The sequence below is a fragment of the Durio zibethinus genome, chromosome 1 (assembly GCF_047325235.1).
Source record: "Durio zibethinus cultivar Kanyao isolate XHJ-2024 chromosome 1, ASM4732523v1, whole genome shotgun sequence".
Taxonomy (NCBI): Eukaryota; Viridiplantae; Streptophyta; class Magnoliopsida; order Malvales; family Malvaceae; genus Durio; species Durio zibethinus.
In genome coordinates this window covers 19,455,875-19,527,963 of record NC_143162.1, presented here as the reverse complement: position 1 = coordinate 19,527,963, position 72,089 = coordinate 19,455,875, and positions in this window count along the sequence as shown.

Sequence of the window (72,089 nt, the reverse complement as noted above, 5' to 3'; positions counted from 1 at the left end):
AAACTCAAAGTGTACAAGATTTTGTGACCATTTGAAAAAAGTGTCCCCATTTCAGACACTTTAATGGCTACTGGCAGCAAACTGTAAAATCTCAAATGCTCTTTAAGGGGGTGTGAGTTCTCAAGGTTTGATGAGGGATAGGGTGCCAATATAAGGGCCAAGTACCAGCACCCATCACAAATCATGTGCGCACACACCCCTTTGGCTCCCCCGATCGCCGAAACCCTAATGTCGCCGGTCAGGTTCTCCGACGATGCTCCGGCGATGGTGCCCCGACTAAGAAAAATGTGGCACCAGCACATGCCCGAGCCCAGCATCTGCTACCACAACCCTCGCTCCGGTCTGATCTTAGAGGGGAATGAACTCTATATGCGTAGATTGGGAATGAACTCCGTATGCCTAAGTCAAACCACGAAACGAGCGTACGGGCGATCAACCAGCCAGAGGGGCGGGATGCGCAAGCCGGGGATCGGCTGGGTCCCCCTTTACGTGCTGCTGATCTTGCTGCCGCAACCCTCGGTTTGGTCCGATCTTAGACTGGGAATGAACTCCGTATGCCTAAGCCAATCGATGAAATGAGCGGGCGGGCGGGTGAGCGGGCACTACGTCGGCCAAAGAGACGGGATACGCAAGCCGTGGATCGATAGGGTGGTAGGTGGGTCTAGGAAAATCTTCATATTTCTACATGCCAATGCCATTCTTATCTCTTGTAAATTCATACAATGGTCCCTTAAGCGTTCACGTAAAGTTTCATTGCAAGACGACTCGTTTTCTATTTTTCACGATTTTCAAAACTTTTTGCAGTTTCGAATTTTTTAAAATTTTTTCGGAAGAAATTTTCGCCCTAAACTTGGTAGACGTGATCAATGTATTTTTGTTGGCATAAACAATAAAATTCAGCTAAAAACTCGAAGTGTACAAGATTTTGTGACCATTTGAAAAAAGTGTCCTGATTTCAGACACTTTAATGGCTACTGGCAGCAAACCTGTAAAATCTCAAATGCTCTTTAAGGGGGTGTGAGTTCTCAAGGTTTGATGAGGGATAGGGGGCCAATATAAGGGCCAAGTACCAGCACCCATCGCACATGATGTGCGCACACCACCCTCCGGCCCCCCAGATTGCTGGAACCCCAATACCGCCGGTCAGGTTCTCCAGCGATGCTCCGGCGATGGTGCCCCGACGAAGAAAAATACGGCACCAGCACATGCCTGAGCCTAGAATGTGCTGCCACAACCCTCGGTCCGATCTGATCCTAGACTAGGAATGAACTCCGTATGCCTAAGTCAACCCACGAAACGAGCATGCGGGCACTCAGCCGGCCAGAGGGGCGAAATGCACAACCCGAGGATCGGCCGGGTGCCCCTCTGCGTGCTACCGATCTTGCTGCCACAACCCTCAGTCTGGTCTGATCTTAGATTGGGAATGAACTCCATATGCCTAAGCTAATCGACGAAACGAGTGGGCGGTTGGGCGGGCGGGCACTACGCCGGCAAGAGAGTCGGGTTGCGCAAGCCATGGATCGATAAGGTGGTAGGTGGGTTTAGGCATATCTTCATATTTCTACGTGCCAATGCCATTTTTATTTCTTGTAAATACATACAATGGTCCCTTAAGCCTTCACGTGAAGTTTCATGAAAATACGACTCATTTTCTATTTTTCACGATTTTGGAAACTTTTTGCGGTTTGGGATTTTCTAAAATTTTTTCTGAAGGAGTTTTGGCGTCAAACTTGGTATATGTGATCCTTGTATTTTTGTTGGCATGCGTAAAAAAATTCAGCTAAAAACTCGAAGTGTACAAGATTTTGTGACCATTTGAAAAAAATGTCCCCATTTCAGACACTTTAATGACTACTGGCAGCAAACCTGTAAAATCTCAAATGCTCTTTAAGGGGGTGTGAGTTCCCAAGGTTTGATGAGGGATAGGGGGCCAATATAATTTCCAAGTACCAGCACCCATCGCACATCATGTGCGCACACCCCCTGGCCCCCTGATCGTCGGAACCCCAATACCGCCAGTCAGGTTCTCCGACGATGGTGCCCCGACAAAGAAAAATACGGCACCAGCACATGCCTGAGCCCAGCATGTGCTGCCGTAACCCTCCGTCCGAACCAATCTTAGACTGGGAATGAACTTCGTATGACTAAGTCAACCCACGAAACAAGCGTGCGGGCGCTCAACCGGCCAGAGGGGGGGGATGCACAAGTCGGGGATTGACTGAGTCCTCCTCTGTGTGCTGCCGATCCTGCTACCGCAACCCTCAATCTGATCCGATCTTAGACTGGGAATGAACTCCATATGCCTAAGCCAATCGATGAAATGAGCGGACGGGCGGGCGGGCACTACGTCGGCCAGAGAAACGGGATACGCAAGCCGTGGATCGATAGGGTGGTAGGTGGGTTTAGGCACATCTTTATATTTCTATGTGCCAATGCCATTTTTATGGCTTGTAAATACATACAATGGTCCCTTAAGCCTTCACGTGAAGTTTCATGGCAACACGACTCGTTTTCTATTTTTCACAATTTTTGAAACTTTTTGCGGTTTGAGATTTTTTAAAATTTTTTCGGAAGGATTTTTGGCCCCAAACTTGGTAGACGTGATCCTTTTATTTTTTTGGCATGCACAAAATAATTCAGCTAAAAACTCAAAGTGGACAAGATTTTGTTACCATTTGAAAAAAGTGTCCCAATTTCAGACACTTTAATGGCTACTGGCAGCAAACCTGTAAAATCTCAAATGCTCTTTAAGGGGGTGTAAGTTCTCGAGGTTTGATGAGGGATAGGGGGCCAATATAAGGGCCAAGTACCAGCACCCATCGCACATCATGTGCGCAAACCCCCCGGCCCCCCCGATCACCGGAACCCTAATGCCGTCGGTCAGGTTCTCCGACGATGCTACGGCGATGGTGCCCCGATGAAGAAAAATGCAGCGGCAGCACATGCCCGAGCTCAGCATGGCCTGCCACAACCCTCGGTCTGGTCCGATCTTTGATTGGGAATGAACTCCGTATGCTTAGACTGGGAATGAACTCCATATGCCTAAGTTAACCCATGAAACGAGCGTGCGGTCGCTCAGCTTGCCAGAGGGGCGGGATGCGCAAGCTGGGGATCGATCGGGTCCCCCTCTGCGTGCTGCCAATCTTGCTGCCATAACCCTCAGTCCGGTCCGATCTTAGACTAGGAATGAACTCCGTATGCCTAAGCCAACTGACGAAATGAGCAGGCAGGCGGGCACTACGTTGGCCAGAGAGACGGGATGCGCAAGCCGTGGATCGATAAGGTGGCAGGTGGGTTTAGGCACATCTTCATATTTCTACGTGCCAATGCCATTTTACACGAAACGAGCGTACGGACGCTCAGTCGACCAGAGGGGCAGGATGCGCAAGCCCGGGTCCCCCTCTGCGTGCTGCCGATCCGTTGGCGCAACCCTCGGTCCGTTCTGATCTTAGACTGGGAATGAACTCCGTATGCCTAATCCAACCGATGAAATGAGTGGGCGTACGGGCGAGCGGGCACTATGCCGGCCAAAGAGACAGGATGCGCAAGGCGTGGATCGATAGGGTGGCCGATGGGTTTAGGCAAATCTTCATATTTCTGCCTGCCAATGCCATTTTTGTGTCTTGTAAATTCATACAATGGTTCGTTAAGCCTTCACGTGAAGTTTCATGGCGAGATGACTTGTTTTATATTTTTCACGATTTTCAAAACTTTTTACAGTTCAGGATTTTGTAAAATTTTTTCAGAAGGAGTTTTTGCCCCAAATTTGGTAGACGTGACCCTTGTATTTTTATTGGCATGCATAAAAAAATTCAGCTAAAAACTCGAAGTGTACAAGATTTTGTGACCATTTGAAAAAAGTGTCCCCATTTTAGACACTTTAATGGCTACTGGCAGGAAGCCTGTAAAATCTCAAATGCTTTTTAAGGGGGTTTGAGTTCTTGAGGTTTGATGAGGGATAGGGGGCCAATACCAGCACCCATCGCACATCATGTGCATGCACCCCCTGGCCCCCCCGATCGCCGGAATCCCAATGCCGTCGGTCAGGTTCTCCGGCGATGCTCTGGCGAAGAAAAATGCTACACCAGCACATGCCCGAGCCCAGCATGTGCTGCCGCAACCCTCGGTCCGGTCTGGTCTTAGACTGGGAATGAACTCCGTATGCCTAAGTCAACCCATGAAACAAGCGTACGGGTGCTCAGCCGGCCAGAAGGGCGGAATGCGCAAGCCAAGGATCGGTCAGGTCCCCCTCTGCGTACGGGCGGGCACTACGCCGGCCAGAGAGACAGGATGCGCAAGCCGTGGATCGATAGGGTGGTAGGTTGGTTTAGGTACATCTTCATATTTCTGCGTGCCAATGCCATTTTTATGGCTTGTAAATTCATACAATGGTCCCTTAAGTCTTCCAGTGAAGTTTCATGGCAAGACGACTCATTTTCTATTTTTCACGATTTTCAAAACTTTTTGCGGTTCCAGATTTTGTAAAATTTTTTCGTAAGGAGTTATGGCCCCAAACTTGGTTGACGTGATCCTTGTATTTTTGTTGGCATGCACAAAAAAATTCAGCTAAAAACTCAAAGTGTACAAGATTTTGTGACCATTTGAAAAAAGTGTCCCCATTTTAGACACTTTAATGGCTACTGATAGCAAACCTGTAAAATCTCAAATGCTCTTTAAGGGGGTGTGAGTTCTCGAGGTTTGATGAGGGATAGGGGGCGAATATAAGGGCCAAGTACCAGCACCCATCGCACATCATGTGCGCACACCCCCTCGGCCCCCCTGATCGCCGGAACCCCAATGCCGTCGGTCAGGTTTTCTGACGATGCTCCGGCGATGGTGCCCCGACGAAGAAAAATGCGACACCAGCACATGCTCGAGCCCATCATGTGCTGCCGCAACCCTCGATCCGGTCCGATCTTAGACTGGGAATGAACTCCGTATGCTTAGACTGGGAATGAACTTCGTATGACTAAGTCAACCCATGAAATGAGCGTGCGGGCGCTCAGCTGACCAGAGGGGCGGGATGCACAAGCCGGGGATCGGCCGGGTCCTCCTCTGCGTGCTGCCAATCCTACTATCGTAACCCTCAGTTCGGTCCGATCTTAGACTGGAAATGAACTCCGTATGCCTAAGCCAACCGACAAAATGGGCGGGCTGATGGGCAGGCGGGCACTAAGCCGGCCAGAGAGACGACATGCGCAAGCGTGGATCGATAGGGTGGTAAGTGGGTTAAGGCACATCTTCATATTTCCATGTGCGAATCCCATTTTCATGGCTTGTAAATTCATACAATGGTCCCTTGAGCCTTCACGTGAAGTTTCATGGCAAGACAACTCATTTTCTATTTTTCACGATATTGGAAACTTTATATGGTTTGGGATTTTTTAAAATTCTTTCGGAAGGAGTTTTGGCCCCAAACTTGGTAGACGTGATCCTTGTATTTTTGTTGGCATGCACAAAAACATTCAGCTAAAAACTCGAAGTGTACAAGATTTTGTGACCATTTGAAAAAAGTGTCTGCATTTCAGACACTTTAATGGCTACTGGCAGCAAACCTGTAAAATCTCAAACGCTCTTTAAGGGGGTGTGAGTTCTTGAGGTTTGATGAGGGATAAGGGGCCAATATAAGGGCCAAGTACCAGCACCCATTGCACATCATGTGCGCACACCCCCCAGCCCCCCCGATCGCCGGAACCCCAATGCCATCGGTCAGGTTCTCCGACGACGCTCTGGCGATGGTGCCCCGGCGAAGAAAAATACGGCACCAGCACATGCCTGAGCCCAGCATGTGCTGCCACAACCCTCGAGCCGGTCTGATCTTAGACTGGGAATGAACTCCGTATGCCTAAGTCAACCCACGAAACGAGCATGCGGGCGCTCAGCTGGCCAGAGGGGCGGGATGCGCAAGCCGGGGATCGGCCGGGTCCCTCTCTGTGTGCTGTCGATCCTGCTGCCACAACCCTCAGTCCGGTCCAATCTTAGACTGGAAATGAACTCCGTATGCCTAGGCCAATGGATGAAACGAGCGGGCAGGCGGGCAGGCGGGCGGGCGGGGGGGGCGGGCGAGCACTACACCGGCCAGAGAGACGGGATGCGCAAGCCGTGGATCGATACGGTGGTAGCTGGGCTTAGGCACATCTTCATATTTCTGCATGCCAATGCCATTTTTATGGCTTGTAAATTCCTACAATGGTCCCTTAAGCCTTTACGTGAAGTTTCATGGCCAGACGACTCATTTTTAATTTTTCACAATTTTCAAATCTTTTTACGGTTCAGGATTTTTTAAAATTCTTTTGGAAGGTGTTTTCCCCAGACTTGGTAGATGTGATCCTTGTATTTTTGTTGGCATGCACAAAAAAATTTAGCTAAAAACTCAAAGTGTACAAGATTTTGTGACCATTTGAAAAAATTGTCCCCATTTCAAACACTTTAATGGCTACTGGCAGCAAACCTGTAAAATCTTAAATGCTCTTTAAGGGGGTGTTAGTTCTCGAGGTTGGTTGAGGGATAGGGGGCAATATAAGGGCCAAGTACCAGCACCCATTGCACATTATGTGTGCACACCCCCCGGCCCCCCCGATCGCCGGAACCCTAATGCCGCTGGTCAGGTTCTCCGACGATGCTCCAACAATGGTGCCCCGACGAAGACAAATACGGCACTAGCACATGCTTGAGCCCATCATGTGCCGTCACAACCCTCGGTCCGGTCTGATGAACTCTGTATGCCTAGACTGGGAATGAACTCCGTAAGCTTAGACTTGGAATGAACTCCGTATGCCTAAGTCAACCCATGAAACGAGCGTGCGGGCTCTCAGCAGGCCAGAGGGGCGGGATGTGCAACCTGGGAATCAGTCGGGTCCCTTTTGCATGCTACCGATCCTGCTACCGTAAACCTCTGTTCGGTTTGATCTTAGACTGGGAATGAACTCCGTATGCCTAAGCCAACTGAAGAAACGAACGGACGGAAGGACGGGCGGGTGGGCACTATGCCAGCCAAAGAGATAGGATGCGCAAGCTGTGGATCGATAGGGTGGTACGTGGGTTTAGGTACATCTTCATATTTCTACGTGCCAATGCCATTTTTATGGCTTGTAAATTCATACAATGGTCCCTTAAGCCTTTACGTGAAGTTTCATGGCACGACGACTCGTTTTTTATTTTTCATGATTTTTGAAACTTTTTGCGGTTCGAGATTTTTTAAAATTTTTCGGAAGGAGTTTTGGCCCCAAACTTGGTAGACGTGATCCTTGTATTTTTGTTGGCATGCACAAAAAAATTCAACTAAAAACTCGAAGTGTACAAGATTTTGTGACCATTTGAAAAAAGTGTCCCCATTTCAGACACTTTAATGGCTACTGGCAGCAAACCTGTAAAATCTCAAATGCTCTTTAAGGGGGTGAGAGTTGTCGAGGTTTGTGAGGGATAGGGGGCCAATATAGGGGCCAAGTACCAGCACCCATCGTACATCATGTGCACACACCCCCTCTGGCCCCCTTGATTGTCAGAACCCCAATGTCGCCGGTCAGTTCTCCTGTCATGCTTCGACGATGGTGCCCCGACGAAGAAAAATGTGACACCAGCACATGCCCGAGCCCAGCATGTGCTGCCACAACCCTTGGTCCCGTCCGATCTTAGACTAGGAAAGAACTCCATATGCTTAGACTGGGAATGAACTCCATATGCCTAAGTCAACCCATGAAACGATAGTTCGGGTGCTCAGCCGACCAGAGGGGCGGGATGCACAAGCAAGGGATCAGTCGGGTCCCCCTCTGCGTGCTGCCGATCCTGCTGTTGCAACCCTTGGTTTGGTCCAATCTTAGATTGGGAATGAACTCCGTATGCCTAAGCCAACAGACGAAACAAGCGGGCAGGCAGGCGGCGGGTGAGCACTATACCGGCCAGAGAGACGGGATGCGCAAGCCGTGGATCGATAGGGTGGTAGGTGGGTTTAGGCACATCTTCATATTTCTATGTGCCAATGCCATTTTTATGGCTTGTAAATTCATACAATGGTCCCTTAAGCCTTTACGTGAAGTTTCGTGGCTAGATGACTCGTTTTCTATTTTTCATGATTTTCAAAACCTTTTACGGTTTGGGATTTTTTAAAATTTTTTCGGAAGTCTTTTTCACCCCAAACTTGGTAGACGTGATCCTTGTATTTTTTTGGGCATGCACAAAAAAATTCAGCTAAAAACTCAAAGTGTACAAGATTTTGTGACCATTTGAAAAAAGTGTCCCCATTTTAGACACTTTAATGGCTACTGGCAGCAAACTTCTAAAATCTCAAATGCTCTTTAAGGGGGTGTTAGTTCTCGAGGTTTGATGAGGGATAGGGGGCCAATATAAGGGCCAAGTACCAGCACCCTTCGCACATCATGTGCGCACACCCCCCGGCCCCCCCGATCGCCGGAACCCCAATGCCGCCGGTTAGGTTCTCCGACGATGCTCCGGTGATGGTGCCCCGACGAAGAAAAATGCGGCACCAGCACATGCTCGAGCCCAGCATGTGCTGTCACAACCCTCGGTCCGATTCGATCCTAGACTGGGAATGAACTCCGTACGCCTAAGTCAACCCACGAAACGATCGTGCAGGTGCTTAACAGGCCAGAGGGGCAGGATGCGTAACCTGGGGATCGATCGGGTCCCCCTCTGCGTGCCACAACCCCTGGTCTGGTCTGATCTTAGACTGAGAATGAACTCCGTATGCCTAAGCCAACAGAAAAAACGAGTGGGTGGGCGGGCGTGAAGGCGAGCAACTGGCCAGAGAGACGGGATACGCAAGCCGTGGATCGATAGGGTGGTAGGTCGGTTTAGGTGCATCTTCATATTTCTGTGTGCCAATGCCATTTTGTATGGCTTGTAAATTCATACAATGGTCCCTTAAGCCTTCTCGTGAAGTTTCATGCCACGACGACTCATTTTCTATTTTTCATGATTTTTTAAACTTTTTGCATTTTGGGATTTTTTAAAATTTTTCGGAAGGAGTTTTGGCCCTAAACTTGGTAGACGTGATCCTTGTATTTTTGTTGGCATGCATAAAAAAATTCAGCTAAAAACTCGAAGTGTACAAGATTTTGTGACCATTTGAAAAAAGTGTCCCCATTTTAGACACTTTAATGGCTACTGGCAGCAAACCTGTAAAATCTCAAATGCTCTTTAACGGGGTGTGAGTTCTCAAGGTTTGATGAGGGATAGGGGGCCAATATAAGGGCCAAGTACCAGCACCCATCGCACATCATGTGTGCACACCCCCTCGACCCCCCGATTACCGGAACCGCAATGCCGCCGATCAGGTTCTCGGCGATGGTGCCCCAGTGAAGAAAAATACGAACCAGCACATGCTCGAGCCCAGAATGTCACCGATCAGGTTCTCCGGTGATGCTCCGATGATGGTGCCCCGACGAAGAGAAATACGACACCAGCACATGCCCGAGCCCAGCATGTGCTATCGCAACCCTCGGTTTGGTCCAACCTTAGACTGGGAATGAACTCCGTATGCCTAAGTCAACCCACGAAACGAGCGTACAGGTGCTCAACCAGCCAGAGGGGCAGGATGTGCAAGCTGGGGATCGGTTGGGTCTCCCTCTGCATGCTGCCGATCCTGCTGCCGCAACCCTTGATCCGGTCTGATCTTAGACTAGGAATGAACTCCATATGCCTAAGCCAACCGACGAAACGAGCGGGTGGGCGGACGGGTGGGCGGGCACTATGCCGGCCAGAGAGACGGGATGCACAAGTCGTGGATCGACAGGGTGGTAGGTGGGTTTAGGCGCATCTTCATATTTCTGTGTGCCAAATCCATTTTTATGGCTTGTAAATTCATACAATGGTCCCTGAAGCAATCACGTGAAGTTCATGGCAAGACGACTCGTTCTCTATTTTTCACGCTTTTCGAAACTTTTTACGATTCAAGATTTTTTAAAATTTTTTTGGAAGGAGTTTTGGCCCCAAACTTGGTAAACGTGATCTTTTTATTTTTGTTGGCATGCATAAAACAATTCAGCTAAAAACTCAAAGTGTACAAGATTTTGTGACCATTTGAAAAAAGTGTCCCCATTTTAGACACTTTAATGGCTACTGGTAGCAAACTTGTAAAATCTCAAATGCTCTTTAAGGGGTGTGAGTTCTTGAGGTTTGATGAGGGATAGGGGCCCAATATAAGGGCCAAGTACCAGCACCCATCGCACATCATGTGCACACACCCCCCTCGGCCCCCTCGATCGATGGAACCCCAATGCCGTCGGTCAGGTTCTTCGGCGATGCTCCAGCGATGGTGCCCTGGCGAAGAAAAATACGACACTAGCACATGCTCGAGCCCAACATGTGCTACCGCAACCCTCGGTCTGGTTTGATCTTAGACTGGGAATGAACTCCGTTGCTTAGACTGGGAATGAACTCCGTATGCCTAAGTCAACCCACGAAACGAGCGTGCTGGCACTCAGCCGGCCAGAGGGGCGGGATGCGCAAGCCGGGAATCGACCCAATCCCCTCTGCATGCTACCAATCTTGCTGCTGCAACCCTAGGTCTGGTTCGATCTTAGACTGGGAAAGAACTTCGTATGCCTAAGCCAACAGACGAAACGAGTGGGCGGGTGGGTAGACAGGCACTACGCCGGCCAGAGTGACGGGATGCGCAAGCCGTGGATCGATAGGGTGGTAGGTGGGTTTAGGCACATCTTCATATTTCTACATGCCAATGCCATTTTTATGGCTTGTAAATTCATACAATGTTCCCTTAAGCCTTCACGTGAAGTTTAATGGCAAGACGACTCGTTTTCTATTTTTCACAATTTTTGAAACTTTTTGTTGTTCGTGATTTTTTAAAATTTTTTCGGAAGGCGTTTTGGCCCCAAGCTTGGAAGACGTGATCCTTGTATTTTTGTTGGCATGGAGAAAAACATTCAGCTAAAAACTCGAACTGCACAAGGTTTTGAGACCATTTGAAAAAAGTGTCCCCATTTCACACACCTTAATGGCTACTGGCAACAAACCTGTAAAATCTCAAATGCTCTTTAAGGGGGTGTGAGTTCTCGAGGTTTGATGAGGGATAGGGGGTTAACATAAGGGCCAAGTACCAGCACCCATCGCACATCATGTGCGCACACCCCCCGGCCCCCCCGATCACCGGAACCCCAATGCCGTTGGTCAGGTTCTCCTGCTATGCTCCGATGATGGTGCCTCGACGAAGAAAAATGCGACACCAGCACATGCCTGAGCCCAGCATGTGCTGCCGCAACCCTCGGTTCAGTCCGATCTTAGACTGGGAATGAACTCCGTATGCTTACACCGGGAATGAACTCTGTATGCCTAAGTCAACCCATGAAACGAGCATGTGGGCGCTCAGTCGGCCAGAGGGGCGAGATGTGTAAGCCGGGGACCGGTCGGGTCCTCCTCTACGTGCTGTTGATCCTACTACTGCAACCCCCGGTTTGGTCCAATCTTAGACTGCGAAGGAACTCTATATGCCTAAGCCAATCGACAAAACGAGCAAGCGGATGGACGGGCAGGCATTACGTCAGCCAGAGAGACGAGAAGCACAAGCCGTGGATCGATAGGGTGGTAGGTGGGTTTAGGCTCATCTTCATATTTCTGTGTGCCAATGCCATTTTTATGGCTTGTAAATTCATACAAGGGTCCCTTAAGCCTTCACGTGAAGTTTCATGGTAGGACGACTAGTTATCTATTTTTCACGATTTTCAAAACTTTTTGCAGTTCGAGATTTTTTAAAATTTTTTTGGAAGGATCTTTAGCCCCAAACTTGCTAGACATGATCCTTATATTTTTGTTGGCATGCACAAAAAAATTCAGCTAAAAACTCGAAGTGTACAAGATTTTGTGACCATTTGAAAAAAGTATCCCCATTTCAGACACTTTAATTGCTACTGGCAGCAAACCTGTAAAATCTGAAATGCTCTTTAAGGGGGTGTGAGTTCTCGAGGTTTGATGAGGGATAAGGGCCCAATATAAGAGCCAAGTACCAGCACCCATCGCACATCATGTGCGCACACCCCCTGCCCCGTTGATCGTCGGAACCCCAAATGCCATCGGTCAGGTTCTCCGGTGATGCTTCGACGATGGTGCCCTAGCGAAAAAAAATGCAGCACCAGCAAATGCCCGAGCCCAGCATGTGCTGCCGCAACCCTCGGTCCGGTTTGATCTTAGACTAGGAATGAACTCCGTATGCCTAAGTCAACCCACGAAACGAGCGTGCGGGTGCATAGCCGGCCAGAGGGGTGGCATGCGTAAGCCGGGAATCGACCGGGTCCCCTTCTGCGTGCTGCCGCAACCCTTGGTCCAGTCCAATCTTAGATTGGGAATGAACTCTGTATGCCTAAGCCAACCGATGAAACGAGCAGGTGGGCGGGCCGGAGGGCACGACGTCGGCCAGAGAGACGGGATGCGCAAGCCGTGGATCGATAGGGTGGTAGGTGGGTTTAGGTACATCTTCATATTTCTACGTGCCAATGCCATTTTTATGGCTTGTAAAGTCATACAATGGTCCCTTAAGCCTTCACGTGAAGTTTCATGGCAAGATGACTCGTTTTCTATTTTTCACGATTTTTAAAACTTTTTACGGTTCAGGATTTTTTAAAATTTTTTCGGAAGGCTTTTTGGCCCCAAACTTGGTAGATGTGATCCTTGTATTTTTGTTGGCATGCACAAAAAAATTCAGCTAAAAAATCGAAGTGTAAAAGATTTTGTGACCATTTGAAAAAAGTGTCCCCATTTCAGACACTTTAATTGCTACTGGCAGCAAACCTGTAAAATCTCATATGCTATTTAAGGGGCTGTGAGTTCTTGAGGTTTGATGAGGGATAGGGGGCCAATATAAGAGCCAAGTACCAGTACCCATTGCACATCATGTGCGGACACCCCCCTTGGCCCCCTCGATCTTGGAACCCCAATGCTGTCGGTCAGGTTCTCCGACGATGCTCCGGCGATGGTGCCTTGACGAAAAAAAAATACGGCACCAGCACATGCCCGACTGCAGCTTGTGCTGCCGCAACCCTCGGTCTGGTCCAATCTTACACTGTGAATGAACTTCGTATGCCTAAGTCAACCCACGAAATGAGCTTTCGAGCGCTCAACCGGCCAGAGGGGCGGGTTGCGCAAGCCGGGGATCGGTCGGGTCCCCCTCTGCGTGCTGTCGATCCTACTGCCGCAACCCTTAGTCCGATCCAATCTTAGGCTAGGAATGCACTACGTATGCCTAAGCCAACCGACAAAATGAGCGGGCAGGCGGGCGGGCACTACGCCGGCCAGAGAGACGGGATGCGCAAGCCGTGGATCGATAGGGTGGTAGGTGGGTTTAGGCACATCTTCATATTTCTGTGTGCCAATGCCATTTTTATGGCTTGTAAATTCATACACCGGTCCCTTAAGCCTTCACGTGAAGTTTCATGGCCAGACGGCTCGTTTTCTATGTTTTACGATTTTCAAAACTTTTTGCGGTTTGGGATTTTTGAAAATTTTTTCGAAAGGAGTTTTGCCCCCAAACTTGGTAGACATGATCCTTGTATTTTTTTGGCATGCACAAAAATATTCAGCTAAAAACTCGAAGTGCACAAGATTTTGTGACCATTTAAAAAAAAGTGTCCGCATTTCAAACACTTTAATTGCTACTGGTAGCAAACCTGAAAATCTCAAATGCTCTTTAAGGGGGTGTGAGTTCTTGAGGTTTGACGAGGGATAGGGGGCCAATATAAGGGCCAAGTACCAACAACCATTGCACATCATGTGCGCACACCCCCCCAGCCCCTCCCGATCATCAGAACCCCAATGTCGCCGATCAGGTTCTCCGATGATGCTCCGACGATGGTGCCCCGACAAAGAAAAATTCGACACCAGCACATGCCCGAGCCCAGCATGTGCTGTCGTAACCCTTGGTCTGGTCCGATCTTACACTGGAATGAACTCGGTATGCTTAGACTAGGAATGAGCTCTGTATGCGTAAGTCAACCCATGAAACAAGCGTGCGGGCGCTTAACCGGCCAAAGGGGCAGGATGCGCAAGCCGGGGATCGGCCGGGTCCTCCTCTACGTGCTGCCAATCTTGCTGCCGCAACCCTTAGTCCGATCTGATCTTAGACTGGGAATGAACTCCGTATGCCTAAGCCAACCGACAAAACTAGTGGGCGGGCAGACGGGCACTATATCGGCCATAGAGACGGGATGCGTAAGCCGTGGATCGATAGGGTGGTAGGTGGGTTTAGGCACATATTCATATTTCTGCATGCCAATGCCTTTTTTATGGCTTGTAAATTCAAACAATGGTCCCTTAAGCCTTCACGTAAATTTTCATGGCAAGACGACTCATGTTCTATTTTTCAAGAATTTTGAAACTTTTTGTGGTTCGGGATTTTTTAAAATTATGTCGAAAGGAGTTTTGGCCCGAAACTTGGTAGCCGTAATCCTTGTATTTTTTTTGGCATGCACAAAAAAATTCAGCTAAAAACTCGAAGTGTACAAGATTTTGTGACCATTTGAAAAAAGTGTCCCCATTTCGAACAATTTAATGGCTACTCGCAGTAAACCTGTAAAATCTCAAGTGCTCTTTGAGGGGGTGTGAGTTCTTGAGGTTTGATGAGGGATAGGGGGCCAATATAAGGGCCAAGTACCAGCACCCATCGCACATCATGTGTGCACACCCCCCTCGGCCCCCCCGATGCCGGAACCCCAATGTCGCCAGTCAGGTTCTCCGACGATGCTCCGGCGATGGTGCCATGGCGAAGAAAAATGTGGCACCAGCACATGCCCGAGCCCGGCATGTGCTGCCGTAACCCTCGGTCCGGTCTAATCTTAAATTGGGAATGAACTTTGTATGCCTAAGTCAACCCACGAAACGAGCGTGCAGGCGCTCAGTCGGCCAGAGGGGCGGGATGCGCAAGACGAGGATCGGTCGGGACCCCCTCTGCGTGCTATCGATCCTGCTGCTGCAACCCTCAGTCCGGTCTGATCTTTTACTGGGAAAGAACTTCGTATGCCTAAGCCAACCGATGAAACGAGCGGGCGGGCTGGCGAGCATTACGTCGGCCAGAGAGACGAGATGCGCAAGCCGTGGATCGATAGGGTAGTAGGTGCGTTTAGGCACATCTTTATATTTTTACATGCCAATGCCATTTCTATGGCTTGTAAATTCATACAATGGTCCCTTAAGCCTTCACGTGAAGTTTCATGGCAAGACGACTCGTTTTCTATTTTTAATGATTTTCAAAACGTTTTGCAGTTCAGGATTTTTTAAAATTTTTTCGGAAGGATTTTTGGCCCCAAGCTTGGTAGACTTGATCCCTCTATTTTTTTTTTTGGCATGCACAAAAAAATTCAGCTAAAAACTCGAAGTGTACAAGATTTTGTGACCATTTGAAAAAAGTGTCCCCATTTCAGACACGTTAATGGCTACTGGCAGCAAACCTGTAAAATCTCAAATGCTCTTTAAGGGGGTGTGAGTTCTCGAGGTTTGACGAGGGATAGGGGGCCAATATAATGGCCAAGTACCAGCACCCATCGCACATCATGTGCGCACAGCCCCCCGCCGGCCCCCCCGATGCCAGAACCCCAATGCCGCCGGTCAGGTTCTCTGACGATGCTCCGACGATGGTGCCCCGACGAAGAAAAATACGGCACCAGCACATGCCCGAGCCTAGCATGTGCTGCCATAACCCTCGGTCCAGTCCGATCTTAAACTGGGAATGAACTCCGTATGCTTAGATAGGGAATGAACTCCCTAAGCCTAAGTCAACCCACGAAACGAGCGTGCGGGCGCTCAGCCGGCCAGAGGGGTGGGATGCGTAAGCCGAGGATCGGCCGGGTCCTCCTCTGTGTGCTGCCGATCCTGCTTCTTCAACCCTCAGTCTAGTCCAATCTTAGACTGGTAATGAACTCTGTAAGCCTAAGCCAACCGACGAAACGAGCAAGCGGCCGGGCCGACGGGCACTACGCCGGCCAGATAGACAGGATGCGCAAGCCGTGGATCGAAGGGTGGTCGGTGGGTTGAGGCACATCTTCATCTTTCTGCGTGCCAATGCCATTTTTATGGCTTGTAAATTCATACAATGGTCCCTTAAGCCTTCACATGAAGTTTCAAGCCAAGACGACTCGTTTTCCATTTTTCACTATTTTTGAAACTTTTTACGGTTCAAGATTTTTTAAAATTTTTTTGGAAGGAGTTTTAGCCCCAAACTTTGTAGACATGATCCTTGTATTGTTGTTGGCATGCACAAATTAATTCAGCTAAAAACTGGAAGTGTACAAGATTTTGTGACCATTTGAAAAAAGTGTCCCCATTTCAGACACCTTAATTGCTACTGGCAGCAAACCTGTAAAATCTCGAATGCTCTTTAAGAGGGTGTGAGTTCTCGAGGTTTGATGAGGGATAGGGGGCCAACATAAGGGCCAAGTACCAACACCCATCGCACATCATGTGCACACACCCCCCGACCCCCCCGATCATCGGAACCCCAATGCCGCCGGTCAGGTTCTTCGACGATGCTCTGGCAATGGTGCCTCGGTGAAGAAAAATGCAGCACCAGCACACGCCTGAGCCCAGCAGGTGCTATTGTAACCCTCGGTCTGATCCGATCTTAGAATGGAATGAACTCCGTATGCTTAGACTGGGAATGAACTCCGTATGCCTAAGTCAACCCACAAAACGAGCGTACGGGCGCTCAGCATGCCAGAGGGGCGGGATGCGCAAGGTGATGATCGATCGGGTCCCCCTCTGCGTCCTGTCGATCCTGCTATCGCAACCCTCAATCCATCCAATCTTACACTGGGAATGAACTCCGTATGCCTAAGCCAATCGACGAAACGAGCAGGCAGGCGTGCCCGCAGGCACTATGCTGGCCAGAGAGACGGGATGCGCAAGCGTGGATCGATAGGTGGCAGGTGGGTTTAGGCACATCTTCATATTTCTACATGCCAATGCCATTTTTATGGCTTGTAAATTCATACAATGGTCCCTTAAGCCTTCACGTGAAGTTTCATGGCAAGACAACTCGTTTTCTATTTTTCACGATTTTCAAAACTTTTTGCGGTTCGGGATTTTTTAAAATTTTTTTGGAGGGAGTTTTGTCCCCAAACTTGGTAGACGTGATCCTTGTATTCTTTTTGGCATGCACAAAAAAACTCAGCTAAAAACTCGAAGTGTACAAGATTTTGTGACCATTTGAAAAAAGTGTCCCCATTTCAGACACTTTAATGGCTACTGGTAGCAAACCTGTAAAATCTCGAATGCTCTTTAGTGAGGTGTGAGTTCTCGAGGTTTGATGAGGGATAGAGGGCCAATATAAGGGCCAAGTACCAGCACCCATCGCACATCATGTGCGGACACCCCCCTCGGCCCCCTCGATCTTGGAACCCCAATGCTGTCGATCCTCCTGCCTCAACCCTTTGTCCGGTCTGATCTTAGACTGGGAATGAACTCCGTATACCTAAGCCAATCGATGAAATAAGCGAACGGGCGGACGGGCACAACGTCGGCTAGAGAGACGGGATGCGCAAGCTATGGATCGATAGGGTGGTAGGTGGGTTTAGGCACATCTTCATATTTCTGCGTGCCAATGCCATTTTTATGGCCAGTAAATTCATACAATGGTCCCTTAAGCATTCATGTGAAGTTTCATGGCAAGACGACTCATTTTTTATTTTTCACGATTTTTGAAACTTTTTGCGGTTTGAGATTTTTTAAAATTTTTTCGGAAGGATTTTTGGCATGGACAAAAAAATTTAGCTAAAAACTCAAAGTGTACAAGATTTTGTGACCATTTGAAAAAAGTGTCCCCATTTCAGACACTTTAATGGCTACTGGCAGCAAACCTGTAAAATCTCAAATGCTCTTTAAGGGGGTGTGAGTTCTCGAGGTTTGATAAGGGATAGGGGGCCAATATAAGAGCCAAGTACTAGCACCCATCGCACACCATGTGCGCACACCCCCCCGACCCCCCCGATCAACGGAACCCCAATGTCGCCGGTCAGGTTCTCCGGTGATGCTCCGACGATAGTGCCCCGACGAAGAAAAATGCGACACCAGCACATGCCCAAGCCCAGCATGTGCTGCCACAACCCTCGGTCCGGTCTGATCTTAGACTACGAATGAACTCCGCATACTTAGACAGGGAATGAACTCCGTATGCCTAAGGGCCAAGTACCAACACCCATCGCACATCATGTACGGACACCCCCCTCAGCCCCCTTGATCTTGGAACCCCAATGCTGTCGATCCTCCTGCCTCCTCCCTTTGTCCGGTCTGATCTTAGACTGGGAATGAACTCCGTATACCTAAGCCAATCGATGAAATAAGTGAACGGGCGGGCGGGCGGGCACAACGTCGGCTAGAGAGACGGGATGCACAAGCTGTGGATCGATAGGGTGGTAGGTAGGTTTAGGCACATCTTCATATTTCTACGTGCCAATGCCATTTTTTTGGCTTGTAAATTCAACAGTGGTCCCTTAAGCCTTCACGTGAAGTTTCATGGCAAGACGACTCGTTTTCTATTTTTAACGATTTTCAAAACTTTTTATGGTTCGGGATTTTTTCAAATTATTTTGGAAGAAGTTTTGGCCCCAAAGTTGGTAGACGTGATCCTTGTATTTTTGTTGGCATGCATAAAAAAATTGAGCTAAAAACTCGAAGTGTACAAGATTTTGTGACCATTTGAAAAAAGTGTTCGCATTTCAGACACTTTAGTGGCTACTAGCAGTAAACCTATAAAATGTCAAACGCTCTTTATGGGGGTGTGAGTTCTCGAGCTTTGATGAGGGATAGGGGGCCAATATAAGGGCCAAGTACCAGCACCCATCGCACATCATGTGCGCACACCCCCCGGCCCCTTCGATCATCGGAACCCCAATACCCATCGCACATCATGTGCTGCCGCAACCCTCGGTCTGGTCCGATCTTAGACTGGGAATGAACTTTGTATGATTAGACTGGGAATGATCTCCGTATGCCTAAGTCAACCAATGAAATGAGCGTGCGGGTGCTCAGTCGGCCAGAGGGGCGGGATGCGCAAGCCGGGGATCGGTCGGGTCCCCCACTGTATGCTGTCAATCTTGCTACCGCAACCCTCGGTCTGGTCCAATGTTAGACTGGGAATCAACTATGTATGCCTAAGCCAACCGACAAAACGAGCGGGTCGGCGGGCGGGCACTACGTCGGCCAGAGAGACGGGATACGCAAGCCGTGGATCGATAGGGTGGTAGGTGGGTTTAGGCACTTCTTCATATTTCTACAGGCCAATGCCATTTTTATGGCTTGTAAATTCATACAATGGTCCCTTAAGCCTTCACGTGAAGTTTCATGGCAAGACGACTTGTTTTCTATTTTTCATAATTTTTGAAACTTTTTGCAGTTCGGGATTTTTTTGAAATTTTTTCAGAAAAAGTTTTTACCCCAAACTTGGTAGACGTGATCCTTGTATTTTTCTTGGCATGCACAAAAAAAATCAGCTAAAAACTCGAAGTGTACAAGATTTTGTGACAATTTGAAAAAAGTGTCCCCATTTGAGACACTTTAATGGCTACTGGCAGCAAACCTGTAAAATCTCAAATGCTCTTTAAAGGGGTGTGAGTTCTCGAGGTTTGATGAGGGATAGGGGGCCAATATAAGGGCCAAGTACCAGCACCCATTGCACATCATGTGTGCACACCCCCTAGCCCCGCCGATCGTCGGAACCCCAATGCCGTCTGTCAGGTTCTCCGGTGATGCTCCGGTGATGGTGCCCCGATGAAGAAAAATGCTGCACCAGCACAAGCTTGAGCCCATCATGTGCTGCCGCAACCCTCGATTCGGTCCGATCTTAGACTGGGAATGAACTTCGTATGCTTAGACTGGGAATGAACTCCGTATACCTAAGTCAACCGATGAAACGAATGTGTGGGCGCTCAATCGGCCAGAGGGCTGGGATGTAAAAGCTGGGGATCGGTCGAGTCCCCCTCTGTGTGCTGCTGATCCTGCTGCCGCAACCCTCAGCTTGGTCCAATCTTAGATTGGGAATGAACTCCGTAAGCCTAAGCCAACAGACGAAACGAACGGGCGGGCGGGCAAGCGGGCACTACGCCGGCGAAAGAGATGGGATGCGCAAGCTATGGATCGATAGGGTGGTAGGTGGGTTTAGGCACATCTTTGTATTTCTGCATGCCAATGCCATTTTTATGGCTTGTAAATTCATACAATGGCCCCTTAAGCCTTCGCGTGAAGTTTCATGGCAAGACGACTCGTTTTCTATTTTTCACGATTTTTGAAACTTTTTGCTGTTCGGGATTTCTTAAAATTTTTTTGGAAGGATTTTTGGCCCCAAACTTGGCGGTCGTGATCCTTTTATTTTTGTTGGCATCCACAAAAAAAATTCAGCTAAAAACTCAAAGTGTACAAGATTTTGTGAACATTTGAAAAAAGTGTCCTCATTCCAGACACGTTAATGGCTACTGGCTGCAAACCTGTAAAATCTCAAATGCTCTTTAAGGGGGTGTGAGTTCCTAAGGTTTGATGAGGGATAGGGTGCCAATATAAGGGCCAAGTATCAGCACCCACCGCACATCATGTGCGCACACCCCCCTGGCCCCCCCGATCATCGGAACCCCAATGCCGCCAGTCAGATTCTCCGGTGATGCTCCGGCAATGGTGCCCCGACGAAGAAAAATGTGGCCCCAGCACATGCCCGACCCCAGCATGTGCGGCCGTAACCCTCGGTCGGGTCTGATCTTAGATTGGGAATGGACTTCGTATGCCTAAGCCATCCGACGAAACGAGTGGGCGGACGGGCGGGCACTACGTCTACCAGAGAGACGGGACGCGCAAGCCGTGGATCGATAGGGTGGTAGGTGGGTTTAGGCACATCTTCATATTTCTGCATGCCAATGCCATTTTTATGCCTTGTAAATTCATACAATGGTCTCTTAAGCCTTCACGTGAAGTTTCATGGCAAGACGACTCGTTTTCTATTTTTCATGATTTTTAAAACTTTTTACGGTTTGAGATTTTTTAAAATTTTTTGGGATGGATTTTTGGCCCCAAACTTGGAAGACATGATCCTTGTATTTTTTTTGGCAAGCACAAAAAAATTCAGCTAAAAACTCGAAGTGTACAAGATTTTGTGACCATTTGAAAAAAGTGTCCCCATTTCAGACACTTTAATGGCTACTGGCAGTAAGCCTGTAAAATCTCAAATGCTCTTTAAGGGGGTGTGAGTTCTCAAAGTTTGATGAGGGATAGGGGGCCAATATAAGGGCCAAGTACCAGCACCCATCGCACATCATGAGCGCACACCCCCCCGGCCACCCCGATCGTCGGAACCCCAATACCGCCGGTCAGGTTCTCCGGCGATGCTCCGACGATGGTGCCCCAGTGAAGAAAAATGCGGTACCAGCACATGCCCGAGCCCAGCACGTGCTGTCGCAACCCTCGGTCTGATCTGATCTTAGACTGGGAATGAACTCTGTACGCTTAGACTGGGAATGAACTCCGTATGCCTAGGTTAACCCATAAAACGAGCATGTAGGCACTCAGCGACAAGAGGGTCGGGATGCGCAAGCTGGGGATCGGTCGAGTCTACCTCTGCCTGCTACCAATCCTGCTACTGCAACCCTCGGTCTGGTCCAATCTTAGACAGGGAATGAACTCCGTATGCCTAAGCCAACGGACGAAACGAGCAGGCGGGCGGGCGGGCGGGCACTGCACCGGCCATAGAGACGGGATGCGTAAGCCGTGGATCGATAGGGTGGTAGGTGGGTTTAGGCACATCTTCATATTTCTGCATGCCAATGCCATTTTTATGGCCTGTAAATTCATACAATGGTCCCTTAAGCCTTCACGTGAAGTTTCACGGCAAGACAACTCGTTTTCTATTTTTCACGATTTTCAAAACTTTTTGCTGTTTGGGATTTTTTAAAATTTTTTTGGAAGGAGTTTTGGCCCCAAACTTGGTCGACGTGATCCTTATTTTTTTTTGGCATGCACAAAAAAATTCAGCTAAAAACTCGAAGTGTACAAGATTTTGTGACCATTTGGCAAAAGTGTCCCCATTTCAGGCACTTTAATGGCTACTAGCAGCAAACCTGTAAAATCTCAAATGATCTTTGAGGGTGTGTGAGTTCTTGAGGTTTGATGAGGGATAGGGGGCCAATATAACGGCCAAGTGCCAGCACCCATCGCACATCATGTGCGCACACCCCCCAACACCCTCGATCGTCGGAACCATAATGCCGCCGGTCAGGTTCTCCGTCGATGCTCTGACGATGGTGCCCCGGCGAAGAAAAATGCTGTAGCAGCACATGCCCGAGCCCGAAATGTGCTGTTGCAACCCTCGGTCCAGTCTGATCTTAGACTTGGAATGAACTCCGATTGCCTAAGCGAACCGACGAAACAAGTGGGCGGGAGGGCGGGCGGGCACTACGCCGACCAGAGAGATGGGACACGCAAGCCATGGATCGATAGGATGGTAGGTGGGTTTAGGCACATCTTCATATTTCTGCATGCCAATGCGATTTTTATGGCTTGTAAATTCATACAATGGTCCCTTAAGCCTTCACGTGAAGTTTCATGGCAAGACGACTCGTTTTCTATTTTTCATGATTTTCGAAACATTTTACGGCTCAGGATTTTTTTAAATTTTTTCGGAAGGATTTTTGGCCCCAAACTTGGTAGACGTGATCCCTGTATTTTTGTTGGCATGCACAAAAAAATTCAGCTAAAAACTCGAAGTGTACAAGATTTTGTGACCATTTGAAAAAAGTGTCCCCATTTCAGACACTTTAATGGCTATTGGCAGCAAACCTGTAAAATCTCAAATGCTCTTTAAGGGGGTGTGAGTTCTAGAGGTTTGACAATGGATAGGGAGCCAATATAAGGGCCAAGTTCCAGCACCCATTGCACATCATGTGCGCACACCCCCCGGCCCCCCCGATCGTCGGAACCCCAATGCCGTTGGTCAGGTTATTCGACGATGCTCCGACGATGCTCCGGCAATGGTGCCCTGATGACAAAAAATGTGGCACCAGCACATGCCCCAGCCCAGCATGTGCTACCGTAACCCTCGGTTCAGTCTGATCTTAGACTGGGAATGAACTCCGTATGCTTAAACTAGGAATGAACTCCGTATGCTTAAACTGGGAATGAACTCTGTATGCCTAAGTCAACCCACGAAACAAACGCGCGGGCACTCAGTCGGCCAGAGGGGCAGGATGCGCAAGACGGGGATTGACCGGGTCACCCTCTGCATGCTACCGATCCTACTGTCGCAACCCTCAGTCTGATCCGATCTTAGACTGGGAATGAACTCCATATGCCTGAGCCAACCGACGAAACGAGCAGGCGGGCGGGCACTACGCCGGCAAAAGAGACGGGATGCGCAAGCCGTGGATCGATAGGATGGTAGGTGGGTTTAGGTGCATCTTCATATTTCTATGTGCCAATGCCATTTTTATGGCTTGTAAATTCATACAATGGTCCCTTAAGCCTTCATGTGACGTTTCATGCCAAGATGACTCGTTTTCTATTTTTCACGATTTTGAAAACTTTTTGCGGTTCGAGATTTTTTAAAATTTTTTCGAAATTAGTTTTCTCCCAAACTTGGTAGACGTGATCCTTGTATTTTTGTTGGCATGCACAAAAACATTTAGCTAAAAACTCGAAGTGTACAAGATTTTGTGACCATTTGAAAAAAGTGTCCTCATTTCAGACACTTTAATGGCTACGGGCAGCAAACCTATAAAATCTCAAATGCTCTTTAAGGGGGTGTGAGTTCTCGAGGTTTGATGAGGGATAAGGGGCCAATATAAGGGCCAAGTACCAGCACCCATTGCACATCATGTGCGCACACCCCCCCCGGCCCCCCGATCGACGGAACCCTAATGCTATCGGTCAAGTTCTCCGGTGATGGTGCCTCGGGGAAGAAAAATGCGGCACCAGCACATGCCCGAGCCCAGCATGTGCCACCGCAACCCTCGGTCCGGTCCGATCTTAGACTGGGAATGAACTCTGTATGCTTAGACTGAGAATGAACTCCCTACATCTAAGTCAACCCACGAAATGAACGTGCGGGTGCTCAGCTGGCCGAGGGGCGGCATGCACAAGTCGGGGATCGGTCGGGTCACCCTCTGCGTGCTGCCGATCCTACTGCCGTAACCCTCGGCCCGATCTAATCTTAGGCTGGGAATGAACTCCGTATGCCTAAGCCAACCGACGAAACGAGCGGGCGGGCGGGCACTACGCCGGCCAGAGAGACGGGATAAGCAAGCCGTGGATTGATAGGGTGGTAGGTGGGTTTAGGCACATCTTCATATTTCTTCATGCCAATGCCATTTTTATGGCTTGTAAATTCATACAATGGTCCCTTAAGCCTTCACGTGAAGTTTAATGGCAAGACGACTCATTTTCTATTTTTCATGATTTTCAAAACTTTTTGCGGTTCGGGATTTTTTTGATACTTTTTCAGAAGGATTTTTGCCCCAAACTTGGTAGACATGATCCTTGTATTTTGTTGGCATGCACAAAAAAATTCAGCTAAAAACTCGAAGTGTACAAGATTTTGTGACCATTTGAAAAAAGTGTCCCCATTTCGGACACTTTAATGGCTACTGGCAGCAAACTTGTAAAATCTCAAATGCTCTTTAAGGGGGTGTGAGTTCTCAAGGTTTGACAATGGAAAGGGGCCAATATAAGGGCCAAGTCCAACACCCATTGCACATCATGTGCACACACCCCTCCGGCCCCCCCGATCGTCGGAACCCCAATGCCGTCGGTCAGGTTTTTCGGCGATGCTCCGGTGATGGTGCCCTGATGACGAAAAATGCGGCACCAGCACATGCCCCAGCCTAGCATGTGCTGCCGCAACCCTCGGTCCGATCTGATCTTAGACTGGGAATGAACTCCATATGCTTAAACTAGGAATGAACTCCGTATGCTTAAACTGGGAATGAACTCTGTATGCCTAAGTCAACAGACGAAACAAATGTGCGGGCGCTCAGTCGGCTAGAGGGGTGGGATGCGCAAGACGGGGATCGATCGGGTCACCCTCTACATGCTACCAATCCTACTATCGTAACCCTCAGTCTAATCCGATCTTAGACTGGGAATGAACTCCATATGCTTGAGCCAACCAACAAAACGAGCGGGCGGGTAGGCACTACGCCGGCCAGAGAGACGGGATGTGCAAGTCACGGATTGATAGGGTGGTAGATTGGTTTAGGCGCATCTTTATATTGCTACTTGCCAATGCCATTTTTATGGCTTGTAAATTCATACAATGTTCCCTTAAGCCTTCATGTGACGTTTCAAGGCAAGATGACTCGTTTTCTATTTTTCACGATTTTGAAAACTTTTTGCGGTTCGAGATTTTTTAAAATTTTTTCGAAATTAGTTTTCTCCCCAAACTTGGTAGATGTGATCCTTGTATTTTTGTTGGCATGCACAAAAACATTCAGCTAAAAACTCGAAGTGTACAAGATTTTGTGACCATTTGAAAAAAGTGTCCCCATTTCAGACACTTTAATGGCTACGGGTAGCAAACCTGTAAAATCTCAAATGCTCTTGAAGGGGGTGTGAGTTCTCAAGGTTTGATGAGGGATAAGGGGCCAATATAAGGGCCAAGTACCAGCACCCATTGCACATCATGTGCGCACACCCCCCGGCCCCCTGATCAGTGGAACCCTAATGCTATCGGTTAAGTTCTCCGGTGATGGTGCCTCGGGGAAGAAAAATACGGCACCAGCACATGCCCGAGCCGAGCATGTGCCACCGCAACCCTCGGTCTGGTCTGATCTTAGACTGGGAATGAACTCTGTATGCTTAGACTGGGAATGAACTCCTTACGCCTAAGTCAACCCATGAAATGAACGTGCGGGCGCTCAGCTGGCCAGAGGGGCAGCATGCACAAGTCGAGGATCGGTCGGGTCCCCCTCTGCGTGCTGCCGATCCTGCGGCTGCAACCCTCAGCCCGATCCAATCTTAGGCTGGGAATGAACTCCGTATGCCTAAGTCAACCCATGAAATGAGCGTGCGGGCGCTCAGTCGGCCAGAGGGGCGGGAGGCGAAAGTCAGGGATCGGTCGGGTCCCCTTCTGCGTGCTGTTGATCCTGCTGCTGAAACACTCAGCCGGTCTGATCCTAGACTGGGAATGAACTCCGTATGCCTAAGCCAGCCTGTCTGATTCGCTGGCGGGTGGGCGAGCACTACGTCGGCTAGAGATACGGGATGCGCAAGTCATGGATCGAAGGGTGGTAGGTGGGTTTATGCACATCTTCATATTTTTGTGTGCCAATGCCATTTTTATGGCTTGTAAATTCATACAATGGTCCCTTAAGCCATCACGTGAAGTTTCATGGCAAGACGACTCGTTTTCTATTTTTCATGATTTTTGAAACTTTTTGCGGTTCAAGATTTTTTAAAATTTTTTCAGAAGGAGTTTTGGTCCCAAACGTGGTGGAGGTGATCCTTGTATTTTTATTGGCATGCACAAAAAAACTCAGCTAAAAACTCGAAGTGTTCAAGATTTTGTGACTATTTGAAAAAAAGTGTCCCCATTTCTAGCACTTTAATGCCTACTGGCAGTAAACCTATAAAATCTCAAATGCTCTTTAAGGAGGCATGAGTTATCAAGGTTTGATGAGGGATAGGGGGCCAATATAAGGGCCAAGTACCAGCACCCATCGCACATGATGTGCACACACCCCCCGGCCCCCTCGATCGCCAGAACACCAATGCTGCCTGTCAGGTTCTCTGGCGATGCTCCAACAATGGTGCCCTGACGAAGAAAAATATGGCACCAGCACATGGCCGAGCCCAGTATGTGCTGCCGCAACCCTAATGCCAATGCCACCGGTAAGGTTCTCCGGTGATGCGCCGACGATCGTGCCCTGACGAAGAAAAATGCGGCACTAACACATGCCCGTGCCCAAGATGTGCTGCCGCAACCCTCGGTCTGGTCCAATCTTAGATTGGGAATGAACTCCGTATGCCTAAGTCAACCCACGAAACGAGCGTGCGGGCGCTCAACCGGACAGAGAGGCGGGATAAGCAAGCCGGCGATCGGTCGGGTCCCCCTCTACGTGCTGTCGATCCTGCTGCCACAACCCTCGATCTGGTCTCATCTTAGATTGGGAATAAACTCTGTATGCGTAAGCCAATCGACAAAATGAGCGGGCGGGCGGGTGGACGGGCACTACGCCGGCCAGAGAGACGGGATGCGTAAGCCGTGGATCGATAGGGTGGTAGGTAGGTTTAGGTACATCTTCATATTTCTGTGTGCCAATGCCATTTTTATGGCTTGTAAATTCATACAATGGTCCCTTAAGCCTTCACATGAAATGTCGTGGCAAGACGACTCGTTTTCTATTTTTCATGATTTTTGAAACTTTTTACGGCTCGAGATTTTTTAAAATTTTTTCGAAAGGAGTTTTGGCCCCAAACTTGGTAGACGTGATCCCTGTATTTTTGTTGGCATGCACAAAAAAATTCAACTAAAAGCTCAAAGTGCACAAGATTTTGTGACCATTTGAAAAAAATGTCCCCATTTCATACACTTTAATGGCTACTAGCAACAAACCTGTAAAATCTCAAATGCTCTTTAAGGGGGTGTGAGTTCTCGAGGTTTGATGAGGGATAGGGGGCCAATATAAGGGCCAAGAACCACCACCCATCGCACATCATGTGCACACACCCCCTGGCCCCCCGATCGCCAGAACCGCAATGCCATCGGTCAGGTTCTCCGGCGATGCTCGACGATAGTCTCCCGATGAAGAAAAATGCGACACCAGCACACACCTGAGCCAAGCATTTGCTGTCGTAACCCTCGGTCTAGTCCGATCTTAGACTGGGAATGAACTCCATATGCTTAGACTGGGAATGAACTCCGTATGCCTAAGTCAACCCACGAAATGAGCGTGGGGGTGCTCAGCCGACTAGAGGAGCAGGACGCGCAAGCCGGGGATCAACCGGGTCCCTCTCTGCATGCTACCGATCTTGCTACTGCAACCTTCAATCCGGTCTGAACTTAGACTGGGAATGAACTCCGTATGCCTAAGCCAACCGATGAAACGAGCGGACGGGCGGGCGGGCGGGCGGGCACTACGCTGGCCAGAAAGACGGGATGCGTAAGCCGTGGATCGATAGGGTGGTAGGTGCGTTTAGGCACATCTTCATATTTCTACGTGCCAATGCCATTTTTATGGCTTGTAAATTCATACAATGGTCCCTTAAGCCTTCACGTGAAGTTTCCTTGCAAGGCGACTCGTTTTTTTTTTTTCACGATTTTTAAAACTTTGTACGGTTCAAAATTTTTTAAAATTTTTTTGGAAGGAGTTTTTGCCCCAAAGTTGGTAGACATGATCCTTGTATTTTTGTTGGCATGCACAAAAAAATTCAACTAAAAACTCGAAGTGTACAAGATTTTGTGACCATTTGAAAAAAGTGTCCCCATTTTAGACACTTTAATGGCTCCTAGCAGCAAACCTGTAAAATCTCAAATGCTCTTTAAGGGGGTGTGAGTTCTCGAGGTTTGATTAGGGATAGGGGCTAATATAAGGGCCAAGTACCAGCACCCATCGCACATCATATGCGCAAACCCACCCCGGCCCCCCGATCGTCAGAACCCTAATGCCACCGATCAGGTTCTCCGGCGATGCTCCGACGATAGTGCCCCGGTGAAGAATAATGTGGCACCAGCACATGCCCGAGCCTAGCATGTGCTGTCGTAACCCTCGGTCTGGTCTGATCTTAGACTAGGAATGAACGTCGTATGCTTAGATGGGGAATGAACTCCGTATGCCTAAGTCAACCCATGAAATGAACGTACGGGCGCTTAGCCGACCAGAGGGGCGGGATGCGTAAGCTGGGGATCGATTGGGTCCCCCTCTGCGTGCTACCGATCCTGTTGCCGCAACCCTCAGTCTGGTCCGATCATAGACTTGGGATGAACTCCGTATGCCTAAACCAACCGACGGAACGAGTGGACGAGCGGGTGGGCGGCCACTATGCCGACTAGAGAGACGGGATGCACAAGCCGTGGATCGATAGGGTGGTAGGTGGGTTCAAGATTTTTTACGGTACAGGATTTTTTATGGTTTGAAACTTTTTACGGTTCATGATTTTTTAAAATTTTTTCGGAAGGAGTTCTGGCCCCAAACTTGGTAGACGTGATCCTTGTATTTTTGTTGGCATGCTCAAAAAAATTCAGCTAAAAACTCGAAGTGTACAAGATTTTGTGACCATTTGAAAAAAGTGTCCCCATTCCAGACACTTTAATGGCTACTGGCAGCAAACCTGTAAAATCTCAAATGCTATTTAAGGGGGTGTGAGTTCTCGAGGTTTGATTAGGGATAGGGGCCAATATAAGGGCCAAGTACCAGCACCCATCGCACATCATATGCGCAAACCCACCCCGGCCCCCCGATCGTCAGAACCCCAATGCCACCAATCAGGTTCTCCGACGATGCTCCGACGATAGTGCCCCGGTGAAGAATAATGTGGCACCAGCACATGCTCGAGCCCAGCATGGGTTGTCGCAACCCTCGGTCTGGTCTGATCTTAGACTAGGAATGAACGTCGTATGCTTAGATGGGGAATGAACTCCGTATGCCTAAGTCAACCCATGAAATGAGCGTACGGGCGCTTAGCCGACCAAAGGGGTGGGATGCGTAAGCTGGGGATCGATTGGGTCCCCCTCTGCGTGCTACCGATCCTGTTGTCGCAACCCTCAGTCTGGTCCGATCATAGACTTGGGATGAACTCCGTATGCCTAAACCAACTGACGGAACGAGTGGGCGAGCGGGTGGGCGGCCACTATGCCGACCAGAGAGACGGGATGCATAAGCCGTTGATCGATAGGGTGGTAGGTGGGTTCAAGATTTTTTACGGTTCAGGATTTTTTATGGTTCGAAACTTTTTACGGTTCATGATTTTTTAAAATTTTTTTGGAAGGAGTTTTGGCCCCAAACTTGGTAGACGTGATCCTTGTATTTTTGTTGGCATGCTCAAAAAAATTCAGCTAAAAACTCGAAGTGTACAAGATTTTGTGACCATTTGAAAAATGTGTCCCCATTCCAGACACTTTAATGGCTACTGGCAGCAAACCTGTAAAATCTCAAATGCTATTTAAGGGGGTGTGAGTTCTCGAGGTTTGATGAGGGATAGGGGGCCAATATAAGGGCCAAGTACCAGCACCCATCGCACATCATGTGCGCACAGCCCCCGGCCCCCCGATCGCCAGAACACCAATGTCGCCTGTCAGGTTCTCTGGCGATGCTCCGACGATGGTGCCCCGATGAAGAAAAATGTGGCACCAGCACATGCCCGAGCCCAGCATGTGCTGACGCAACCCTCGGTCTGGACCGAGGGTGTCCAGTCCGATCGCAACCCTCGGTCCGATCCCATCTTAGACTGGGAATGAACTCCATATGCTTATACAGGGAATGAACTCTGTATGCCTAAGTCAACCCACGAAATGAGAATGCATCCCGAGGATCGGCCAAGTCCCCCTCTGCATGTTGTCGATCCTGCTACCATGACCCTCGGTCCGGTTTGATCTTAGACTGGGAATGAACTCCGTATGCCTAAGTCGATAGATGAAACGAGCGGGCGGTCGGGCGGGCACTACACCGGCCAGAGAGACGGGATGCGCAAGCCGTGGATCGATAGGGTGGTAGGTGGGTTTAGGCACATCTTCATATTTCTATGTGCCAATGCCATTTTTATGGCTTGTAAATTCATTCAATGGTCCCTTAAGCCTTCACGTGAAGTTTCATGGCAAGACGACTCGTTTTCTATTTTTCACGATTTTTTAAACTTTTTGCAGTTCGGGATTTTTTAAAAATTTTTCGGAAGGTGTTTTGGCCCAAGCTCGGTGGACATGATCCTTGTATGTTTGTTGGCATGCAAAAAAAAATTCAGCTAAAAACTCGAAGTGTACAAGATTTTGTGACCATTTGAAAAAAGTGTCCCCATTTCAGACACTTTAATGGCTACTGGCAGCAAACCTGTAAAATCTCAAATGCTCTTTAGGGGGGTGTGAGTTTTCGAGATTTGATGAGGGATAGTGGGCCAATATAAGGGCCAAGAACCAGCACCCATCGCACATCATGTGCGCACACCCCCCCCCGGCCCTTCCGATCGCCGGAACCCCAATGCCATCGGTCAGGTTCTCCGGCGATGCTCCGGCGATGGTGCCCTAACGAAGAAAAATGCGGCACCAACACATGCCCTAGCCCAGCATGTGCTGCCGTAACCCTCGGTCTGGTCTGATCTTAGACTGGGAATGAACTCCGTATGCTTAGACTGGGAATGAACTCCATATGCCTAAGTCAACCCACGAAACGAGCGTGCGGGCGGGATGCGCAAACCGGGGATCGATCGGGTCCCCTTCTGCGTGCTACCGATTCTACTGCTGCAACCCTCAGTCCAGTCTGAGGTTAGATTGGGAATGAACTCCGTATGCCTAAGCCAACCGATGAAATGAGTAGGTGGGCGGGCGGGCGGGCACTACATCAGCCAGAGAAACGGGATGCGCAAGCCGTGGATCGATAGGGTGCTAGGTGGGTTTAGGCACATCTTCTTATTTCTACATGCAAATGCCATTTTTGTGGTTTGTAAATTCATACAATGGTCCCTTAAGCCTTCACGTGAAGTTTCATGGCAAGACGACTCATTTTCTATTTTTCATGATTTTTGAAACTTTTTACGGTTCGGGATTTTTTAAATTTTTTTCGGATGGAGTTTTGGGTCCAAACTTGGTAGACATGATCCTTGTATTTTTGTTGGCATGCAAAAAAAAATTCAGCTAAAAACTCAAAGTGTACAAGATTTTGTAACCTTTTGAAAAAAGTGTCCCTATTTCAGACACTTTAATGGCTACTGGCAGCAAACTTGTAAAATCTCAAATGCTCTTTAAGGGGGTGTGAGTTCTCGAGGTTTGATGAGGGATAGGGGGCGAATATAAGGGTCAAGTACCAGCACCCATCGCACATCATGTGCACACACCTCGCCCGGCCCCCTCGATCGCTGGAACCCAAATGCCGCCGGTCAGGTTCTCCAGTGATGCCTCGACGATGGTGCCCCGACGAAGAAAAATATGGTACCAGCGCAAGCCCGAGCCCAGCATGTGCTGCCGTAACCCTCAATCCAGTCTGATCTTGGACTGGGAATGAACTCTGTATGCTTAGACTGGGAATGAACTCTGTATGCCTAAGTCAACCCACGAAATGACCGTGCGGGCGCTCAACCGGCCAGAAGGGCGGAATGCACAAGCCGGGGATCGACCGGGTCTGCCTCTACGTGCTATCAATCCTGCTGCCATAACCCTCGGTCCGGTCCTATCTTAGACTGGGAATGAACTCCATATGCCTAAGCCAACCGATGAAACGAGCGGGCGGGCACTACGCCGGCCAGAGAGACGGGAAGCGCAAGCCGTGGATCGATAGGGTGGTAGGTTGGTTTAAGCGCATGTTCATATTTTTCAGTGCCAATGCCATTTTTATGGCTTGTAAATTCATACAATGGTCCCTTAAGCCTTCACGTGAAGTTTCATGGCAAGACAACTCGTTTTCTATTTTTCATGATTTTCAAAACTTTTTGCTGTTCGGGATTTTTTAAAATTTTTTTGGAAGGAGTTCTAGACCCAAACTTGGTAGATGTGAACCTTGTCTTTTTGTTGGTGCGCACAAAACAATTCAGCTAAAATCTCAAAGTGTACAAGATTTTGTGACCATTTGAAAAAAGTGTCCCCATTTCAGACACTTTAATTACTACTGGCAGCAAACCTGTAAAATCTCAAATGTTCTTTAAGGGGGTGTGAGTTTTGGAGGTTTGATGAGGGATAGGGGGCCAATATAAGGGCCAAGCACCAGCAGCCATCGCACATCATGTGCGCACACCCCCCGGCCCCCCCGCTCACTGGAACCTCAATGTCGTCGGTCAGGTTCTCCGGGGATGCTCTGGCGATGGTGCCCTGACGAAGAAAAATGTGGCACCAGCACATGCTCGAGCCCAGCATGTGTGGCCGCAACGCTCGATCCGGTCTGATCTTAGACTGGGAATGAACTCCGTATGCTTAGACTGGGAATGAACTCCGTATGCCTAAGTCAACCCATGAAACGAGCATGCGGGCGCTCAGCCGGCAAGAGGGGCAGGATGCGCAAGCCAGGGATCGGTCGGGTCCCCCTTTGCGTGCTGCCGATCCTACTGCCACAACCCTTAGTCTGATCTGATCTTAGACTGGGAATGGACTTCGTATGCCAAAGCCAACCGATGAAATGAGCGAGCGGGCGGGCGGGCGGGCGGGCACTACGTCGGCCAGAGAGACGGGATGCGCAAGCCGTGGATCGATAGGGTGGTAGGTTGCTTTAGGCACGTATTCATATTTCTATGTGCCAATGCCATTTTTATGGCTTGTAAATTCATACAATGGTCCCTTAAACCTTCATGTGAAGTTTCATAGCGAGACGACTCATTTTCTATTTTTCACGATTTTTGAAACTTTTTAGGGTTCGGGATTTTTTAAAATCTTTTCGGAAAACGTTTTGGCCCCAAACTTGGTAGACGTGATCCTTGTATTTTTGTTGGCATGCACAAAAAAATTTAGCTAAAAACTAGAAGTGTACAAGATTTTGTGACCATTTGAAAAAAGTGTCCCCATTTCAGACATTTTAATTGCTACTGGCAGCAAACCTGTAAAATCTCAAATGCTCTTTAAGGGGGTGTGAGTTCTCGAGGTTTGATGAGGGATAGGGGGCCAATATAAGGGCCAAGTACCAGCACCCATCACACATCATGTGCGCACAACCCCCTTCGGCCCCCCCGATCGTCGAAACCCTAATGCCATCGATCAGGTTCTCCTGCGATGCTCCGACGATGGTGCCCCGAGGAAGAAAAATGCGGCACTAGCACGTGCCCGAGCCTAGCATGTGCTGCTGTAACCCTCGATCTGGTTCGATCTTTGACTGGGAATGAACTCTGTATGCTTAGACTGGGAATGAACTCCGTAAACCAAAGTCAACCCACGAAACGAGCGTGCGGGCGCTTAGCCGGCCAGAGGGGCGAGATGCGCAAGCTGGGGATCGGCCGGGTCACCCTTTGCGTGCTGCCAATCCTGCTGGTACAACCTTCGATCTGGTCCAATCTTAGACTGGGAATGAACTCCGTATGCCTAAGCCAACTGACGAAACGAGCGGGCGGGCGGGCGGGCGCTACGTCACCGAGAGAGATGGGATGCGCAAGCCGTGGATTAATAGGGTGGTAGGTGGGTTTAGGCACATCTTCATATTTCTACATGCCAATGCCATTTTTATGGCTTGTAAATTCATAGAATGGTCCCTTAAGCCTTCATGTGAAGTTTCATGGCAAGACGACTCGTTTTCTATTTTTCACGATTTTCAAAACTTTTTATGGTTCGGGATTTTTTTTTAAATTTTTTTTATGGAGTTTTGGCCCCAAACTTGGTAGACGTGATCCTTGTATTTTTGTTGGCATGCACAAAAAAATTCAGCTAAAAACTAGAAGTGTACAAGATTTTGTGACCATTTGAAAAACGTTTCCCCATTTCAGACACTTTAATGGCTACTGGCAGCAAACCTGTAAAATATCAAATGTTCTTCAAGGGGGTGTGAGTTCTCGAGGTTTGATGAGGGATAGGGGGCCAATATAAGGGCCAAGTACCAGCACCCATCGCACATCATGTGCGCACGCCCCCCGCCCCCCGATCGCCTTAACCCTAATGCCGCCGGTTAGGTTCTCCGACGATTGTGCCCCAACGAAGAAAAATACGGCACCAGCACATGCCCAAGCCCAGCATGTGCTGCCGTAACCCTCGGTCCGGTCTGATCTTAGACTGGGAATGAACTCCAGATGCCTAAGTCAACCCATGAAACGAGCGTGCGGGCGCTCAGTCGGCCAGAGGGGCGAGATGCGCAAGTCGGGGATCGGTCGGGTCCCCCTCTGTGTGCTATCGATCTTGCTGCCGCAACCCTCAGTGCTATCCAATCTTAGACAGGGAATTAACTCCGTATGCCTAAGCCAATCGACAAAACCAACAGGCGGGAGGGCGGGCACTACGCCTACCAGAGAGACGAGATGCGCATGTCGTGGATCGATAGGGTGGTAGGTGGGTTTAGGGGCATCTTCATATTTTTGTGTGCCAATGCCATTTTTATGGCTTGTAAATTCATACAATGGTCCCTTAAGCCTTCACGTGAAGTTTCATGGCAAGATGACTCGTTTTCTATTTTTCACGATTTTTAAAACTTTTTGCGGTTTGGGATTTTTTAAAACTTTTTTGGAAGGAGTTTTGGCCCCAAACTTGGTAGACGTGATCCTTCTATTTTTGCGGCATGCACAAAAAAGTTTAGCTAAAAACTCGAAGTGTACAAGATTTTGTGACCATTTGAAAAAAGTATCCCCATTTCAGACACTTTAATGGCTACTGATAGTAAACCTCTAAAATCTCAAATGCTCTTTAAGGGGGTGTGAGTTCTCGAATTTTGATGAGGGATAGGGGGCCAATATTAGGGCCAAGTACCAGCACCCATCGCACATCATATGCTTACACCCCCCCGAAACCCTCGATTGTCGAAACCCTAATACCGCTTGTCAGGTTCTCCGACGATGCTCCGGTGATGGTGCCCCAGCGAAGAAAACTACGGCACCAGCACATGCCCGAGCCCAATATGTGCTGCTGCAACCCTTGCTCCAGTCCGATCTTAGACTGGGAATGAACTCCCTATGCTTAGACTGGGAATGGACTCCGTATGCCTAAGTCAACCCACGAAACGAACGTGCATCTCGGGTATCAGTTGGGTCCCCCTCTGTGTACTGTCGATCCTGCTACCGCAACCCTCGATCTGGTCTGATTTTAGACTGGGAATGAACTCCCTATGCTTAGACTGGGAATGAACTCTGTATGCCTAAGTCAACCCACGAAACGAGCGTGCGGGCGCTTAGCCGGCCGGAGGGGCGAGATGCGCAAGTAGCAGATCGGCCGGGTCCCCCTCTACGTGCTATCAATCATACTGTCGCAACCCTCGGTCCGGTCTGATCTTAGACTGGGAATGAACTCCGTATGATGAAACGAACGGGCGGGCGAGCACTACGTCAGCCAGAGAGACGGGATGCGTAAGCCGTGGATCGATAGGGTGGTAGGTGGGTTTAGGCACATCTTCATATTTCTACGTGCCAACACCATTTTTATGGCTTGTAAATTCATACAATGGTCTCGTAAGCCTTCACGTGAAGTTTCATGGCAAGATGACTCGTTTTCTATTTTTCATGATTTTTAAAAATTTATCCTGTTCGGGATTTTTTAAAATTTTTTCGGAAGGAGTTTTGGCCCCAAACTTGGTAGGCGTGATCCTTGTATTTTTGTTGGCATGCAAAAAAAAATTCAGCTAAAAACTTGAAGTTTACTAGATTTTGTGACCATTTGAAAAAAATGTCCCCATTTCAGACACTTTAATGGCTACTGGCAGCAAACCTATAAAATCTCAAATGCTCTTTAAGGGGGTGTGAGTTCTCAAGGTTTGATGAGGGATAGGGGGCCAATATAAGGGCCAAGTACCAGCACCCAACGCACATCATGCGCGCACACCCCCCGGCCCCCCCAATTGCCGGAACCCCAATACCGTCGGTCAGGTTCTTCGGCGATGCTCCGACGATGGTGCCCCAGCGAAGAAAAATGCGGCACAAGCATGTGCTGCCGCAACCCTCGGTGCGGTCCAATCTTAGATTGGGAATGAACTCCGTATGCTTAGACTGGGAATGAACTCCGTATGCCTAAGTCAACCCACGAAACGATCGTGCATCCCGGGGATCGACCGAGTCCCCCTCTTCGTGCTGTTAAAACTGCTACCGCAACCCTCGGTCTGGTCTGATCTTAGACTGGGAATGAACTCTGTATGCCTAAGCCAACCGACAAAACGAGCGGGCGGGCGGACGGGCACTACGCCGGCCAGAGAGACGGGATGCGCAAGCCGTGGATCGATAGGGTGGTAGGTGGGTTTGGCACATCTTCATATTTTTGCATGCCAATGCCATTTTTATGGCTTGTAAATTCATACAATGGTCCCTTAAGCCTTCACGTGAAGTTTCATGGCAAGATGACTCGTTTTCTATTTTTCACGATTTTCAAAACTTTATGCTGTTCGGGATTTTTTAAAATTTTTTCGGAAGGAGTTTTGGTCCCAAGCTTGGGAGACGTGATCCTTGTATTTTTTTTGGCATGCAAAAAAAAATTCAGCTAAAAACTCGAAGTGTACAAGATTTTGTTACCATTTGAAAAAAGTGTCCCCATTTCAAACACTTTAATGGCTACTGGCAACAAACCTATAAAATCTCAAATGCTCTTTAAGGGGGTGTGAGTTCTCGAGGTCTGATGAGGGATAGGGGGCCAATATAAGGGCCAAGTACCAGCACCCATCGCACATCATGTGCGCACACCCCCCAGCCCCCCCGATCGTCGGAACCCCAATACTATCGGTCAGGTTCTCCGACGATGCTCTGACGATGGTGCCCCGACCACGAAAAATGTAGCACCAGCACATACCCGAGCCCAGCATGTGCTACCACATACCTCGGTCTAGTGCGATCTTAGACTGGGAATGAACTCCGTATGCCTAAGCCAACCGATGAAACGAGCAGGCGGGCGGGCGGGCGGGCACTACGCCGGCCAGAGAGACGGGACGTGCAAGCCGTGGATCGTTAGGGTGGTAGGTGGGTTTAGGCACATCTTCATATTTCTGTATGCCAATGCCAATTTATGGCTTGTAAATTCATACAATGGTCCCTTAAGCCTTCACGTGAAGTTTCATGGCAAGACGACTCGTTTTTTATTTTTCATGATTTTTGAAACTTTTTACGGTTCGAGATTTTTTAAAATTTTTTCAGAAGGCGTTTTGGCCCCAAACATGGTAGGCATGATCCCTGTATTTTTGTTGGCATGCACAAAAAAATTCAGCTAAAAACTCAAAGTGTACAAGATTTTGTGACCATTTGAAAAAAGTTCCTCATTTTAGACACTTTAATGGCGATTGCCAGTAAAACTGTAAAATCTCAAATGCTCTTTAAGGGGGTGTGAGTTCTCGAGGTTTGATGAGGGATAGGGGGCCAATATGAGGGCCAAGTACCAGCACCCATCGCACATCATGTGCGCATACCCCCTGGCCCCCGATCGCCGAAACCCCATTGCCGTCGATCAGGTTCTTCGGTGATGCTCTAGCGATGGTGCCCCGACGAAGAGAAATGCGGCACCAGCACATGCCCGCACCAGCATGTGCTGCGACAACCCTTGGTCTGGTCCGATGTTAGACTGGGAATGAACTCCGTATGCGTAAGTCAACTCACGAAATGAACATGCAGGTGCTCAGTCGGCCAGAGGGGCAGGATGCGTAAGCCAGGGATCGGTCGGGTCCCCCTCTACGTGCTACAGATCCTGCTGTCACAACCCTCAGTTCGATCTGAACTTAGACTGGGAATGAACTCCATATGACTAATCCATCTAACGAAACGAGCAAGCGGGCAGGCGGTGGGCACTACGGCAGCCAGAGAGACGGGATGCGCAAGCTGTGGATCGATAGGGTGGTAGGTGGGTTTAGGCACATCTTCATATTTCTGTGTGCCAATGCCATTTTTATGGCTTGTAAATTCATAAAATGGTCCCCTAATCCTTCACTTGAAGTTTCATGGCAAGACGACTCCTTTTCTATTTTTCACGATTTTTGAAACTTTTTACGGTTCGAAATTTTTAAAATTTTTTCAGAAGGAGTTTCGGCCCCAAACTTGGTAGACGTAATCCTTGTATTTTTGTTGGAATGCACAAACAAATTCAGCTAAAAACTCAAAGTGTACAAGATTTTGTGACCATTTGAAAAGAGTGTCCCCATTTTAGACATGTTAATGGCTACTGGCAGCAAACCTGTAAAATCTCAGATGCTCTTTAAGGGGATGTGAGTTCTCGAGGTTTGATGAGGGATAGGGGGCCAATATATGGGCCAAGTACCAGCACCCATCGCACATCATGTGTGCACACCCCCCGGCCCCTCCGATCATCGGAACCCCAATGCTGTCAGTCAGGTTCTCCGGTGATGTTCCGGCGATGGTGCCCCGACGAAGAAAAATGTGGCACCAGCACATGCCCGAGCCTAGCATGTGCTGCCACAACCCTCGGTCCGGTCCAATCTTAGACTGGGAGTGAACTCCGTATGCTTAGACTGGGAATGAACTTCGTATGCCTAAGTCAACCCACGAAACGAGCGTACGGGCAGTCAGCCGGCTAGAAGGGCAGGATGGGCAAGTCGAGGGTCGGTCGGGTCCCCCTCTGCGTGCTCTCGATCCTGCTGCCGCAACCTTTGGTCCAGTCTGATCTTAGACTGTGAATGAACTCCATATCCCTAAGCCAACCGACGAAACGATCGGGCGGGCGGGCACAACGTCGGCCAGAGAGACAGGATGCGTAATTCGTGGATCGATAGGGTGGTAGGTGGGTTTAGACACATCTTCATATTTCTGCATGCCAATGCCATTTTTATGGCTTGTAAATTCATACAAGATTTTGTGACCATTTGAAAAAAGTGTCCCCATTTCAAACACTTTAATGGCTACTGGCAGCAAACCTATAAAATCTCAAATGCTCTTTAAGGGGGTGTGAGTTCTCGAGGTTTGATGAGGGATAGGGGGCCAATATAAGGGCCAAGTACTAGCACCCATCGCGCATCATGCACGCACACCCCCCGGCCCCCTCAATCACCGGAACCCCAATACCGTCGGTTAGGTTCTCCGGTGATGCTCCGACGATGGTGCCCCGACGAAGAAAAATGCGGCACCAGCATGTGCTGCCGCAACCCTCGGTCCGGTCTGATCTTAGACTGGGAACGAACTCCGTATGCTTAGACTGGAAATGAACTCCATATGCATAAGTCAACCCATGAAACAAGCGTACAGGTGCTCAACCGACCGGAGGGACGGGATGCGCAAGCCGAGGATCGGTCGGGTCCCCCTCTACGTGCTACCGATCCAGCTATCGCATCCCTCGATTCGGTCCGATCTTAGACTGGGAATGAACTCCGTATCCCTAATCCAATCGACGAAACGAGTGGGCGGGCAGGTGGGCGGGCACTATGCCGGCCAGAAAGACGGGATGCGCAAGCCGTGGATCGATAGGGTGGTAGGTGGGTTTAGGCACATCTTAATATTTCTGCATGCCAATGCCATTTTTATGGCTTGTAAATTCATAAAATTGTCTCTTAAGCCTTAACGTGAAGTTTCATGCCAAGACGACTCATTTTTCATACAATGCTCTTTTAGGGGGTGTGAGTTCTCGAGGTTTGATAAGGGATAGGGGGCCAATATAAGGGCCAAGTACCAGCACCCATCACACATCATGTGCGAACACCCCCTTGGTCCCCTCGATCGCCAAAACCCCAATGCCGCCGGTCAGGTTCTCCGATGATGAAAAATACGGCACCAGCACATGCCCGATCCCTCATCAAACCTCGAGAACTCACACCCCCTTAAAGAACATTTGAGATTTTATAAGTTTGCTGCCAGTAGCCATTAAAGTGTCTGAAATGGGGACACGTTTTTCAAATGGTCACAAAATCTTGTACACTTCGGGTTTTTAGCTGAATTTTTTTTGCATGCCAACAAAATTACAAGAATCACGTCTACCAAGCTTGGGGCCAAAACTCCTAAAAAAATTTTAAAAAATCTCGAACCGTAAAAAGTTTTAAAAATCATGAAAAATAGAAAACGAGTCGTCTTACCATGAAACTTCAGGTGAAAGCTTAAGGGACCATTGTATGAATTTACAAGCCATAAAAATGGCATTGGCACACAGAAATATGAAGATGTCCCTAAACCCACCTACCACCCTATCGATCCACAGCTTACGCATCTCGTCTCTCTAGTCAGCATAGTGCCCGCCCGCCCGCTGCCCGCTCATTTCATCGATTGGCTTAGGCATATAGAGTTAATTCCCAGTCTAAGATCAGATTGGATCGAGGGTTGTGGTAGCAGGATCGGCAGCACGCAGAGAGGGACCCGGTCGATCCCCGACTTGCGCATCCCGCCCCTCTGGCCGGCTGAGCGCCCGCACGCTCGTTTCGTGGGTTGACTTAGGCATACGGAGTTCATTCCCAGTCTAACCATACGAAGTTAATTCCCAGTTTAAGATCGGACCAGATCGAGGGTTGCGGCAGCACATGCTGGGCTCGGGCATGTGCTGGTGCCGCATTTTTCTTCCTCGGGGCACCATCGTCGGAGAACCTAACCGGCGGCATTGGGGTTCCAACGATCGGGGGGGGTGTGCGCACATGATGTGCAATGGGTGCTGGTACATCGCCCTTATATTGGCCCCATATCCCTCATCAAACCACGAGAACTCATACCCCCTTAAAGAGAATTTGAGATTTTACAGGTTTGCTGCCAGTAGCCATTAAAGTGTCTGAAATGAGGACACTTTTTTCAAATGGTCATAAAATCTTGTACACTTTGAGTTTTTAGCTGAATTTTTTTGTGCAGACCAACAAAAATACAAGGATAACATCTACCAAGTTTGGGGCCAAAACTCTTTCCGAAAAAATTTTAAAAAATCCTGAACCGCAAAAAGTTTCCAAAATCGTGAAAAATAGAAAAGGAGTCGTCTTGCCATGAAACTTCACATGAAGGCTTAAGGGACCATTGTATGAATTTACTAGCCATAAAAATGGCATTGGCATGCAGAAATATGAAGATGTGCATAAACCCACCTACCACCCTATCGATGCACGGCTTGCGCATCCCGTCTCTCTGGCCGGCGTAGTGCCCGCCCGCCCGTCCGCTCGTTTCGTTGGTTGGCCTAGGCATACGGAGTTCATTCCCAGTCTAAGATCTGACCAGACCGAGGGTTGCAGTAGCAGGATCGGTAGCATACAGAGGGGGACCCGATTGATCCTCGGGTTGCGCATCCCGCCCCTCTGGCCAGCTGAGCGCCCGCACGCTCATTTTATGGGTTGACTTAGGCATACGGAGTTCATTCCCAGTCTAAGCATATGGAGTTCATTCCCAGTCTAAGCATATGGAGTTCATTCCCAGTCTAAGATCAGACTAGACCGAGGGTTGTGACAGCACATGCTGGGCTCAGGCATGTGCTGGTCCTATATTTTTCTTCACCGGGGCACCATCGTCGAAGCATCGCTGGAGAACCTGACCGAAGGTAATAGGGTTCCGGTGATCGGGGGGGCCGGGGGGGTTTGCACACATGATGTGAGCTTACAGGGTTCCAATCTAAGCTTACAGAGTTCATTCCCAGTCTAAGATCGGACCAGACTGAGGGTTGCGACAGCACATGTTGGGCTCGAGCATGTGCTGGTGCCGTATTTTTCTTCATCGGGGCACCATCACCGAAGCATCACCAGAGAACCTGACCGGCGGCATTGGGGTTCTGGTGATCAGGGGGCCGGGCGGGGGTGTGCGTACATGATGTGCGATGGGTGCTGGTACTTCACCCTTATATTGGCCCCCTATCCCTCATCAAACCTTGAGAACTCACACCCCCTTAAAGAGCATTTGAGATTTTACAGGTTTGCTGCCAGTAGCCATTAAAGTGTCTGAAATGGGGACACTTTTTTCAAATGGTCACAAAATCTTGTACACTTCGAGTTTTTAGCTGAATTTTTTTGTGCGTGACAATAAAAATACAAGGATCACGTCTACCAAGTTTGGGGCCAAAAATCTTTTCGAAGAAATTTTAAAAAATCTCGAACCGTAAAAAGTTTTGAAAATCGTGAAAAATAGAAAACGAGTTGTCTTGCCATGCAACTTCACGAGAAGGCTTAAGGGACCATTGTATGAATTTACATGCCATAAAAATTTCATTCGCACGTAGAAATATGAAGATGTGCCTAAACCCACCTACCACCCTATCGATCCATGACTTGTGCATACCGTCTCTCTGGCCGGCGTAGTGCCCGCTCGCCCGCCAGCTCATTTCGTCGGTTGGCTTAGGCATATGGAGTTCATTCCCAGTCTAAGATCAGACTGGACTGAGGGTTGTGGCAGCAGGATCGATAGCACGCAGAGGGGGACCCGGTCGATCCCCGACTTGCGCATCCCGCCCCTCTGGCCGGTTGAGCGCCCGCACGCTCGTTTCGTGGGTTGACTTAGGCATACGAAGTTTTTTCCAAGTCTAAGATCAGATCGGACTGAGGGTTGCAGCAGCACATACTGTGCTCGGGCATGTGCTGGTGCCGTATTTTTCTTCACTGGGGCACCATTGTCGGAGCATCACCGGAGAACCTGACCGGCGGCATTGGGGTTCCGATGATCGGGGGGGTCGGGGGGTGTGCGCACATGATGTGCGATGGGTGCTGGTACTTGGCCCTTTATTGGCCCCCTATCCCTCATCAAACCTCGAGAACTCACACCCGCTTAAAGAGCATTTGGGATTTTACAGGTTTGCTACCAGTAGCCATTAAAGTGTCTGAAATGGGGGCACTTTTTTCAAATGGTCACAAAATCTTGTATACTTCAAGTTTTTAGCTGAATTTTTTTGTGCATGCCAACAAAAATACAAGGATCACGTCTACCAGGTTTGGGGCCAAAAATCCTTCTGAAAAAATTTTAAAAAATCCAGAACCGCAAAAAGTTTCAAAAATAGTGAAAAATAGAAAACGAGTTGTCTTGCCATGATACTTCACGTGAAGGCTTAAGGGACCATTGTATGAATTTAGAAGCCATAAAAATGGCATTGGCATGCAGAAATATGAAGATGTGCCTAAACCCACCTGCCATCCTATCGATCCACGCTTGCGCATCCCGTCTCTCAGGCCGACGTAGTGCCCGCCCGCCCGCCCGCTTGTTTAATCGGTTGGCTTAGGCATACGGAGTTCATTCCCAGTCTAAGATCAGACGAGATCGAGGGTTCCAGCAGCAAGATTGGCAACATGCAGAGGGGGACCCGGTCGATCCCCGGCTTGCGCATCCTGCCCCTCTGGTCGGCTAAGCGCCCGCATGCTCGGTTCGTGGGTTGACTTAGGCATACGGAGTTCATTCCCAGTCTAAGCATGCGGAGTTCATTCCCAATCTAAGATCGGACTGGACCGAGGGTTACCACAGCACATGCTGGGCTCGGGCATGTGCTGGTGCCGCATTTTTCTTCGTCGAGGCACCATCGTCGGAGCGTCGTCGTAGAACATGACCGATGGCATTGGGGTTCCGGCGATAGGGGGGCCGGGGGGTGTGCGCACATGATGTGCGATGGGTGCTGGTACTTGGCCCTTATACTGGCCCCCTATCCATCATCTCACCTGGAGAACTCACACCCCCTTAAAGAGCATTTGAGATTTTACAGGTTTGCTACCAGTACCCATTAAAGTGTCTAAAATGGGGACACTTTTTTCAAATGGTCACAAAATATTGTACACTTCGAGTTTTTAGCTGAATTTTTTTGTCCATGCCAAAAAAAATACAGGGATCACATCTACCAAGTTTGGGGCCAAAACTCCTTCCAAAAAAATTTTAAAAAATCCCAAACCGCAAAAAAGTTTTAAAAATCGTGAAAATTAGAAAACGAGTCGTCTTGCCATGAAACTTCACGTGAAGGCTTAAGGGACCATTGTATGAATTTACAAGCCATAAAAATGGCATTGGCACATAGAAATATGAAGATCTGCCTAAACCCACCTACCACCCTATCGATCCACGGCTTGCGCATCCTGTCTCTCTGGTCAACGTAGTGCCCGCCCGACCACCGGCCAGCTCGTTTCGTCGGTTGGCTTAGGCATACGGAGTTCATTCCCAGTCTAAGATCAGACCAGACCGAGGGTTGCGGTAGCAGGATCCACAGCACACTGAGGGGGACCCAGTCGATCCCCGGCTAGCGCATCCCGCCCCTCTAGCTGGTTGAGCACCCGCACGCTTGTTTCGTGGGTTGACTTAGGCGTACGGAGTTCATTCCCAGTCTAAGCATACCGAGTTCATTCCTAGTCTAAGATCAGACCAGATTGAGGGTTGCGGCAGCACATGCTAGGCTCGGGCATGTGCTGGTGCCATATTTCTCTTCGTCGGGGCACCATCGTTGGAGCATCACCGGAGAACCTGACTAGTGGCATTGAGGTTCCAATGATCGAGGGGGCCGGGGGGGTGTGCACATATGATGTGCGATGGGTGCTGGTACTTGGCCCTTATATTGGCCCCCTATCCCTCCTCAAACCTCAAGAACTCACACCTCCTTAAAGAGCATTTGAGATTTTACAGGTTTGCTACCAGTAGCCATTAAAGTGTCTGAAATGGGGACACTTTTTTCAAATGGTCACAAAACCTTGTACACTTCAAGTTTTTTCTTGAATTTTTTTGTACATCCCAACAAAAATAAAAGGATCACGTCTACCAAGTTGGGGGCCAAAACTCCTTTTGAAAAAATTTAAAAAAATCTCAAACCGTAAAAAGTTTCCAAAATTGTGAAAAATAAAAAACGAGTCGTCTTGCCATAAAACTTCACGTGAAGGCTTAAGGGACCATTGTATGAATTTACAAGCCATAAAAATGGCATTGGCGCACAGAAATATGAAGATTTGCCTAAACCCACCTACCACCCTATCGATCCACGGCTTGCGCATCCCGTCTCTCTGGCCGACGCAGTGCCCGCCCGCCTGCTCGTTTCATCAGTTGGCTTAGGCATACGGAGTTCATTCCCAGTCTAAGATCAGACCGGACTGAGGGTTGCAGTAGCAAGATCGACAGCAGGCAGAGGAGGACCGATCAATCTCCGGCTTGCGCATCCCACCCCTCGGGCCGGCTGAGCGCCCGCATGCTCGTTTCGTGGGTTGACTTAGGCATACGAAGTTCATTTGCAGTATAAGCATACGGAGTTCATTCCCGGTCTAAGATCAGACCAGACTGAGGGTTACGGCAGTAGGATCAGCAACACAGAGTGGGGGACCCGGCCGATCCCCAGCTTGCGCATCCTGCCCCTATGGCCGGCTGAGCGCCTGCACGCTCATTTCGTGGGTTGACTTAGGCATACGGAGTTCATTCCTAGTCTAAGCATACGAAGGTCATTCCCAGTCTAAGATCGGACCAGACCAAGTGTTGCGCTAGCACATGCTGGGCTCAGGCATGTGCTGGTGCCGTATTTTTCTTTGCCAGGGCACCATCGTCGGAAAACCTGACCGACGGTATTGGGGTTCCGACGATAGGGGGGCCGGGGGGTTTACGCACATGATGTGCGATGGGTGCTGGTTCTTGGCCCTTTTATTGGCCCCTATCCCTCATCAAACCTTGAGAACTCACACCCCCTTAAAGAGCATTTGAGATTCTATAGGTATGCTGCCAGTAGCCATTAAAGTGTCTGAAATGGGGACACTTTTTTCAAAAGGTCACAAAATCTTGTACACTTTAAGTTTTTAGCTGAATTGTTTTGTGCATGCCAACAAAAATACAGGGATCATGTCTACCAAGTTTGGGGCCAAAAATCCTTTCAAAAAAATTTAAAAAAATCTCGAACCGTAAAAAGTTTCAAAAATCATGAAAAATAGAAAACGAGTCGTCTTGCCATGAAACTTCACGTGAAGGCTTAAGGGACCATTGTATGAATTTACAAGCCATAAAAATGGCATTGGCAACCAGAAATATGAAGATGTAGCTTAACCCACCTACCACCCTATCGATCCATGACTTGCGCATCTAGTCTCTCTGGCCGGCGTTGTGCTCGCCTGCCCGCCCGCTCGTTTTGTCAGTTGGCTTAGGCATACGGAGTTCATTCCTAGTCTAAGATCGGACCGGACCAAGGGTTGTGGCAGTAGGATCGACAGTACATAGAGGGGGACCCGATCGATCCTCGACTTGCACATCCCGCCCTTCTGGCCGGCTGAGCACCCGCACGCTTGTTTCATGGGTTGACTTAGGCATACGGAGTTCATTTCCAGTCTAAGCATACGGAGTTCATTCCCAGTCTAAGATCGGATCAGACCGAGGGTTGCGATAGCACATGTTGGGCACAGGCATGTGCTGGTGCTGCATTTTTCTTTACCGGTGCACCATCGTCGGAGCATCACCGAAAAACCTGACCGACTTGCGCATCCTGTCTCTTTGGCCGGTGTAGTGCCCGCCCGTCTGCCAGCCCGCTCATTTCGTCGGTTGGCTTAGGCATACAGAGTTCATTCCTAGTCTACGATCGAACCGAACCCAGGGTTGTGGTAGCAGGATCGGCATCACGCAGAGGGGGACCCGACCGATCCTTGGCTTACGCATCTCAGCCCTTTGGCCAGTTGAGCACCCACACGCTCGTTTCGTGGGTTGAGTTAGGCATACGGAGTTCATTCCTAGTCTAAGATCGGACCGGACCAAGGGTTGCGGCAGCACATGCCGTGCTCGAGCATGTGCTGGTGTCACATTTTTCTTCACCGGGGCACCATCGTTGGAGCAGCACATGCTGTGCTCGAGCATGTGCTAGTGTCGCATTTTTCTTCACTGGGGTATCATCGCTGGAGCATCACCGGACAACCTGACCGATGGCATTGGGGTTCCAGCGATCGGGGGGTCGAGGGGGTGTGCACACAAATGTGCGATGGGTGCTGGTACTTGGCCCTTATATTGGCCCCCTATCCCTCATCAAACCTTGAGAACTCACACCCCCTTAAAGAGCATTTGAGATTTTACAGGTTTGCTGCCAGTAGCCATTAAAGTGTCTGAAATTGGGACACTTTTTTGAAATGGTTACAAAATCTTGTACACTTCGAGTTTTTAGTTGAATTTTTTTATGCATGCCAACAAAAATAAAAGGATCACGTCTACCAAGTTTGGAGCCAAAATTCCTTCCAAAAAAATTTTAAAAAATCCCAAACCGCAAAAAGTTTCAAAAATCGAGAAAAAATAAAAAACGAGTCGTCTTGCCATTAAACTTCATGTAAAGGCTTAAGGGACCATTGTATGAATTTACAAGCCTTAAAAATGGAATTGGAACGTAGAAATATGAAGATGTGCCTAAACCCACCTACCACCCTATCGATCCATGGCTTGCGCATCCCGTCTCTTTGGCCGACGTAGTGCCCGCCCGCCTGCCCGCTCACTCGTTTCGTCGGTTGGCTTAGGTATATGGAGTTCATTTCAACTCTAAGATTGAACTGGACAGAGGGTTGCGGTAGCAGGATCGGCAGCACATAGAGGGTGACCCAGCCGATCCCCAGCTTGCGCATCCCGCCCGTTTGGCCGGCTGAGCGCCCGCACGCTCCTTTCGTGGGTTGACTTAGGCATAAGGAGTTCATTTCCAGTCTAAGCATACGGAGTTCATTCCCAGTCTAAGATCAGATCGGATTGCAGTAGCACATGCTGGGCTCGGGCATGTGCTGGTGCCGCATTTTTCTTCATCGGGGCACCATCGCCGGAGCATCGCCAGAAAACCTGATCGGCGACATTGGGGTTTCGGCGATCGGGGGGCCGGTGGGGGGTGTGCGCACATGATGTGCGATGGGTGCTGGTACTTAGCCCATATATTGGCCCCCTATCCCTCATCAAACCATGAGAACTCACACCCCCTTAAAGGGCATTTGAGATTTTACAGGTTTGCTGCCAGTAGCCATTAAAGTGTCTGAAATGGGGACACTTTTTTCAAATGGTCAAAAATCTTGTACACTTTGAATTTTTAGCTGAATTTCTTTGTGCATGCCAACAAAAATACAAGGATCACGTCTACCAAATTTGCGGCCCAAACCCCTTTCGAAAAAATTTTAAAAAATCTCGAACCGTAAAAAGTTTCAAAAATCATGAAAAATAGAAAATGAGTCGTCTTGCCATGAAACTTCACGTGAAGGCTTAAGGGACCATTGTATGAATTTACAAGCCATAAAAATGGCATTGGCACGCAGAGATATGATGATGTGCCTAAACCCACCAACCACCCTATTGATCCACGGCTTGCGCATCCCGTCTCTCTGGCCGGCGTAGTGCCCGCCTGCCCGTCCGCTCGTTTCGTCGGTTGGCTTAGGCATGCGGAGTTCATTCCCAGTCTAAGATCAGACCAGATCGAGGGTTGCGGTAGTAGGATTCGCAGCACGCAGAGAGGGACACAGTCGATACCCGGCTTAGGCATCCCGCCTCTCTGGCCGGTTGAGCGCCCGCACGCTCGTTTCGTGGGTTCACTTAGGCATACGGAGTTCATTCCAAGTCTAAGCATATGGAGTTCTTTCCCAGTCTAAGATCAGATCGAATTGAGGTTTACGGAATGCAGGATCGGTAGCACGCAGAGGGGGACCCAGTCGATCCTCGGCTTGCACATCCCGCCCCTCTGGCCGGTTGAGTGCCCGCACGCTCGTTTCGTGGGTTGACTTAGGGATACGGAGTTCATTCCCAGTCAAGCATATGGAGTTCATTTTCAGTCTAAAATCAGACTGGATCGAGAGTTGTGGCAGCACATGCTGGGCTCGAGCATGTGTTTGTGCCGCATTTTTCTTAGCCAGGGCACCATCGCCAGAGCATCGTCGGAGAACCTGAGTGGCGGCATTGGGGTTCGGGTGATCGGGGGGCCAGGGGGTGTGCGCACATGATGTGCGATGCGTGCCGATACTTGGCCCTTATATTGGCCCCCTATCCCTCATCAAACCTTGAGAACTCACACCCCCTTAAAGAGCATTTGAGATTTTATAGGTTTGCTGCCAGTAGCCATTAAAGTGTCTGGAATGGGGACACTTTTTTCAAATGGTCACAAAATCTTGTACAATTTAAGTTTTTAGCTGAATGTTTTTGTGCATGCCAACAAAAATACAAGGATCAAGTCTACCATGTTTGCGGCGTAAACTCCTTCCGAAAAAATTTTAACAAATCCCGAACTGCAAAAAGTTTCAAAAATCATGAAAAATAGAAAACGAGTCGTCTTGCCATGAAACTTCAGGTGAAGGCTTAAGGGACCATTGTATGAATTTACAAGCCATAAAAATGGCATTGGCATATAGAAATATGAAGATGTGCCTAAACCCACCTATCACCCTATCGATCCACGACTTGCGCATCCCGTTTCTCTGGCCGGCGTAGTGCCCGCCCGCCCACCCGCTCATTTCGTCGGTTGGCTTAGGCATACAAAGTTCATTCCCAGTCTAAGATTGAACCAGACCAAGGGTTGCGGTAGCAAGATCGACAACACACAGAAGGGGACCCGGCCGATCGCCGGCTTGTGCATCCTGCCCCTCTGGCCGATTGAGCGCCTGCACGCTCATTTCGTGCTTTGACTTAGACATACGGAGTTCATTCCCTATCTAAGCAAATGGAGTTCATTCCCAGTCTAAGATTGGACCAGATCGAGGGTTACGGAAGCACATGCTGGGCTCGGGCATATGCTAGTGCCGCATTTTTCTTCGTCGGGGCACTTTCGTCGGAGCATCGTCGGAGAACCTGACCGACAGCATTGGGGTTCCGGTGATCAGGGGGGCCGGTGGGGGTGTGCGCACATGATGTGTGATGGGTGTGGGTACTTGGCCCTTATATTGGCCCCTTATCCCTCATCAAACCTTGAGAACTCACACCCCCTTAAAGAGCATTTGAGATTTTACAAGTTTCCTGCCAAAAGCCATTACAGTGTCTGAAATGGGGACACTTTTTTCAAATGGTCACAAAATCTTGTACACTTTGAGTTTCTAGCTGAATTTTTTTATGCATGCCAATAAAGATATAGGGATCACGTCTACCAAGTTTGGGACCAAAACTCATTTCCGAAAAAATTAAAAAAATCCCAAACCGCAAAAAGTTTTAAAAATCATGAAAAATAAAAAACGAGTCTTCTTGCCATGACACTTCACGTGAAGGCTTAAGGGACCATTGTATGAATTTACAAGCCATAAAAATGGCATTGGTATCCAGAAATATGAAGATGTGCCTAAACTCACCTACCGCCCAATCGATCCACGACTTGCGCATCCCGTCTCTCTGGCCGGCGTAGTGCCCACCCGCCCACTCATTTCGTCAGTTGGTTTAGGCATACGAAGTTCATTCCCAGTCTAAGATCGGACCGGACCGAGGGTTGCGGTAGCAGGATTGGCAGCATGCAGAGGGGGACCCGGTCGATCCCCGGCTTGCGCATCCCGCCCCTCTGGCCGACTGAGCGCCAGCACGCTCGTTTTGTGGGTCGACTTAGGCATACGGAGTTCATTCCCAGTCTAAGATCGGATCGAACCGAGGGTTACGGCAGCACATGCTGGGCTCGGGCATGTGCAGGTGCCACATTTTTCTTCACCGGGGCACTATCGTCAGAACAACGTCGGAGAACCTGACTGACAGCATTGGGGTTCCGGCGATCGGGGGGGTGTGCGCACATGATGTGCGATGGGTGCTGGTACTTGGCCCTTATATTGGCCCCCTATCCCTCATCAAACCTCGAGAACTCACACCCCCTTAAAGAGCATTTGAGATTTTACAGGTTTGTTGCCAGTAGCAATTAAAGTGTCTGAAATGGGGATACTTTTATCAAATTGTCCCAAAATCTTGTACACTTCGAGTTTTTAGCTGAATATTTTTGTGCATTCCAATAAAAATACAAGGATCATGTCTACCAAGTTTGGGGCCAAAACTCCTCCGAAAAAATTTTAAAAAATCTCGAACTACGAAGAGTTTCAAAAATCGTGAAAAATAGAAAACGAGTCGTCTTGCCATGAAACTTCACGTGAAGGCTTAACAGATAATTGTATGAATTTACAATCCATAAAAATGGTGTGCGTATATGATGTGCGATGGGTGCTAGTACTTGGCCCTTATATTGGTCCCCTATCCCTCATCAAACCTTTAGAACTCACACCCCTTAAAGAGCATTTGAGATTTTATAGGTTTGCTGCCAGTAGCAATTAAAGTGTCTAAAATGGGAACACTTTTTTCAAATGGTCACAAAATCTTGTTCGGTTTGACTTTTTAGCTGAATGTTTTTGTGCATGCCAAGAAAAATACAAGGATCACGTCTACGAAGTTTGGGGCCAAAACACCTTCCGAAGAAATTTTAAAAAATCCTGAACCGCAAAAAGTTTTGAAAATTGTGAAAAATAGGAAACGAGTTGTCTTGCCATGAAACTTCACGTGAAGGCTTAAGGGACCATTGTATGAATTTACAAGCCATAAAAATGGCATTGGCACGCAGAAATATGAAGATGTGCCTAAACCCACCAACCACCCTATCGATCCACGGCTTGCGCATCCTGTCTCTCTGGCCGGCGTAGTGCCCGCCCGTCCGCCTGCCCGCTCGTTTCGTCGGTTGGCTTAGGCATACGGAGTTCATTCCCAGTCTAAGATAGAACTGGACTGAGGGTTGTGGCAGTAGGATCGGTAGCACATAGAGTGGGACCCAGCCGATCCCCTGCTTGCACATCCCGCCCCTCTGGCTGACAGAGCGCCCGTACGCTCGTTTCGTGGGTTAACTTAGGCATACGGAGTTCATACGCAGTCTAAGCATATGGAGTTCATTCCCAGTCTAAGATCGGACCGGACCGAGGGTTGCGGCAGCACATGCTGGGCTCGGGCATGTGTTGGTGCCACATTTTTCTTCGTCGGGGCACCGTCGTCGGAGCTTCGCTGGAGAACCTGACCAGCGGCATTTGGGTTCCGACGATTGGGGGGGCCGGGGGGGATGTGCGCACATGATGTGCGATGGGTGCTGGTACTTGGCCCTTATATTGGCCCCCTATCCCTCATCAAACCTCGAGAACTAACACTCCCTTAAAGGGCATTTGAGATATTACAGGTTTGCTGCCAGTAGCCATTAAAGTGTCTGGAATGGGGACACTTTTTTCAAACGGTCACAAAATCTTGTACACTTCGATTTTTTAGCTGAATTTTTTTGTGCATGCCAACAAAAATACAAGGATCACGTCTAGCAAGTTTGGGGCCAAAAATCCATCTGAAAAAATTTTAAAAAATCCCGAACCCCAAAAAGTTTCAAAAATCATAAAAAATAGAAAACGGGTCGTCTTGCCATGAAACTTCACATGAAGGCTTAGGGGACCATTGTACGAATTCGCAAGCCACAAAAATGGCATTGGCACACAGAAATATGAAGATGTGCCTAAACCCACCTACCACCCTATCTATCCACGGCTTGCGCATCCCGTCTCTCTGGTCGGCGTAGTGCCCGCCCGGCCGCCCGCTTGCTTGTTTCGTCGGTTGGCTTAGGAATACGGAGTTCATTCCCAGTCTAATATCATACCAGACCGAGGGTTACGGTAGCAAGATTGACAGCGCACAGAGTGGAACCCGACTGATCCTCGGCTTGCGCATCCCGCCTTTCTGGGCGGCAGAGTGCCCGCACGCTCGTTTCATGGGTTAACTTAGGCATACAGAGTTCATTCCCAGTCTAAGCATATGGAGTTCATTCCTAGTCTAAGATCGGACCAGATCGAGGGTTGCGACAACTCATACTCCGCTCGGGCATGTGCTGGTGCCGCATTTTTCTTCGTCGGGGCACCATCGCCGGAGCATCACCGAAGAACCTGACCGACGGCATTGAGGTTTCGGCGGCCGGGGGGGGTGTGCGCAAATTATGTGCGATGGGTGCTGATACTTCACCCTTATATTGGCCCCCTATCCCTCATCGAACCTTGAGAACTCACACCCCCTTAAAGAGCATTTGAGATTTTACAGGTTTGCTGCCAGTAGCCATTAAAGTGTTTGAAATGGGGACACTTTTTTCAAATGGTCACAAAATCTTGTACACTTCGAGTTTTTAGCTGAATTTTTTTGTGCATGCCAACAAAAATACAAGGCTCACGTCTACCATGTTTGGGGCTAAAAATGCTTCCGAAAAAATTTAAAAAAATCCCGAACCGCAAAAAGTTTTGAAAATTGTGAAAAATAGAAAACGAGTCGTCTTGCCATGAAACTTCACTTGAAGGCTTAAGGGACCATTGTATGAATTTACAAGCCACAAAAATGGCATTGGCATGCAGAAATATGAAGATGTGCCTAAACCCACCTACCACCCTATCAATCCACGGCTTGCGCATCTCGTCTCTCTGGCCAACGTGGTGCCCGCCTGCCCGTCCGCTCGTTTTGTCAGTTGGCTTAGGCATACGGAGTTCATTCACAGTCTAAGATCAAACCAGACTGAGGGTTGCGGTAGAAGGATCGACAACACGTAAAGGGGGACCCGGTCGATCCCCGGCTTGCGCATCCCGCCTCTCTGGCCGGTTGAGCGCTCGCACGCTCGTTTCATGGGTTGACTTGGGCATACGGAGTTCATTCCCAGTCTAAGCATATGGAGTTCATTCCCAGTCTAAGATCGGATTGGTCTAAGGTTTCGACAGCACATGCTAGGCTCGGGCGTGTGCTGGTGCCGCATTTTTCTTCGCCGGGGCACCATCGTCGGAGAACCTGAACGACGGCATTGGGGTTCCGACAATCGGGGGGGCCGAGGGGGTGCGCACATGATGTGCGATGGGTGCTGGTACTTGGCAATTATATTGGCCACCTATCCTTCATCAAACCTCGGGAACTCACACCCCCTTAAAGAGCATTTGAGATTTTACAGGTTTGCTGCCAGTAGCCATTAAAGTGTCGAAAATGGGGACACTTTTTTCAAATGCTCACAAAATCTTGTACACTTCGAGTTTTTAGCCGATTTTTTTTGTGCATGCCAGAAACAATACAAGGATCACATCTACAAATTTTGGGGCCAAAACTCCTTCCAAAAAAATTTTAAAAAATCCTGAACCCAAAAAGTTTCAAAAATTATGAAAAATAGAAAACGAGTCACCTTGCCATGACACTTCACGTGAAGGCTTAGGGGATTATTGTATGAATTTACAAGCCATAAAAATGGCATTGGGATGTAGAAATATGAAGATGTGCCTAAACCCACCTACCACCCTATCGATCCATGGCTTGCACATCCCGTCTCTCAGGCCGACGTAGTGCCCGCTCGCCCGCCCACCCGCCCGCTCGTTTCGTCGGTTGGCTTAGGCACACGGAGTTCATTCCCAGTCTAAGATTGGATCTGACCGATGGTTGCGGCAGCAGGATCAGCAGCACGCAGAGGTGGACCCGACCGATCCCCTGCTTGTGCATCCCGCCCCTCTGGCCGGCTGAGCGCCCGCACACTCGTTTCATGGGTTGACTTAGGCATACGGAGTTCATTCCCAGTCTAAGCATACGAAGTTCATTCCCAGCCTAAGATCGGACTGGACCGAAGGTTACGACAGCACATGCTGGGCTTGGGCATGTGCTGGTGCCGTATTTTTCTTCGTCGGGGCACCATCACCAGAGCATCGCCTGAAAACATGACTAGCGGCATTGGGGTTCCGACGATCGGGGGGGCCGGGGAGGGCTCTGCACACATGATGTGCAATGGGTGCTGGTACTTGGCCCTTATATTGGCCCCCTATCCCTCATCAAACCTCGTGAACTCACACCCCCTTACAGAGCATTTGAGATTTTACAGGTTTGCTGCCAGTAGCCATTAAAGTGTCTGAAATGGGGACACTTTTTTCAAATGGTCACAAAATCTTGTACAATTCAAGTTCTTAGCTGAATTTTTTTTTTGCATGCCAACAAAAATACAAGGATCACATCTACCAAGTTTGGGGCCAAAACTCCTTCCGAAAAAATTTTAAAAAATCCCGAACCTCAAAAAGTTTCAAAAATCGTGAAAAATAGAAAACAAGTCGTCTTGCCATGAAACTTCACGTGAAGGCTTTACGGACCATTGTATGAATTTACAAGCCATAAAAATGGCATTGGCATGCAGAAATATGAAGAAGTGCCTAAACCCACCTACCACCCTATCGATCCACGACTTGCGCATCCCATCTCTCTGGCCGACGTAGTGCCCGCCCGCCCGCTCGTTTCATCGGTTGGTTTAGGCATACGGAGTTCATTCCCAGTCGAAGACCAGACCGGTCCAAGGGTTGCGGCAACAGGATCGGTAGCACACAGAGGGGGACCCAGCCGATCCTCGGCTTGTGCGTCCCGCCCCTCTGGCCAGCTGAGCTCCCGCACACTCGTTTCGTGGGTTGACTTAGGCATACGGAGTTCATTCCCAGTCTAAGTACACGGAGTTCATTCGGAGTCTAAGATCGGACTGGACCAAGGGTTGCGGTAGCACATGCTGGGCTCAGGCATGTGCTGGTGCCGCATTTATCTTTGTCGGGGCACCATCGCCGGAGCATCGCTGGAGAACCTGACTGGCGGCATTGGGGTTCCGACGATCGGGGGGGCCGGGGGGGTGTGCACACATGATGCGCGATGGGTGCTGGTACTTGGCCCTTATATTGGCCCCCTATCCCTCATCAAACCTCGAGAACTCACACCCCCTTAAAGAGCATTTGAGATTTTACAGGTTTGCTGCCAGTAGCCATTAATGTACCTGAAATGGGGACACATTTTTAAAATGGTCACAAAATCTTGTACACTTCAAGTTTGTGGCTGAATTTTTTTGTGCATGCCAACAAAAATACAAGGATCACGTCTACCAAGTTTGGGGCCAAAACTCCTCCCGAAAAAGTTTTAAAAAATCCCGAACCGCAAAAAGTTTCAAAAATCATGAAAAATAGAAAACGAGTCGGCCTACCATGAAACTTCACGTGAAGGCTTAAGGTACCATTGTATGAATTTACAAGCCATAAAAATGGCATTGGCATGCGAAAATATGAAGATGTGCTTAAACCCACCTACCACCCTATCGATCCACGACTTACGCGTCCCGTCTCTATGGCCGGCGTAGTGCCCGCCCGCCCGTCCGCCTGCTCGTTTCGTCGGTTGGCTTAGGCATACGGAGTTTATTCCCAGTCTAAGATCGGACTGGACTGAGGGTTATGGTAGCAAGATCGACAGCACGGAGAGGGGGATCCGACCGATCCCCGACTTGTGCATCCCCCTTCTAGCCGGCTGGGCGCCCGCATGCTCGTTTCATGGGTTGACTTAGGCATACGGAGTTCATTCCCAGCTAAGCATACGGAGTTCATTCCCAGTCTAAGATCGGACCGGACCAAGGGTTGTGGTAGCACATGCTGGGCTCGAACATGTGCTAGTGCCGCATTTTTCTTCGTCGGGCACCATCATCGGAGCATCACCGGAGTACCTAACCAGAGGCATTGGGGTTCCGATGATTGGGGGGGCCGAGGGGCTGTGTGCACATGATGTGCGATGGGTGCTGGTACTTGGCCCTTATATTGGCCCCGTATCCCTCATCAAACCTCAAGAACTCACACCCCTTTAAAGAGCATTTGAGATTTTACAGGTTTGCTGTCAGTAGCAATTAAAGTGTCTGAAATGGGAACACTTTTTTCAAATGGTCACAAAATCTTGTACGCTTCGAGTTATTAGCTGAATATTTTTTTGCATGCCAACAAAAATACAAGGATCTCGTCTACCAGGTTTGGGGCAAAAACTCCTTTCAAAAAAATTTTAAAAAATCCCGAACTACAAAAAGGTTCAAAAATCGTGAAAAATAGAAAACGAGTCGTCTTGCCATGAAACTTCACGTGAAGGCTTAAGGGACCATTGTATGAATTTACAAGCCACAAAAATGGCATTGGCACACAGAGATATGAAGATGTGCCTAAACCCACCTACCACCCTATCGATCCACGGCTTGCGCATCCCGTCTCTCTGGCTGGCGTAGTGCCCGCCCGTCCGCCCGCTCGATTCATCTGTTGGCTTAGGCATACAGAGTTCATTCCCAGTCTATGATCTGACCGAACCGAGCGTCGCGGCAGCAGGATCGATAGCACGTAGAAGGGTACCCGATCGATCCCCGATTTGTGCATCCCACCCCTCTAGCCAGCTGAGCGTCTGCACGCTCGTTTTGTGGGTTGACTTAGGCATACGGAGTTCATTCTCAGTCTGAAATTGGCCCGACGATTGGGGTTCTGGCGATCGGGGGGCCGGGGGGGTGTGTGAACATGATGTGCGATGGGTGTTAGTACTTGGCCCTTATATTGGCCCCCTATCCCTCATCAAACCTCGAGAACTCACACCCCTTTAAAGAGCATTTGAGATTTTATAGGTTTGCTGCTAGTAGCCATTAAAGTGTCTAAAATGGGGACACTTTTTTCAAATGCTCACAAAATCTTGTACAATTCGAGTTTTTAGCTAAGTTTTTTTGTGCACGCCAACAAATATACAAGGATCACGTCTACCAAGTTTGGTGCCAAAACTCCTTCCGAAAAAATTTTAAAAAATCCAGAATCGTAAAAAGTTTCAAAAATCATGAAAAATAGAAAACGAGTCGTCTTACCATGAAACTTCCCATGAAGGCTTAAGGGACCATTGTATAAATTTACAAGCCATAAAAATGGCATTGGCACGCAAAAATTTAAAGATGTGCTTAAACCCACCTTCCACCCTATCTATCCACGGCTTGCACGTCCCGTCTCTCTGGCTGGCGTAGTGCCCGCCCGCCCACCCACCCGCTTGCTTCGTTGGTTGGCTTAGGCATATAGAGTTCATTCCCAGTCTAAGATCAGACCAGACCGAGGGTTACAGCAGCCGAATCGACAGCAAGCAGATGGGGACCCGCTCGATCCCTGGCTTGCGCATCTCGCCCTGCTGGCTGGCTGAGCGCCTGCACACTCGTTTTGTGGGTTGACTTAGGCATACGGAGTTCATTCCCAGTCCAAGCATACGGAGTTCATTCCCAGTCAAAGATCGGACTAGACTGAGGGTAACGGCAGCACATGCTAGGCTCGGGCATGTGCTGGTGCTGCATTTTTCTTGACCAGGGCACCATCACCGGAGCATCATCGGAGAACTTGACCGGCGATATTGGGGTTCCGGCGATCGGGGGGCTGGGGGGTGTGCGCACATGATGTGCGATGGGTACTAGTACTTGGCCCTTATATTGGCCCCCTATCCCTCATCAAACCTCGAGAACTCACACCCCCTTAAAGAGTATTTGAGATTTTATAGGTTTGCTGCCAATAGCCATTAAAGTGTCTGAAATGGGGACACTTTTTTCAAATGGTCACAAAATCTTGTACACTTCGACTTTTTAGCTGAATTTTTTTGTGCATGCCAACAAAAATACAAGGATCACGTCTACCAAGGTTTTACCCAAAACTCCTTTGAAAAAATTTTACAAAATCTCGAACCATAAAAAGTTAAAAAATCGTAAAAAATAGAAAACGAGTCGTCTTGCCATGAAACTTCACGTGAAGGCTTAGGCGACCATTATATGAATTTACAAGCCATAAAAATGGCATTGGCGCACAGAAATATGAAGATGTGCCTAAATCCACCTACCACCCTATCGATCCACGGCTTGCGCATCCCGTCTCTCTAGCCGGCATAGTGCCCGCCCACCCGTCTGCTCGTTTCGTCAGTTGGCTTAGGCATACAGAGTTCATTCCTAGTCTAAGATCAGACCGAGTTGAGGGTTATGGTAGCAAGATCGGCAGCACGCAGAGGGGGACCCGACTGATCCCTGGCTTGCGTATCCCACCCCTCTGGCCGGCTGAACGCCCGTACGCTCATTTCGTGTGTTGACTTAGGCATACGGAGTTCGTTCCCAATCTAACCATACGGAGTTCATTCCCAGTGTAAGATCAGACCTGATCGAGGGTTGTGACAGCACATGCTGGGCTCGGGCATATGCTGGTGCCGTATTTTTCTTCGTCGGGGCACCATCACCGGAGCAACACCGGGGAACCTGACCGGTGGAATTGGGGTTCCGATGATCGGGGGGGCCGAGGGGGGTGTGCGCACATGATGTGCGATGGGTGCTGGTACTTGGCCGTTATATTGGCCCCCTATCCCTCATCAAACCTCGAGAACTCACACCCCCTTAAAGAGCATTTTAGATTTTACAGGTTTGCTGCCAGTAGCCATAAACTCGTTTCGTGGGTTGACTTAGGCATATAGAGTTCATTCCCAGTTTAAGCATACGAAGTTCATTCCCAGTCAAAAATTGGACCGGACCGAGGGTTGTGGCAGCACATGTTGGGCTCGGGCATGTGCTGGTGCTACATTTTTCTTCATCGGGGCACCATTGTCTGAGCATCGTCGAAGAGCCTGACCGGTTGCATTAGGGTTCCGACGATCGGGGGGTCGTGGGGGGTGTGCGCACATGATGTGCGATGGGTGCTGGTACTTGCCCTTATATTGGCCCCCTATCCCTCATCAAACCTCAAGAACTCACACCCTCATAAAGAGCATTTGATATTTTACAGGTTTGCTGCCAGTAGCCATTAAAGTGTCCGGAATGAGGACACTTTTTTCAAATGGTCACAAAATCTTGTACACTTCAAGTTTTTAGCTGATTTTTTTGTGCATGCCAACAAAAATACAAGGATCACATCTACCAAGATTGGGGCCAAAAGTCCTTCCGAAAAAATTTTAAAAAATCCTGAATCGCAAAAATTTTTCAAAAATCATGAAAAATAGAAAACGAGTCGTCTTGCCGTGAAACTTTACATGAAGGCTTAAGGGACCATTGTATGAATTTACAAGCCATAAAAATGGCATTGGCATGTAGAAATATGAAGATGTGCGTAAACCCACCTACCACCCTATCGATCCACGGCTTGCGCATCTCGTCTCTCTGGCCGACGTAGTGCCCGCCCGCCCGCTCGTTTCATCGGTTGGCTTAGGCATACAGAGTTCATCCCAGTCTAAGATTGGACAAGACCGAGGGTTACGACAGCTGCATCAGCAGCATGTAGAGGGGGACCCGGCCGATCCCCGGCTTGCGCATCCCGCCCCTCTGGCTTGCTGAGCGCCCGCACACTCGTTTCGTGGGTTTACTTAGGCATACGGAGTTCATTTCTAGTCTAAGCATACGGAGTTCATTTCCAGTCTAAGATCGGACCAGACTGAGGGTTGTGGCAGCACATGCTAGGCTCGGGCATGTGCTGGTGCCGTATTTTTCTTTGCCGGGGCACCATCGTCGGAGCATCGTCAGAGAACTTGACCGGTGGCATTGGGGTTTCGGCGATCGGGGGGGCCGGGGGGGTGTGTGCACATGATTTATGATGGGTGCCGGTACTTGGCCCTTATATTGGCCCCTTATCCCTCATCAAATCTCGAGAACTCACACCCCATTAAAGACCATTTGAGATTTTATAGGTTTGCTGCCAATAGCCATTAAAGTGTCTGAAATGGGGACACTTTTTTCAAATGGTCACAAAATCTTGTAAACTTCGAGTTTTTAGCTGAATTATTTTATGCATGCCAAAAAAAAAATACAAGGATCATGTCTACCAAGTTTGGGGCCAAAACTCCTTCCGAAAAAATTTTAAAAAATCCCTAATGGTAAAAAGTTTCAAAAATCGTGAAAAATAAAAAATGAGTCGTCTTGCCATGAAAATTCACGTGAACGCTTAAGGGACCATTGTATGAATTTACAAGCCATAAAAATGGCATTGGCACGCAGAAATATGAAGATGTGCCTAAACCCACCTACCACCCTATCGATCCACGGCTTGCGCATCCCGTCTCTCTGGCCGATGTAGTGCCAGCCCGTCCGCCCACCCGCTCGCTCGTTTCGTCGGTTGGCTTAGGCACACGGAGTTCATTCCCAGTCTAAGATTGGATCGAACCAAGGGTTGCGGCAGCAGGATCGACAGCACGCAGACGGGGACCCGACTGATCCCCGGCTTGCGCATCCCGCCCCTCTGGCCGGTTGAGCGCCCGCACGCTTGTTTTGTGGGTTGACTTAGGCATACGGAGTTCATTCCTAGTCTAAGCGTATGGAGTTCATTCCCAGTCTAAGATCAAACTGGACCGAGGGTTGCGACAGTACATGCTGGGCTCGAGCATGTTCTGGTGCCCGCATTTTTCTTCGTCGGGGCACCATCGTCGGAGAACCTGACCGGCAGCATTAGTGTTCCGATGATCAGGGGGGCCGGGGGGTGTGCGCACATGATGTGCGATGGGTGCTGGTACTTTGCCCTTATATTGGCCCCCTATCCCTCATCAAACCTCAAGAACTCACACCCCTTAAAGAGCATTTGAGATTTTATAGGTTTGCTGCCAGTAGCCATTAAAGTGTCTGAAATGGGGACACTTTTTTCAAATGGTCCCGAAATCTTGTACACTTCGAGTTTTTAGCTGAATTTTTTTGTGCATGCCAACAAAAATACAAGGATCACGTCTACCAATTTTTGGGCCAAAAATCCTTCGAAAAAAATTTTAAAAAATCTCGAACCGTAAAAAGTTTCAAAAATCATGAAAAATAGAAAATGAGTCGTCTTGCCATGAAACTTCACGTGAAGGCTTAAGGGACCATTATTTGAATTTACAAGCGATAAAAATGGCATTGGCATGCAGAAATATGAAGATGTGCCTAAACCCTCCTACCACCCTATCGATCCATGTCTTGCTCATCCCGTCTCTCTAGCCAGCGTAGTGCCCGCCCGCCCGCCGCCCACTCGTTTCATCGGTTGGCTTAGGCATACAGACTTCATTCCTAGTCTAAGATCACACCAGACCAAGGGTTGCGGCAGCAGGATTGACAGTACGTAGAGGGGGACCCGGCAGATCCCTGGCTTGCGCATCCCGCCCCTCTGGCCAGATGAGCGCCCGTACGCTCGTTTCGAGGGTTGACTTAGGCATACGGAGTTCATTCCCAGTCTAAGCATACGGAGTTCATTCCCAGTCTAAGATCGAACCAGACCGAGGGTTACGGTAGCACATGCTGGGCTCGAGCATGTGCTGGGGCCACATTTTCTTCGCTGGGGCATCATCGTCGGAGCATTGCCGGAGAACCTGACCGACGGCACTGGCGTTCCAGTGATTAGGGGGCCGGGGGGTGTGCGCACATGATGTGCAATGGGTGCTGGTACTTTGCCCTTATATTGACCCCCTATCCCTCATCAAAGCTCGAGAACTCACACCCCCTTAAAGAGCGTTTGAGATTTTACAGGTTTGCTGCCAGTAGCAATTAAAGTATCTGAAATGGGGACACTTTTTTCGAGTGGTCACAAAATCTTGTACACTTCGAGTTTTAAGCTAAGTTTTTTTGTACATGCCAACAAAAATACAAGGATCATGTCTACCAAGTTTGGCGCCAAAACTCTTTCCGAAAAAAATTTAAAAAATCTTGAACCGCAAAAAGTTTAAACAATCGTGAAAAATAGAAAAAGAGTCGTCTTGCCATGAAACTTCACGTGAAGGCTTAAAGGACCATTGAATGAGTTTACAAGCCATAAAAATGGCATTGGAACATAGAAATATGAAGATGTGCCTAGACCCACCTACCACCCTATCGATCCACGGCTTGTGCATCCCGTCTCTCTGGCCGGCGTAGTGCCCACACGCCCGCCCACCCGCTCGTTTCGTCGGTTGGCTTAGGCATACAGAGTTCATTCCCAGACTAAGCATACGGAGTTCATTCCCAGTCTAAAATCAAATCGAAACGAGGGTTGTGGCAGTACATGCTGGGCTCGGGCATATGCTGGTGCCGTATTTTTCTTCACCGGGGCACCATTGCTGGAGAACCTGACTGGCGGCATTGGGGTTCCAGTGATCGGGGGGGTCGGGTGGTGTGCGCACATGATGTGCGATGGGTGCTGGTACTTGGCCCTTATATTGGCCCCTATCCCTCATCAAACCTCAAGAACTCACACCCCCTTAAAGAGCATTTGAGATTTTACAGGTTTGCTGCCAGTAGCCAGTAAAGTGTCTGAAATGGGGACACTTTTTTCAATGGTCACAAAATCTTGTACACTTCGAGTTTTTAGCTGAATTTTTTTGCGCATGCCAACAAAAATACAAGGATCATGTCTACCAAGTTTGGGGCCAAAACGCCTTTCGAAAAAATTTTAAAAATTCCCGAACCGCAAAAAGTTTCAAAAATGGTGAAAAATAGAAAACGAGTCGTCTTGCCATGAAACTTCACGTGAAGGCTTAAGGGACCATTGTATGAATGTACAAGCCAAAAAAATGGCATTGGCACATAGAAATATGAAGATGTGCCTAATCCCACCTACCACCCTATTGATCCACCGCTTGTGCGTCCCATCCCTCTGGTCGACGTAGTGCCTGCCCGCCCGTCCACCCGCTCATTTCGTCGGTTGGCTTAGGCATACGAAGTTCATTCCCATCTAAGATCAGACCAGGCCAAGGGTTGTGGCAGCAGGATCTGCAGCATGCAGAGGGGAACCCGACCAATCCCCGGCTGGTGCATCCCGCCCTTCTGGCCGACTGAGCGCTCGCACGCTCGTTTAATGGGTTGACTTAGGCATACGAAGTTCATTCCCTATCTAAGCATACAGAGTTGATTCCCAGTCTAAGATCGGATCGGACCAAGGGTTGCAGCAGCACATGTTGGGCTCAGGCATGTGCTGGTGCCGTAATTTTCTTCATCGGGGCACCATCACTGGAGCATCGTCGGAGAACCTGACCGGCGGCGTTGGGGTTCCGGTGATTCGGGGGGGCTGGGGGTGTGCGCACATGATGTGCGATAGGTGCTGGTACTTGGCCCATATAAATGGCCCCTATCCCTCATCAAACGTGGAGAACTCACACCGCCTTAGAGAGCATTTGAGATTTTACAGGTTTGCTGCCAGTAGCCATTAAAGTGTCTAAAATAGGGACACTTTTTTCAAATGGTCGCACAATCTTGTACACTTAGAGTTTTTAGCTGAATTGTTTTATGCATGCCAACAAAAATACAAGGATAACGTCTACTAGGTTTGGGGCCAAAACTCCTTCCGAAAAAATTTTAAAAAATCTCGAACCGTAAAAAGTTTCAAAAATTGTGAAAAATAGAAAACGAGTCGTCTTGCCATGAAACTTCACGTGAAGGCTTAAGGGACCATTATATGAATTTAGAAGCCATAAAAATGGCATTTGCATGGAGAAATATGAAGATGTGCCAAAATCCACCTACCACCCTATCTATCCATGACTTGCGCATCCCGTCTCTCTGGTCGGTGTAGTGCCCGCCCACCTGCCCGCTCGTTTCGTCGGTTAGCTTAGGCATACGGAGTTCATTCCCAGTCTAAGATCAAACCAGACCAACGGTTGTGATCACAGGATCAACAGCACGCAGAGGGGGACTCGATCAATCCCCGGCTTGCGCATCCCACCCCTCTGGCCGGTTGAGTGCCCGCACGCTCGTTTCATGGGTTGACTTAGGCATATGGAGTTCATTCCCAGTCTAAGCATACAGAGTTCATTCCCAGTCTAAGATTGGACCAGACCGAGGGTTGCAACAGCACATGCTCGGCTGGGGCATGTCTGGTGCCGTATTTTTCTTCGTCAGGGCACCATTGCCAAAGCATCGTCGGAGAACCTGACCATCGGCATGGGGTTCCAGTGATAGGGGGCCGGGGGGTGTGCACACATGATGTGCGATGGGTGCTAGTATTTGGCCCTTATATTGGCCCCCTATCCCTCATCAAACCTCAAGAACTCACACCCCCTTAAAGAGCATTTGAGATTTTTCAGGTTTGCTGCCAGTAGCCATTAAAGAGTCTGAAATGGGGACACTTTTTTCAAATGGTCACAAAATCTTGAACACTTCGAGTTTTTAGCTGAATTTTTTTGTGCATGCCATGAACCGTAAAAAGTTTCAAAAATCATGAAGAATAGAAAACGAGTCGTCTTGCCATGAAACTTCACGTGATGGCTTAAGGGACCATTGTATGAATTTAGAAGCCATAAAAATGGCATTTACGTGGAGAAATATGAAGATGTGCCAAAACCCACCTACCACCCTATCGATCCACGGCTTGCGCATCCCGTCTCTCTGGCCGACGTAGTGCCCGCCCACCTGCCCGCTTGTTTCTTCGGTTGGCTTAGGCATACGGAGTTCATTCCCAGTATACGATTGGACCGGACTGAGAGTTTTGAAAATAGGATCGGCAGCACGTAGAAGGGGACCCGGCCGATCCCTGTCTTGCGCGTCCCGCCCCTCTGGCCGGTGCCCGCACGCTCGTTTTGTGGGTTGACTTAGGCATATGGAATTCATTCCCAGTCTTAGCATACGAAGTTCATTCCCAGTCTAAGATCAGATCAGACTAAGGGTTGCGGCAGCACATGCTAGGTTCGGGCATGTGCTGGTGCCGCATTTTTCTTCGCCGGGGCACCATCACCAGAGCATCGTCGGAGAACCTAACCGGGGCATTGGGGTTCCGACGATCGGGGGGGCCAAGGCAGTGTGCGCACATGATGTCTGATGGGTGCTGGTACTTGGCCTTTATATTGGCCCCCTATCCGTCATCAAACCTTGAGAACTCACACCCCCTTAAAGAGCATTTGAGATTTTACAGGTTTGCTGCCAGTAGCCAGTAAAGTGTCTGAAATGGGAACACTTTTTTCAAATGGTCACAAAATCTTGTACACTTCGAGTTTTTAGCTGAATTTTTTTATGCATGCCAACAAAAATACAAGGATCATGTCTACCAAGTTTCGGGCCAAAACTCCTTCCGAAAAATGTTTAAAAAATCCCAAACCGTAAAAAGTTTTAAAAATGGTAAAATATAGAAAATGAGTCGTCTTGCCATTAAACTTCACGTGAAGGCTTAAGGGACCATTGTATGAATGTACAAGCCATAAAAATGGCATTGGCACATAGAAATATGAAGATGTGCCTAAACCCACCTACCACCCTATCGATCCAAGGCTTTCGCATCCCATCCCTCTGGCCGGTGTAGTGCCTGCTCGTCCGTCCGCCCGCTCGTTTCATCGGTTGGCTTAGGCATACGGAGTTCATTCCCAGTCTAAGATCTGACTGGACTGAGGGTTGCAGCAGCAAGAACGGCAGCACGAAGAGGGGGACCCGATCAATCCTCGACTTGCGCATCCCGCCCCTCTGGTAGGTTGAACGCCCGTACGCTCATTTCGTGGGTTGACTTAGGCATACGGAGTTCATTCCCATTCTAAGCATACGGAGTTTATTCCCAGTCTAAGATCGGACCGGACCGAGGGTTGCGGCAGCACATGCTGGGCTCGAGCATTTGCTGGTGCTGCATTTTTCTTCGTCGGGGCACCATCGCAGGAGCATCACCGGAGAACCTGACCGGCGGCATTGGGGTTCCGACGATCGGGGGGCCGTGGGGGGTGTGCGCACATGATGTGCGATGGGTGCTGGTACTTGGCCCTTATATTGGCCCCCTATCCCTCGTCAAACCTCGAGAACTCACACCCCTTAAAGAGCATTTGAGATTTTACAAGTTTGCTGCCAATAGCCATTAAAGTGTCTGGAATGGGGACACTTTTTTCAAATGGTCAAAAACTCTTGTACACTTAGACATTTTAGCTGAATTGTTTTGTGCATGCCAACAAAAATACAAGGATCACATCTACCAGGTTTGGGGCCAAAACTCCTTCCGAAAAAATTTTAAAAAATCCCGAACCGTAAAAAGTTTCAAAAATTGTGAAAAATAGAAAATGAGTCGTCTTGCCATGAAACTTCACGTGAAGGCTTAAGGGACCATTGTATGAATTTAAAAGCCATAAAAATGGCATTTGCATGGAGAAATATAAAGATGTGCCAAAACCCACCTACCACCCTATCGATCCACGGCTTGCGCATCCCGTCTCTCTGGCCGGCGTAGTGCCCTCCCACCTGCCCGCTCGTTTCGTCGGTTAGCTTAGGCATACGGAGTTCATTCCCAGTCTAAGATTAGACCAGACCGACAGTTGCAATAGCAAGATCAACAGCATGCAGAGGGGGACTCGATCGATCCCCGGCTTACGCATCCCGCCTCTCTGGCCGGCTGAGCGCCCGCACGCTCGTTTCATGGGTTGACTTAGGCATGTGGAGTTCATTCCCAGTCTAAGCATACGGAGTTCATTCCTAGTCTAAGATCGAACCAGACTGAGGGTTACGATAGCACATGCTGGGCTGGGGCATGTCTGGTGCCGTATTTTTCTTCGTCGGGGCACCATCATCGGAGCATCTTCGGGGAACCTGACCGTCGGCATTGGGGTTCCTGTGATAGGGGCCAGGGGGGTCTGCACACATGATGTGCGATGGGTGCTGGTATTTGGCCCATATATTGGCCCCCTATCCCTCATTAGACCTCGAGAACTCACACCCCCATCAAGAGCATTTGAGATTTTTCAGGTTTGTTGCCAGTAGCCATTAAACAGTCTGAAATGGGGACACTTTTTTCAAATGGTCACAAAATCTTGAACACTTCGAGTTTTTAGCTGAATTTTTTTGTGCATGTGAAAAAAAATACAAGGATCACATCTACCAAGTTTGGGAACAAAAATCCTTCCGAAAAAATTTTTAAAAATCTTGAACAGCAAAAAGTTTCAAAAATTGTGAAAAATAGAAAACAAGTCGTCTTGCCATGAAACTTCACCTGAAGGCGTAAGGGACCATTGTATGAATTTACAACCCATAAAAATGGCATCGGCATGTGGAAATATGAAGACGTGCCTAAACCCACCTACCACCCTATCGATCCACGGGTTGCGCATCCCGTCTTTCTGGCCAGCGTAGTGCCCACCCGCTCGTTTCATCGGTTGGCTTAGGCATACGGAGTTCATTCCCAGCCTAAGATCCGACCAAACCGAGGGTTGCAGCAGCAGGATCAGCAGCACAGAGAGGGGGACCCAGTCGATCCTTGACTTATGCATCCCGCCCCTCTGGCCGGTTGAGCGCCCGCACGCTCATTTCATGGGTTGACTTAGGCATACGGAATTCATTCCCATTCTAAGCATACGGAGTTCATTCCCAGTCTAATATCGGACCGGACCGAGGGTTACGATAGCACATGCTGGGCTCGGGCATGTGCTGGTGCCGTATTTTTCTTCGTCGGGGTACCATCGCCGGAGCATCACCGGAGAACCTGACCGGTGGCATTGGGGTTCCGACGATCAGGGGGGCCGTGGGGGGTGTGCGCACATGATTTGTGATGGGTGCTGGTACTTGGCCCTTATATTGGCCCCCTATCCCTCGTCAAACCTCGAGAACTCACATCCCTTAAAAAGCATTTGAGATTTTACAGGTTTGCTGCCAGTAGCCATTAAAGTGTCTAAAATGGGGACACTTTTTTCAAATGGTCACAAAATCTTGTACACTTTGACTTTTTAGCTGAATTTTCTTGTGCATTCCAAAAAAAATAAAGGGATCACTTTTACCAAGTTTAGCGCCAAAACTCCTTCCGAAAAAATTTTAAAAAATCCTGAACCGCAAAAAGTTTCAAAAATTGTGAAAAATAGAAAACGAGTTGTCTTGCCATGAAACTTCACGTGAAGGCTTAAAGGACCATTTTATGAATTTACAAGACATAAAAAATGGTAGTGGCATGTAGAAATATGAAGATGTACCTAAACCCACCTACCACCCTATCGATCCACGGCTTGCGCATCCCGTCTCTTTGGTCGGCGTAGTGCCCGCCTGCCCGCCCGCCCCCTCGTTTCATCGGTTGGCTTAGGCATACGGAGTTCATTCCCAGTATAAGATTGGACCGGACCGAGGGTTCCAAAAATAGGATCGGCAGCACATAGAGGGGGACTCGGCCGATCCCCGTCTTGCACATCCCGCCCCTCTGGCCAGCTGGGTGCCTGCACGCTCGTTTTGTGGGTTGACTTAGGCATATGGAATTCATTCCCAGTCTTAGCATACGAAGTTCATTCCCAGTCCAAGATCGGATCAGACCGAGGGTTGCGGCAGCACATGCTAGGTTCGGGCATGTGCTGGTGCCGCATATTTCTTCGCCGGGGCACCATCACCAGAGCATCGTCGGAGAACCTGACTGGCGGCATTGAGGTTCCGACGATCGGGGGGCCAAGGCAGTGTGCGCACATGATGTGCGATGGGTGCTGGTACTTGGCCCTTATATTGGCCCCCTATCCGTCATCAAACCTTAGGAACTCACACCCCCTTAAAGAGCATTTGAGATTTTACAGGTTTACTGCCAGTAGCCAGTAAAGTGTCTGAAATGGGGACACTTTTTTCAAATGGTCACAAAATCTTGTACACTTCGATTTTTTAGCTGAATTTTTTTGTGCATGCCAACAAAAATACAAGGATCATGTCTACCAAGTTTTGGGCCAAAACGCCTTCCGAAAAAATTTTAAAAAATCCCAAACCGCAAAAAGTTTTAAAAATGGTGAAATATAGAAAACGAGTCGTCTTGCCATTAAACTTCATGTGAAGGCTTAAGGGACCATTGTATGAATGTACAAGCCATAAAAATGGCATTGGCACATAGAAATATGAAGATGTGCCTAAACCTAGCTACCACCCTATCGATCCACGGCTTCCGCATCCCATCCCTCTGGCCGGCGTAGTGCCTGCTCGCCCGTCCGCCCGCTCATTTCGTCGGTTGGCTTAGGCATACTAAGTTCATTCCCAGTCTAAGATCCGATCGGACTGAGGGTTGCAGCAGAAAGATCGACAGCATGGAGAGGGGGACCCGGTCGATCCTCGACTTGCGCATCCCGCCCCTCTGGCCGGTTGAGCGCCCGCACGCTCATTTCGTGGGTTGACTTAGGCATACGGAGTTCATTCCCATTCTAAGCATACGGAGTTTATTCCCAGTCTAAGATCGGACCAGACCGAGGGTTGCGGCAGCACATGCTGGGCTCGGGCATTTGCTGGTGCCGCATTTTTCTTCGTCGGGGCACCATCGCCGGAGCATCATCGGAGAACCTGACCGACGGCATTGGGGTTCCGACGATCGGGGGGGCTGTGCGCACATGATGTGCGATGGGTGCTGGTACTTGGCCCTTATATTGGCCCCCTATCCCTCGTCAAACCTTGAGAACTCACACCCCTTAAAGAGCATTTGAGATTTTACAGGTTTGCTGCCAATAGCCATTAAAGTGTCTGAAATGGGGACACTTTTTTCAAATGGTCACAAAATCTTGTACACTTCGAGTTTTTAGCTGAATTTTTTTGTGCATGCCAACAAAAATACAAGGATCATGTCTACCAACTTTGGGGTCAAAACTCCTACCAAAAAATTTTAAAAAATCCTGAACCGCAAAAAGTTTCAAAAATGGTGAAAAAGAGAAAACGAGTCGTCTTGCCATGAAACTTCACGTGAAGGCTTAAGGGACCGTTGTATGAATGTACAAGCCATAAAAATGGCATTGCCACATAGAAATACGAAGACTTGCCTAAACCCACCTACCACCCTATCGATCCACGGCTTACGCATCCCATCCCTCTGGCCGACGTAGTGCCTGCCCGCCCGTCCGCCCTCTCGTTTCGTCGGTTGGCTTAGGCATACGGAGTTCATTCCCAGTCTAAGATCGGACCGGACCGAGGGTTGTGGCAGCAGGATTGGTAGCATGCAGAAGGGAACCTGGTCGATCCTCGGCTGGCGCATCCCGCCCCTCTGGCTGACTAAACGCTCGCACGCTCATTTCGTGGGTTGATTTAGGCATACGAAGTTCATTCCCTGTCTAAGCATACATAGTTGATTCCCATTCTAAGATCAGATTTGACCGAGGGTTGCAGCAGCACAAGCTGGGCTCGAGCATGTGCTGGTGCCGCAATTTTCTTCGTCGGGGCACCATCACCGGAGCATCATCGGAGAACCTGACCGACAGCGTTGGGGTTGCAGTGATCGGGGGCGCTGGGGGGGTGTGCGCACATGATGTGCGATGGGTGCTGGTACTTGGCCCTTATAAAGGGCCCCTATCCCTCATCAAACGTGGAAAACTCATACCGCCTTAAAGAGCATTTGAGATTTTACAGGTTTGCTGCCAATAACCATTAAAGTGTCTGGAATATGGACACTTTATTCAAATGGTCACAAAATCTTGTACACTTGGAGTTTTTAGCTGAATTGTTTTGTGCATGCCAAAAAAAATACAAGGATCACGTCTACCAGGTTTGGGGCCAAAACTCCTTCCGAAAAAATTTTAAAAAATCCTGAACCGTAAAAAGTTTCAAAAATCGTGAAAAATAGAAAACGAGTCGTCCTGCCATGAAACTTCACGTGAAGGCTTAAGGGACCATTGTATGAATTTAGAAGCCATAAAAATGACATTTGCATGGAGAAATATGAAGATGTGCCAAAACCCACCTACCACCCTATCGATCCACGGCTTGCGCATCTCGTCTCTCTGGCCGGCGTAGTGCCCGCCCACCTGCCCGCTCGTTTCATCGGTTAGCTTAGGCATACGGAGTTCATTCCCAGTCTAAGATCAGACCAGACCGACGGTTGTGATAGCAGGATCAATAGCACGCAGAGGGGGACTCGATCGATCCCCGGCTTACGCATCTCGCCCCTCTGGCCGGCTGAGCGCCCGCACACTCGTTTCATGGGTTG